The sequence below is a fragment of the Quercus lobata genome, chromosome 2 (assembly GCF_001633185.2).
Source record: "Quercus lobata isolate SW786 chromosome 2, ValleyOak3.0 Primary Assembly, whole genome shotgun sequence".
NCBI classification, from domain to species: domain Eukaryota; kingdom Viridiplantae; phylum Streptophyta; class Magnoliopsida; order Fagales; family Fagaceae; genus Quercus; species Quercus lobata.
Window position 1 is genome coordinate 90206665 of NC_044905.1, and position 72089 is coordinate 90278753.

Consider the following 72089-nt stretch of genomic DNA (forward strand, 5'->3'; position numbering starts at 1 on the left):
GCGGTCGTAGGCTTTCTCTAGATCAATCTTCACCACCATGTAACCATCTCTTCCTCTCCTATTTCTCAAGGAATAGATCAGCTCCTGGGCAATAATAATATTATCTGATCTCCTTCTACCTTCAAGGAACGCAGCTTGCATGGGAGAAATGAGCTTAGGTAGAAGAGGTCTAAGCCTATGCACAAGGATCTTAGTAACAATTTTGTAGACGGTGCTACATAAGCTAATGGGTCGGTATTGGTTGACAGTTTCAGGACCCAATTGCTTGGGAATCAACACAATCAGAGTTTGGTTAAGGACATCAGGCACTTTTTGATTAGCAAAAATTTTCTTCACCTCATTCTTCACCAAATCTCCAACAACAAGCCAGAACCTTTGGTAGAACCCAACATGTATCCCATCACACCTCGGGGCTTTGTAAGGCTTCATAGAACTAAGAGCATCCCAAATCTCCTTATTAGTTGGCATCCGACCCATAACGCTTGCCTCCTCTTCTTCTAACTTCATACACCAGTTTGAATCCCAATTCTGCACCCAAGGACAGACTATTTGATCTGTTTGATACAGCTTAACAAAGCTGTTAGTAAAGATTCCTTGAACTTGGTCCAAATTGTGTACCCACTCCCCCTTTTCATTCATAATGCTGTTAATTCTATTCTTGCTCCTTCTAGCTAAAGTAGTTAGATGAAAGTAAGCAGTGTTTCTCTCTCCATAAATGGTCCAATTGACCCTAGACTTCATAGCCCATAACTCTTCTTCAAGCTGAAGGATTTCATTGTACTCTCTAGACAGCTGCTCTTGGAGATTGATCAAGAAATTACTAGGACTATTAGCAATGACTCTTTGAGCCCCAAGTAACCTGGCCATGAGAAGTTTCTTTCTTGCAAAGATATTCCCAAAGATTTCTTTATTCCAACTTTGAGCTTTGTTAGTAAACCTAGTAACTGCACCCATAAGATCATTCTCCATACCATTCTAGGATTCTCTAACAATGGCAGGAAAATCATTGTGACTCATCCACATAGGTTGGAACCTAAAAGGCCGACTTGAAGCATTAGATACATTTGAAGACAAGCTAAGTAACAGAGGACAATGGTCAGAGTTAACTTTGGCCAGATGGGTTACAGTAGCTTTAGGGAATGCTGCTTTCCATTCAGGGTTGGCCCAAACCCTATCCAGTCTACATTGTATAAGACCCCCCACTTCTCTTTTATTAGTCCAAGTAAATTTGGGCCCCGAAAAGCCCAAATCCATCATATGACACTCAGACATACAATCCATAATAACCCGCACCCTCCTTTGACAAATTGGATTACCCCCAACCTTTTCCTCCTCAGCAATAACCTTATTGAAGTCCCCCATAAGAGCCCAAGGAAGGTCATGTAAAGTAGCTATCAATTTAAGATTTTCCCAAAGTATGCATCTTTCAACAAACCTAGGACTAGCATAAATGGCACTAATAATCCAGTTAAGGGATTGAGACCTTACCCGGATAATTGCATGTATCTCCTGTTCAATTGATGCTAGGACCTCCACATGCACCATATCAGTCCTCCATAGGAGCCAAATGCCACCCGCGAAGCCAATAGTATCAGCTACCACCGACCCATCAAAAGGCAGAGATTCAATCATTTCCTCCGCCCTAGCACCACTCAGTCTAGTTTCCGTGATAACCATCAACATTGGAGCATGCCACTCCACTAAATCCAACATTGTTTTCCTGAACTGGGGTTTCATAGCACCCTTACAATTCCATATCAAAGTATTCATCATCTTAAAAGGAAAAAGAGACGAATCAACAAACACTGAGGAAGATGGATCCTCAGTGGTTCTCAACTTCCATGCCCCTATCGCCTCTGCTTTGCTCACTAGCTTCTCTCGGAACAGAGTTACTGAGTGGTGAACTATACCCCTCTCCCCCACTGACATTTTGGTGAGAAAGGTACCTTGAATCCTTGCTTCTGCATATTGGATCATCTTCACCATGTTTAGATTCCCCAACATAACGCATTCTACGGCTTTGTCCTTGAGCATCTTCCTCTCTAAAATCTCCATTATCATCACCTCCCTTTCTAACTTGGTCAGCAATTTTTCTGAGAGTTGCTCCCTTGAACTTGTCTTTAACAAGGTTGAGCTTGGAAGTGGAAAGGGCAACATTGCTGGTCTGTCCGTCACAAACCTCCACCACGGATTCAGTGTCGACTCCCATGCCGTGTTCAATAACGGCAGAAATCCCAGCTCTCTGCTCTCCACCGTCAACGGAAAAATATTCTTCCATGCCAACATCAGCTCCAAGTCGAACCATTCCCAAATTTCCGTTAGGTCTTGCTTGATCCACTTGATTGTTTCGTCCCCTATTGGGACTATTTTGCCTTTGTAGAACAGCGCCCATTTTTCTACTCTCTCCATGTTTGCTAACACTCTGAATTTTTTCTCCCCTAACTTTACTTCGTGTAGCTGGCTGTGATAAAGACCGTGGAACTTGAGACAAACCATCAGGTAACAAAGCCGGCCCAGTTTGCTTAATTGGGCTTGAGTTAGCCCCAAAAGTAAACACTCCATTCTCACTAGCCAGGTCCATATCCTTCTTTCAAAAGTCAACATGCCCTAGTGCCTTTTGTCTATTACTGGCACGGTTTTCCCTCTTAAAAATACTCTTCCCATCAGCTGGTTTAATCGGATTTGACTGGTGTGAAATTGGTGCCTTTCTTTTCCCAGTCGCCCTACCACTATCAGATGAACTAACCCTATTCTTGTCATAGGCCGAGTTGGAAGACTCACCCATCTGGCTCCCATTAGAGCCATTTGGCTTCTCTCGACCCCTGTTAAATGGCTTGCGCCGAGTCACCAGTATCCACTCCCCATAGTCCTCTTGTTGGCTTATCGAACTCTTCTCCAAATCAGAGTTAACAGCACCATTTCTCTGCTCTTCTTGACCTCCATTCTCTTGACTTTCCTGCGTGCTTTTAGCATACTCACGCACCAAGAAAGGGCAGACTTCCCTATCATGGCCGATTCTCCCACATTCAAAGCAGAGGGTTCCAATACCCTCATATTGAATGACTTGCTTAAGCTTCCCAAGATAAATAGTTTTAACGAGAGGCTTATCCACGTTCACTTGCACACACGAACGGGCAAACCGCCCTCTAACTCCATTTGCTTTATTAGCATCAATTCGTAGAACAGGGCCAATAGCTCTGCCTATCTTTAACAAAGCATTGTGTTCATAGAATTCAATAGGCAGCTTAGGCAACCTAATCCAAACTGCAACTGAAGAGAGAGTTGCTGAGGATGCTTGGAATTCAGGCTCCCATTGCCTAATGGCAAGGAAATTCTGACCTATAAACCAAGGCCCTCCGTTTAGAATGTAGTCCACATCCTCACTGAGCTCAAACTTGATAAGAAAGAAATCAAATCCCAAATCTATACAGTCCATGCCTCCCTTCAGGTTCCACATACTACGAATCTTAGATACCAGATATGTGTAACCCACCTTTCTACCAAATGGTTTAATGATTAGGCCTTGATACCAAGGAGCACGCATCCGTGTTTTCTCCACTCTGGAAAAACATACTCTGAGGCTACCATCTTGTGCAACTTCATCTTCATTATCAGATTCAATGTCCTCTTGCATCTCACTATTAAACCCAAAAGCTCTCTTAAAAGCCCCAGGAATGCATCCCACCAATTTATCTCTATAGCTACCAATCCTAACATGAGTCTTATCTCCTTGTTCTCCTTCCAACTGATGGCTATCCTTAAACTTCTTAGTGCTATGGGCCAGGTTATCAGCTTCCTCATCAAAGCATTTCAAACTTTCTCTCTCCATCAACTTTTTAACTCAGAGATTCGTTGCTCTCTAACTTCAAAGCTTTCGTTTTTATCCCCTCAGAAAAACTATTTAATATGTAAATTATTTTTTTGTTACTAAGCACAAATATGGAGATGCGATCCTAGAGTTAAACATAAACAGAATAAGAGGAAGGCAAAGGAATTTAAACCATTAGTGGATTGATAACATGTAAACTCTTTTAATTGTCTTCTATTCCTGTTTGATCCAACTAACATATTGGGCTCCCAATTTGGGCTTGGAGATGAGATTACAGGAGGTACAAGTGGAACTTCATCATGGCGATTTTGTGAATTCAAGGCCTGTTTGGTACATATGTTTTAAATATATGTTTTCAATTTTTAAACAATATTATACGTATTTTTATACACTTTTTTACGCACACGTATTTTTAAAAAAACTGAAAATTATTATTTAAATACTCGTACCAAACGGGTCCCAAATTATTCAATACTGTGATCACTACACATTACCGAGGGTTCTCTTTTTCAAAGTTTGTGAATTCAGATCATGTAAATTTGTTAATTTGGAATTAGCTTATTTTATGCTTGTAGTGTTTTTGAGGTGGAGATCTGGTTGGATGTCTCCACCAGTTCTCACCTAGTTATACTCCCAAGTAAATACGGTTTCGAAGCAGTAAAATCTATATTGCTTATACTGATTTATATTTGGGTCTATTTGTTGACATAGCTTTTTAACCATTGATAAATTAACAGCCTTTGAGTCTGTCACACTGACAATTGTAGAACATTTTGTGAATCTTAATTGAAAAAAAAAAGGTTTTAGACAGTTAAAACTGGCACTAATTCGCATTTTTTTTTAATAATTTGTAGTGTTAATTACCTTTAGACTAATTTGCATGCCTACCCTGTATGACGTCAAAATCAATCAAATCAAATTTAAACCTAACGGTCCTAACTCCCACCTCTTTGAGTTTTTTTTTTTTTTTTGCTAAATAAAAAAAAATTTGAAGCCTCTGATATTTAGCATAGACTCATCAACCACATATTTCATTATGTAATATCATATCACATGTATTATTAGGAATTTCATTATATAATATCATATCACATGTATTATTAGGAATTTGACGAAACTATTGTTATGAATACAGCATGTTTGTTGTAGTACTACGACTCAAATCACTCAAACTCTTGATCTTATCAAATATCATGTGAAACAATATGAACCACCAAACCATTATCCATTTTAGCAAATCAAGAAATTAGTTGATGTTGCCGACATCGAGCCTAAAAGTGGGGTTCAAGTTAGGTGGTGGTAGTGATGGAAGTTGGAACCTTACCTGGTAACCGATAATGTGTATCTTTCTTCAAAACTCAAATTCAAAATCAATTATTCAAATTCTATCCAATACAATGACCTGACCTGACTTGTTAAAATTCCCTTGGGACTTGGCCACCTAAAATTTCAATCTTTTTACAAGTCGACATCTAAAATTTCGCCACATGCCCAAATTTTGTTTTGTTATGTTTTATTTTATTTTTTTAAATTAAATGAAAGCTCCTTTTATTGATTTAAAATTTTATATATATATTTTGTCGGCAAAACCTTTTTTTGTACTGTAGTTTCGGAGGCCTGGACACAATTAAAAAGCAGTAAAAAAGTGGACCCAAAAAGAAAAAATTAATTTACTCGAAAAGAAGAGGAAGAAGCAAAAAAAAAAAAAAAAAAAGAGAGAGAGAGAGAGAGAAGGTTCACAGCGTTTTTTCCGCCCAACAAATCTAGAGAGATAAACAACAACGTTGAGAAATCCAAAATCGGCATTAATCTCTGTATCTCATCTCATCCTCAGGCTCATCGACCTACTCTACTACTACTACTACTTCATTTCAAACCCAAAATTCAAAAAAACAAAAAAGATGGGTTTCTTTATGGGACTGATACTAGGAATAGCAGTGGGGTTGGCGATAATCGTGGGACTAGTGAAGTCCGAGAATGTCCGGTCTAAGCGGCGGTCGGAGCTTGCTACTATCATAGCTGCTTTTTCTAAGATGACAGTCGAAGATTCTAGAAAGATTTTCACTCCTGAGTACTACCCTTCCTGGCTTGTCTTCTCTCAGCGCCAGAAGTTGAGTCTTCTTTTTTCACACTCTCTCTAATAATGGTCATATAGATTATATAATAAAAGAGACTGATATAGTTGTTCTTGTTTGTTGTTACAGTTGAATTGGCTTAATGTTCATCTTACAAAGATCTGGCCCTATGTTAATGAGGTATTTTTTGCTTGATTTTCTTCATTTTGAGTTGGTGAAATGGTGATGAGAGTGAGCTTATTGGTGTTGTAGGCAGCGTCTGAGCTTATTAAGGCATCGGTGGAGCCGGTGCTGGAACAATACAGACCCGTTATATTGTCTTCCCTCAAATTTTCCAAGTTCACTCTTGGTACTGTTGCACCTCAATTTACAGGTGATTTTGTTATCTGGGTTCGTTTCATTTGGTCAGTGTGAGTTACTAATAGCGTTCTCCTTTCAACTAATTGCATGGCGGTTTATCTGGCTATTTTTGTGTGTGTTTTTGATCATGCGATCATTAAGTCATCATCTAAATTGGTTGTGTGATTATTAAGGGCAAAATTTGGCTACAATTCTTATCAATATCTTCTTATTGGATGTGAATTTTTACAAATTTACCATTGGATTACATTTTCTTTTTACATCATCATGCTTGCAAAATTTCCAGAAAATCAAAGATTAATAGCTATGTCATCAATCAAATGCTTAAATTTCAAGTTTTTGTAGTCTTAAATTATGCATAAAAAATAATCGAATGGTAAATAACATCTCATTGGCACAAAATTTGACATATATGTTAAGAACATAAAGAATATGCAAATCCAACGATTAGATTTTCAAAATATATAGTCATGTTAATTTTTTTAGTGGGAGTTCTGGCCATTGGTTACAAATTTGGTTGCAGCGTAAGGCTACAACTAAACGAACTAATAATAGGAAGATGACATGTGCTCCTTTTATGTGCACACTTATGTGATTGCATACAAAATATACAATCATCTTAAGTGAGTCGTGCTCAATGCACATGATAGGAACACATGTCGTCTTCCTATTGTTGGTTGTCCACATAGGCTACAACCAAATTTATAGCCAAACTTGGTCCTAAGTTTAATATGTGCAAATTTGCCACATCTTTACTTGCTGTTTTGCTTTCTTCAACTTTTTCTTTTTGGGGGGTGGGGTCAATTAAAATGATTGACAGCCCATTTGAGGTTAAAAAAAAAAAAAAAAAAAATTCATGGCTATTGTCTTTAATTTTGCTTTGGTAATACTATGATTGAAAGTTAAATATTTATCTTGACGTTCTTACTGATTGATGTTATTCTTTAGGAGTTTCTATTATTGAAAATGGAGAAAATGGTATCACCATGGAGTTGGAAATGAACTGGGACGGGAATCCTAGTATAGTACTTGATATTAAGACTAGAGTTGGTTTAGCACTTCCAGTGCAGGTAATGTAAACGTTACTGCCTACTTGCTTTTCTCACTTGTAACTGACTGATTGATTTTGAGTGGTCCAATGAATGTCTCATATTTTCTGTGATTGTATTCCTGAATCCTGATGTTATTGATTGTTAAGCTTAGAGATCATTCTGGGATTTGATCTCCATGATGTCTGCCTTTCCTATCCAACTGTAGGACTGTTATACCTATATTTTAGCCCATTGCCTGAGAATTTTTTTAAACTCATTCTTACCTGGCCAATCACATCTTTATCATGTGAATGGTGACCATGCAAAGCTTTTCAAGGTTCTTGTCCCACGATTTAATTATTTGCCTAAATATGTTTTTGGGTTCTTTTTATATATTCTTATTGTTTGGAAGATAACTCAATTGAACTGATATAACTTAAACCATAATATTCAGATGCAGAATGATTTAAATATCTACTTTATCCTGTAAATTTATTTTTTCTGTCAAATGTTTTGCTAATTTCTTGTTGCATTGAAATCTGCATCTTTTCATTTGGTTACTCATGTAAGCAACAAGTAATCTCTTTACATGTCTGTGTTTTATTTTTAATTTTTTTTTGAAAGGGGGGGGTGGGGGGAGCTGTTGGGGACGAGATTGAGCATGTATTTTACAACCTTTGTTTTTAATGTAGATTGAGATATCTCCAATTTGGACATGGTGAGAAAGTGCAAAATATTGTGGCTCTATTTCATGCAGCTTCCACCACATTTGTTCTTGCATAGTTCATTAGAAACTTTATCTTTTCTGGGAAGCATGACTTTCTCTGAAAAATTCCCATTCGACCCAATGGGTAACCTTAAAAATGAATTTTTTTTCCCTCTTTCATGTGTGAATCTGCAAAGAGATTAAGTGGGATTCTTGTCACTAAAGGCTCTTTGTAATGTTTTGAAATTGGTTTACTTATTGGAGTACACCAATAATGATTATATTTAGCTTCCTCTTTGAATGCTTTAATTTGATTTTTAATTTTTTTTCCTCTGCTTAGGTCAAAGATATTGGATTTACTGGGGTTTTCAGGCTGATTTTTAAGCCGCTGGTTGATGAGTTTCCATGCTTTGGAGCTGTTTGTTGTTCTCTAAGACAAAAGGTACTGTATCTTCTTTTAAAGCCATCCTTGATATTGGAAATAGGGAAGTTATATGCACACATCTATCACATCAAAAGAGAGTTTGATGGAAATACAGATGTACACTAGTGTAAGCACATGCAGGCCTCTAGTCTAGATACACACACATACACATGTAGATCTTTAATGATGGAAGTGGGCAGGTATCCTGTCTGTGGGTTATATATTCAGCTCAACAGTTTGTCATTTGGATTTTTTTCTCTTTTTTTGGGGGGAGAGGGATTTGGGGGATAGTCTTTGGCAGTGTTTTAATTAACTATTACAGGCTCAAGGAAATATCCATCTTTCTCTTCTCCCCCAACTTCACAGAAGTGTATGCACGTACTCCCACAAGCAACACATGATATGTGAACATTTAATTTTTCTTGTGCAGAAAAATATGGATTTTACACTTAAACTTATTGGGGGCGACATATCAACAATTCCTGGGCTCTATGGTGCAATAGAGGTTTGAGCAAATTCCATCACATGTCACTGCTCTATCAATTTTTCTTGATTGTATTTTTGTTATTGGACACTAAGATCTTATCTGAGTGGTATGAGTTTTGAACCTTACTTTTAGGCCTGTCATATTTAAGTCTGGCTGGTCCAGTTAGACACCAAAATTTGTAAGCATTTTTTTTTTTTAAAGAAAAAAAAAATGCTGTTACGGTGACTTAAAAATTGAAGTGCCTTGATCTCAAAATTAGGTTTTTGAAATTTTGATAATGTTAATTTGTACATGACATGCCGAGTCGCACTATGAAACTTTGAGAGAAGGTGAATGGATATAGGTTTAGATACGAAACAACAACATTGGATAATCAATTTGGTTTTATGCCAAAAAGGTCTACCATGGAAGCAATTTTCTTACTTAGATATCTAATGGGGAAATATAGAGAAGCCTGTAAAGATTTGTGCATGATTTTTGTTGATTTAGAATAACATATGATAGAATACATAGATAGGTTATGTGATGGGTTTTAGAAAAGAAAGGAGTTTAGTAAGGATATGTGTGATAGAGTTGTAACTAATATAAGAACAAGTGGAGGCATCATAAGTGAGTTTTCTATTACAATAGGTTTGCATTAAGGATCAATTTTTATGTCTATATCTCTCTGCACTGGTTATGGATGAACTCACTAGATTAATTCAAGATTAAGTCACTTCGTGTATGCTTTTGCTACGTGGATAGTTTTAGTGGATGAAACTAGACTTGAAGTTAAAGCCAAGCTAGAAATCTAAAGGGATGCTATAGATTAAGTAGGTCTGAAACAGAATATATGGAGTTTTAGTTTAGTATAAAGAGAAATAAAGATGAAGGGTTTTAAAACTTGATTTTCAAAAGATACCAACGAGTTTGTGCTTTTGATATCTTGGATCAATAATTCATAAGGATGGAGAGACTGAAGAGGATGTGAATTATAGGATAAGGGTGGGGTGGGTGAATTGGAAAGGCGCATTAGGAGTATTTTGTGGTAACTTTGTGATTGTAGAATACATATTAAGTTAAAGGAAAAGTTTTACAAGAATTTTTGTAAGACCAACTGACCAACAATGTTATATGGTATTGAATTTTGGGTTATTAAGAAGCACATTGTTTATAAAATAAGAATAGTTGAAATGAGAATGTTAAGATGAATAAATGGAAATATAGGATATGAAGTGAAAATTTTTTTTTTAAAAAAAAATGAGGGTGGCTCATTTTGATTAAAAGATGTAGGAGTTGCTTAAGATGGTTTGGCCATGTGCAAAGAAGGGTAATTAGCGCACCAATGAGAAGAGTGATTTGATTCAAGTTGAGAGAATGCAAATAGGCAGAGGAAGACCTAAAATAACATTAGTAGAAGTGATAAAAATGACATTTTAGTTAATGAGATAACAAAAAGTATGGTTTTGGATATGACAAGATGGTGGATAAGAGTACAAGTTGTAGACGTTGATTGATTTGTTGAGGATCCATAGCTAGCCCTAAAGTTTTGGGACAGTTTTGTTCTTCTTGTTGTTACACATAAAACACACACCTTATGAGTTTTGAACCCACAACCTCACTCTCCACCAATTCTTGTGATCTGACATGTGGATATTAGGCTTTGTTCAATACATCCTTGCAAGTAGAGTCATGCAATAAGAAAACGTGTATGGTCTCAAATTGGTGATTCATAAAAATGATAGCATATTTCATACTCTACTTGACTATATGTACTCAAGCTTAATGTGGTTTGGGATTTATTCAGTTGTTTACAGAAAAATCAGAAAGATATTTAGGTGGGCTCTCCTAGTGTTAGGTTTTAAAAGTCTGGGCTGAGCTTCGTATGTCTGATGACTGGTGAGCAAAAGATCAGCTCTTGTTTATTGGGTTTATATTGAAGTGTCAAATTTACGAATATTTGAACTTTGTTTGTTCCATTGGAGGAATTAGTTGATGAAATGAATATCATATTTTATTTGTTTAGTATATGTATGCATTTAAATGTTTTCTGGTGCCAATTAATGTTTGCCTGTGTCAATGGCATTGCTTGGCCTCCTTTATAATGAGAACCAAGGTTCAAATCCCCCCTCCCCCACTTGTTGTAACAGTTGAATTATAAAAGAAAAAGAAAATCATGGTTGGCATGGTACATTCCTTTTGCAAAATTAATACAACACGCTCAGTTTTAGTCTTTCTGCACTATGAGTAGGTGTATCCTATTTTAAATGTTGTCACGATTTGCATTATTATAAATCCCCTGTATAACTCTGAGGTATTAATGTCTATACAGGGTACAATAAAAGATGCTATAGAAGATTCTATTATGTGGCCTGCACGGAAAGTTATACCTATTTTGCCTGGGGATTATAGGTAAAACTGCATATAGAGAACGATATGAACTAAACTTTAGAAAATTGCTATTATTTTTGTAACTCAATCCAAAAAAAAATGCTATCATTCTTGTTGTTACCATTGGCATCATTGTGCATACCAAATGCATGAAAAGGCATGCTGATTGCTGGTGCCTCCCAATGGCTTAATCTTTTACACACACGTGCACACACACACACACATGGGATGCTGGTGGTGGTCTTTGCTCATTGATGATCATTATCATAGTTAATCAGCGGCATTTCATATGTGCCATGAGTGACTAAATGAAGGTAGTGATGTAGTGTTCTTTGCTAATTGATTTGTATTGTGATTTCATTTGGTTTAATTATTGGTGTTTATTGTCGTTTAGTGACCTGGAATTAAAGCCTATCGGGATGTTAGAGGTAAAGCTTGTGCAAGCAAAGGAGCTAACAAATAAAGATATCATTGGAAAGTCAGATCCCTTCGCTGTGTTATATGTACGGCCTTTACCTGACAGAATGAAAACCAGCAAAACAATTGTAAGTTCTGCTTTTGCTTTATTTCTGGTTTTTTTTTTTTTTTTTTTTTTTTTTTTTTTTTTTTCTCACTTGGGTTTGAAAGAAATCCTATATTGTTTCTTCAGAACAATGATCTAAATCCAATCTGGAATGAACACTTCGAATTTGTTGTTGAAGATGCATCCACTCAACATTTGGTGGTAAAAGTTTACGATGACGAGGGGTTACAGGGATCTGAACTCATTGGGTGTGCTCAAGTGCTGCTGCGTGATCTTCAGCCTGGTAAAGTTAAGGATGTGTGGTTGAAGCTTGTTAAAGATTTGGAAGTCCAGAGAGATAATAAAAACAGGGGTCAGGTGAAAGCACAAAGTCCTTCCTTTGGATTATTTATTATTGTGATTGATTGTGGGTAAATTCTACCCTTTTTTTTTTTTCAGTTGGAAAATCTTAACTTTACTTATTTTTGAGAGATTGCAACCTGTACCAAACTGAAACGTGCTATAATACCTAACCTGTACAATCTTAACTTTACTTATTCTAGTTCTAGCTGTACCTGCTTGAAGAACCCATGACTTGTCAATGTTGAAACACAGCTGAAAGGACACCTGCTTGGTTGCCTTGAAAGTGGATCCATTCATAAGAGAGTGACTAACACTCCTTTATTGGGCTTGGGATCGACTGTGAACAAAATATATGACACTAAGCATAGATACAGGCGGAGTTGTGGAATTGCCTTGAGGGTGTGAATTCTAAAATGAACTTGTTGGGATCTCTTCTATCACTCAAGTCCTTTTTATATTATGCTCTTATACAATTGGAAAGTCATGTCTTTTGATTGAATCTTATGTTGATTTCTTTGCCTCTATTAAGAACTGGGGTACTCTATGAATTGACAATGACTGACTTAATATCTAGAAAATATTTGGAGCTGCGTTATAGTTTCAAGAGCTTTTTTAATGGTGCTTGTGGAATTGGATCCACAACTTGGATGACAGTGGTACCCCAATGCTACCAGGGCTACTGGTTTATATGAGTTGGCACTGATGAGATTTATAAGACCCAATATTGTCTTATCTATATTAATAGCTACATTGTCAAAACAGCCATTTTCTCCCCAACCCTTTCTCTACCTCTTTTATCTGGTAGTGAACAATCTGCTGATAATAATTTAAAGATTTCTTTTTAGCCTTCAAAATGTTTTGGTGAATCATTTATTTAAAGCTTAAGATATAAGGTTTCTTATCAATTAGTGTTGCAAAGAAGTATTTATTTAAACTTAAATCTATATTCAATTGAGAGGTATAATTTCTGGAAAAAATTTATTTTGAAAGAAAAGAAGGCAATTATAGATTGACCACCAAGCCACACCGGTGAAGTTTTAAAGAACAGGCTTCTTATCTCAAGTGGATATTTGTACACTCTCTCTGTCTCTCTCCCTTAAAGAGAGCCCCTGTTAGAAATCATAGAAACTGACCTTCACAACCCCATACATTTGACTATTATGTGGACAACTTTTGGTCTGTAGTTGAGTGAGTTGGGCACTTTTGCTGGAGAATTATTAATTAAGAATATACAGACCTCATAATGCTTAAATAATTTTTTGAGAATGATTTTTATGGGATATGAGTTTAGAACAGTAGATCTCAAACTAGATTGAAACTAACACTATTTTGTAAGTTTACCCATTGTTAACTTGGCATTCTTCTTCTTTTTTTTTTGTTTTTTTTTCCCTTCTGCAATATGGATATTAAGCATATTAACTTTATTTCTTCTTTGTACTTTAGGTGCAAGTGGAGCTTTTGTACTGTCCTTCTGGCATGGAGAATGGATTTACCAACCCTTTTACCCAGGATTTTTCAATGACCTCCTTGGAGAAGGTTTTCAAAAGTGGTGTGAATGGAACAGAATCTCATGAAAATGAGAAAGCTGCCATACAGAAGAAAAGGGAGGTTATTATTAGAGGAGTACTTTCTGTTACTGTGATATCTGCTGAAGACTTGCCTGCTGTGGATCTCATGGGGAAGGCTGATCCCTATGTTGTACTCACCATGAAGAAATCAGATATTAGAAACAAAACTAGGGTAACATCTTGGTTGCTTAAGTTTTTCTCACAGATTGGAAATCCTTAGGAAGCCCTGTTTGTAGATCAAACTGCATAGCATTGCATGCCTTCTTCTTTCTCCCTTCATTTGTTGTCTATTGTGTGTGGGGGTTGGGGAGACACCTTGCCCCTTGCATGTCCAGTAGTTACTCTTAGATTCTTGTGGGTGGAGTGCAGTCATCTCTAAATAGACAGTTTATTAATTCACTTGATCCTTAAATGATTTTATTTTTATTTTGTCACGCAGGTTGTGAATGAGTGCTTAAATCCTGTTTGGAATCAAACTTTCGACTTTGTTGTTGAGGATGGATTACATGATATGTTAATCCTTGAAGTCTGGGACCACGACACATTTGGAAAGGTATAAAATGTTTTGCAATTTATTTCTTCAATAATTTTTGTATGTTTCATATGGATGTTCTTCTGATTACTATAAGTGCAAAGCATGCTTATTGACTCTGGCTCTTGTATGGGGCCTGTGGATTGGAAATTCTAACTAAACATGTGGGCAGCTTTTGAAGGGGCTATCTTTCTGATGTTGAACATTCCATCAGAGTGAGATTTGGATTTGAACAGTGTATTGAAGTGACTGTCTATACTTGTTTATTTAGGATCATGTGATTTGATCTTTCTTAAACGTTGGCAGCATCTAAACTGGATCAGAAGACCTAATTATGCTGATTGATGAGTTTTGTGTCAAGTACTGTAGTTTAATGGTACCTATTTGAATATTAGGAAGAATAGAAATCATTTGACAAGTGTACATATGCATTCGTATGTTTCAGTATCCTAGCCAAAAAAAGGAAAAAAGTTTATATGTATGCATGTCTTTGTGTATTTATATGATTAGAATTGCTTGGATATATTTCTGGGCTATATAAACCATTAAAACTGTTGTTTAAAATTAGAACTTCCCATTGATTTCTGGTTTTGAAATTGTGAAAACATGAATGCGTTCAAACATAGCTAGTGTTAAAATTTGCAGCTTGCAATGTTTTAATCTGGATGCGTTTATAATTTAAGTGTATTAACACTTATTATTAAATCATGCAGGATTATATGGGGAGATGCATCTTGACTCTAACAAGGGTTATTTTGGAAGGGGAATACAAAGAATGCTTCCAGCTAGATGAAGCAAAATCAGGAAAATTGAATTTGCACCTCAAGTGGATGCCACAGCCAATTTACCGCGATACTTGAGTGTTTTTTGTTCTGCTGCTGACAGTAACTCTTTAAGTCAAGAACATTGCGAGCTGCGAAATTTATACAAGAACATTGCTGACACTGACACAAATTAATTAATTAATAAACCTTGCACCATGTATTTTCAAGTAAAAAGTAGAGCATTGTACATAATTGTTTCATAACTTAAGGCTAAATGTAAGCAGTGAAGTTTTGAAGAAAATACACCTTGTGTGGGTTGAAAGAAAATAGCTAAAATTGTTGCATGAGATTGTTACATAGCGGTATTTTGATTTGCGACGTTTTGTTTCACTCACATCTGATATTTGCTGATTGGTTCATTGACGTTGGTATTTGGTACCTGAAATTTTCATCCTGTTTAAGGCTGAACCTCAGTTGGATGTTGTGGATAGGTTTGAAAGCTACAAAAAATGGTGTACATCTTTTTTTTCTTTGAAATCCCCTTACAATATCGCGTTACAGGCCTTGAGGTGACTGGCTTAGCCATCTGATTTTATGAATAATTTCCCAGTAGTATCATTATGTTTCTAGTTCAATAGGAATGACCTATTTAGCTGAAATACTATTTTGGATGCATTGTTTGATTACTTGATCTACTGTTGTAAATTGTAATCCATTTTGTGTTGATGTTTGAATTTTGTGTATATATATATTCCAGAGATTTTTCCTTAAAATCTTCTAAAGCTATGAGGTATTTCTTAATAGTTTATAAGGTATTCGAGCACCTGTATTATTTCAGTTAATTTTTACCTTTATATAAAGAATTTCCACGCCAAAGGATCTCAGTCACAAGGCCATTCACACAGTCATCTTCCACCACTCCATTAGTTGAAGGAAAGACACCTACTGAACTCAAAGAGATGGCAAGGCAACTATTTGCCCAGGCTTCCCAAATGGGACAGCTAGAACGTGCTTCACCTACATCATTTGAAGCATCTACTTCCAGTCGAAGGACGAATCCCAATGCCAGTTCTCTTTTCCAAGATTCCCAAGATTCCTTTGCAAATCTTGTAGAGCATTAGAGGGAACAACCCCAATCAAAACTCACCAATCCCCATGTAAAAATTAGGAATATCTGGGAGTATCATTAACAGTAACCTTGAACAATGTTTGCTGACACAACACGACAATAATAGTACATTCCAGCAATAATACATTCTACAAAATAGTATATCCCACTATGCACATTCCATCATCCAATGTGGTGTATCATACAACTATGCAATATTCCACCGATTCACACATTCCACCAAGCAAAAGAAGACAAGACATCACTCCATCCTATGAGGCGAAAAGAAATCTCATAACATTTCATTATCAAGGACACCCCAGTATTAGACAAAAGGACATCCATTATTCAAAAAGAAGACTCCCCACTCTCCATATCCAAGAACATCTCCAGCATTATAAATAGAAGGTGAAGCCGTTAAGAGAATCAAATCCAATTGCAGAGCAAATTTTTAGACATGAAAAACCCAAAGCTTTCTTCCATAAACTTGTATCTTTTCCAACTTATATTTCTGAAATCCATCTCATCCAAGAATATGTATTTTAGTTATAAGTTTTCATGTCAAGTGATTTCATTACAAGTATTTCAAGTGTAACTAGTCTAACTTCATTTGTAATTACTTTCAGTTTCTTCAATAAAATCTTTCAGTTCAGTAAAGATATTTGCATTTTACTTTTAAGTTTACATATTTTCTTAGTTCACTTTAATTTTTCATATTCCTCTTTAATATTATATCTTTGTAGCCCTGGTCCTGCTTTCCACAAATTATACATTACTTTGGGGTGCAAGAATGCTAGAAATTAGGCCCCAACGAGCCCCTTTTTCACCACTTCATTTATTCTTGCCACCTAGAAAAGAAAGGGTTACATATTTCCAGATGAGAACCGTATGATGCAAACCCTATCATATAACAGTTCTAAATAGGCTTGCTGGTTCAATTTAAATAATGCATGTATAAATTGTACGTTTTCACCTAGATACATGTAAATTTGTCTATATATATATATATAACCTGCACAATTTCGTTCTATCAAGCTGTTGAAACATTGATCATAAGGAATAATGGTATCTTATTCAACAATTAGAATTGGAAGTTCCACAATGAAGATGCACAATATTCCCTTTCAGGAGGGATGCAATCACTAGCTAAGAAATGCCAGATTATCTTTCTACAGAAAGCAAATAATCCATCCTCAGTCAAATAAATCTCTCAGCGAATTCATTTCCCTCTGAAACTATATAAAGGCATCTCATTTGAGGTGGTTGGACTCTTATCAATAATTGGTAATCGGGTCAACAACACTCCTTAGGTAATGCTTCTTCAGTTTTCTCCTTCTCATATTGCTTCCCCTGTATTACCAGAAATCAAGCATGTTTTAAATAAACAAAACAAAAACAACGGAAAAAAAAAAGAAAAAATTTGAGTTTAACAGAAGGCGAAAGTGGTAGAACATTAGTGCAGGCTATTATTGCCGAGACCAACAAAAAGTGAGATACCCCCACACTTGTTTAGTATATGCATCACTATGCTGTGCCTAATAGGAACTAAAATGCTAGCTACATCTCTTCATGTAAAAATATGATACAAAACAAACAAAGCTGAGAGCAATTAATACTCTTCATCTTGACTACTTTTACCATTAAATAGTTATGATGTCGTCATAGCCCATAACTCTGGTTCACCAAATCATGTATGACAACTTTTTGGGTTGTGCTTTTTTCAGGAGTGAGATCTATAAGTTACGATCAAAATCTCAGTATGTTGGGCAGCCACATATATTTAGTGTTGATGGAACATATATTCTCAAGATGGAATTCATAATCTCTTAACGGAGATATAAAATATTCCATTGAGATAAGCTTAATGGGTTTGGTTATTCAGAGTGTTGCGCCCAACCACTTTGGTAAGGAGTTACTAAAGTATATATTTATGGAATTGGATTTCATAAATATATGATGAATAACATAAAAGATTAAACTGGGTACTCAATGATTAAGATGTAGTAATTTTCAAAGTGGTAACCTATATTCATGACCTTGTATTACTACGAATATTTTAATGAAGGGGTTGCATGTATAATAAAGTTTTGAGATATAATTTATTAATAAAGTCTAGAGTGCAATTATATTCTTATAGTGGTATTGAATATAATTAATGGTAATTTTGGACTTGTCAAGAGTTGACAGAAAAGCCCAAAGCCCATTGGAGCTAGAATCTTATTTGTTCCTTTTGGTCCCATTTCAAGCCACAGATTAAAGCCCAATTGGGTAGGCCTAAAAGGCTAACCCAATTAGATAATCAGTTTTTATTTAATAAGAGTTATTAAATAAAGTAACTACTAAGGGTAGTTAGAATGTACGTATGAAAAAAAAAAAAAAATCAGTTTTTCTCCACAAGGAGAAGAAGAAGGATTTTTCTTTGAGAATCTATGTACAAAAGACTGATTGAGATACCACACATCTTGGGCACCATGTGGAATTGAGATGAAGATTAAAGGTATTCTCAAGTCTTGGTTTTGAATTTTACTGCATCAAGGTACACTTCCTATTCTTTGTTCTAGAATTCAAGATTACATGTTATCTTTTATGAATGAAGTAGATTCATGATTGTTGCTTCCGCTGTGTATTTTGTATGAGATACAAAACCAGATTTTCCGACACCTTTGTGGTTCAACAAGGCAGACAGGTCATGTATTGGGAAGCTGGCATTTCTTGCTTCATAGTTGATTAAAACTATTCAATATGGGTGCATAGGAAGTTCTTGTTGACTCCTATACTTTCCGGGTGTGTGAACTCAACATGCATCTTCGGCTCACTTCCTAATAGCTAAAGCTTTTGGAAGTGATGTTTTTTAACATGGTATCAGAATTGGTTGTCTGTGAGGTCCTTGGTTTAAGTCTTGGTGGTCCCAAAGTTGGAGTGATGGTTTTCACCAGCAGATGAAAGCAAGGAATGCTTTACTCACCAGTATTGATTGTGTAATATGAATGAGTCAGTTGCCACTTTTTTCCCATCATCATTACGGTTCCAATGGTAGAATGCATGTGTCCTATTTTTAATCTCCAATGTAGAATGTCCGTAACTGGCTTCCCGGAATGCAGAATAATTTGGTTGTGGATCTATAAACCTGCATGACCAACAATTGTTATGCACAACAGGAAAAGATTTGAAATTTCTCATACAAGTGGAACTTGACTCTTTTATTTGTCGTGAATATTTTAAGAAATTAATTAAGGAAAATAAGTTTACTAAATCATGCAGCTCAACTCACCTTCCAGCAAGACCTTCCTGATTTCCTCCATCTCCAACTGTAATGTAAACAGGCGCTGATTTGTCTGGTACAGGGTACCGCTCACCACTTGTTACATTGTAGTGTATATTTGAGATTCGATACTGAAAATAAAAAAGAAATATCCTGCGTCAATAACCTTCCAATACTGCAATTCGTTTGAAACAGAAATTAAAATTAACTACTGCATATTTAAGTCAAAATTCAACATAAAATTTTGGGCAATGCATAACAATCTCAACCTGCAGTCTAAAGCCTTAATATGTAAATGAATGCACCAATATTACAAGTTCTTATATACTAGCACCAAAAGTCTTAGATGTTTAAAGTATCATAGACTCGATGAAATCTAGATACAGCAATGATAATAATATGCATTTAAAGAGATGGACAGACCCCAAAAAACAACTGAAATCTGAAAACCATAAAATTAAATAAACCACATCACTTCATATAGTGCAACACAACATGAAAATATAGAGGTGAGAACCATACAGATCTTTCATAAGCATGGACATGGCCAGCGAAGACTACATCAACTTTGTAATGGACAAACCAACTCTCAAATTCTGCTCGCATACTTTCACCCTCCATGTAGTGCGCTTCATTGCTATTGTAGATGGGAACGTGCATAAGAACAATGAGCCAAGGGGTCTCCTCCCTGTCAACCTTTTTAAATTCTTCATAGAGCCACACCCATTGAGGTGTGTACTTCACTGTGTGAAAAATATCCATCAATCTTGATATAAAGTATACAGTATACAAGAAAGGTAGTCTCTGCCTTCTAAAGACAAAAAAGAGATAACATATACTCTTTAAATGATAACCAAAAGTTTGAAGTAATCACAGACAACTGTATGGGTCCCAGAAGGCATTCTTTGTTCAGCTATTTTGGACGTCATGCTGCAGAACCCATCTGAGAATCCATCTCTCTTTTGTGAAGATATTTTTCATCATGGGTCCAGATCATTTTAATGCAACAACTAGAGTCAATAGAACTTATAATTGCTTCAGTTATTTAACATTCCATTTCAGTAATAATCGATATTCTGTGTGAAATCTAGCATTCCAGCATAATACATTTAGTACAAGCCAATGCCTGATAACCAGTATGTGAAGCTTTCACTATAAATGGAGACAAAATATTTACAATTAGGGCAATATAATACATTGATACTGCGTTGCAAGACAACCAGATTACTCATAATTTTGTTTTCAAGTGGGATTAAAAATCTAAACCAATAGCAGGTCTATCTCTCTTTTTCTGCATTACAGAGTGGTCCTTTAATGCTCTGTCATGTCAAAAACCAGATGATTCAAGCAGGAAAGAGAGTGTAAAACTTAATGCTAAGAAGACTTTGAGCTGGTTATCTTTTTCTCCTGCATTAATGGTGTTAGCATGTGCATATAGGGGTGGCAATTCGTGTTTGCAGGGTCGGGTTCATGTCGTGTCGAGCCGTGAGTATTCGGCTTTGTGGGTTGACTTGAACCCGATCCGTTCCATGGTAATTTTTAAGGGAGGATGGGACAGGCTATACTACACAGAACACACTTTTAAGGAAATGCTTATTCTGGCCATAAAATAAGAATAGGTATGGTACTCAAGTGGAAGTGGAGCAAAATTCTTCCCTCTTGAAAGAAGCACAAGTGAAACGATACCTAGATCTAGCTGGGAAACTACAATGTTGCTTAAAGATTTCCCTAGTAATTCTAGGGTCACTGACCTGAAAATACAGCATGGCATTTATGATTGAACTCTAGGCAACAAGTTTGTTATAACTTCATAAAGTTATAATCCACTATATCATGACTCTCACTTATCTTACCAGTGCCTAAATTTTTCTTTTTCCATTTTCTTTTAAAGCAAGGTCTTTAATCACACTGGTTGGGTTTATATGATATCAGTATTATTGGAACTATAGCATTAAGAATGTAGAATACTAAATTGAGACAAAAGCAGAGGAACAAGTAAATTCATGTTCTACACTCAAATGACTTCATATTAAAGAAAAAAAAATCTCATGAAGTCGGTAATAGTCTAGAGAAGATTTTCCTTGATTGGATTTATTATTACAGAAGTAATTGACTAATATCAATTTATAAAATTAACAATAGACAAGGAAATGAAAGATTACCAAACGGTGAATAGCTGGATAGCACGATTATATGAGCAGATGCACGTCTGATGGCATACCAAAGAGGATTGCTGCTTTTAGAGGCCAAATAAGGTGTAGTATATCGATGGAGATAGGATTTGAAAGGAAGAACTTCTCCCTAAGCATAAGTATTTAATAAAGAAAAGAAAAGGTCAAATATCATACAAAAAGATTTTGTAGGTTATGCTGCTAAGAATATAAAAATTTTCCGCATAAATGACCATGTATAACTCAATTATATAGTAGAAAGAAAATGAATTTAAAAAGAAAAAAGAATCATAGGTTAAAATGTTGGAGCAATTTCAAAACCATACATATGATCAGAACTATATATATAGGTATGTTACATGCACCTGGTCAATCTTGAACTCACAACAACAACCTCTACCTTTCTCTTACAAGGAGGGGAGGTACCATTTGAACCAGATATGCCAAGCAATTGTCAAGCTATGGACATCACTACAAGTCTCTATATGTGCCTGGTAATCTAGATATACATATATATTGAAATTATTATTACAGAGCTCACTGGGGCAAATGTGCTCATAAAGAACGAGCAGTGACCTGCCATGAACTGAGATCTAGCCATGCCAAGAGGCTGCTGTTAAAACGAGAGTAAATTCCATTTGCTTTAAAGACCATTGGCTATAAGGGCTCATCAAATGGAAATGAATTCTATATAACTGATCAATGGAAGTCTATTTGTTGAGTCTGATAATTGGCTAAAACATTCCCATAGGTAGGAACACCACATCAGGATGATACCCGTCTGCCTTGCAATTTAGCCAGACTATGCTTTTGCCTGACTTTAATTCAATGAGTCAGCAAATAAAAGTTGTTCAAGATGAAAAACTAAAAGATTATAATAAAACAGCAATCTAAATATACGGAAACAAAGAGTATAAGAAACATATACTTCCTGAAGACAATTCTAGGCTTTGAAAAAGAGGAGACAGGGCACTATCCAATGCAACACAATGGTTTGTTAATGTTCCTGAGGTTATTCACTAATTCATTCTGTAGATGATTTTATGCAATGGACTAACAGTATGCATTATTGAAAGAGGTTCAGGGTATCAAAGTAACTCAAAAATGACTGTATGTGTTTCACTTTACCATATAAGGCATGTACTCTATTTCGTGATTTCCAGCAGACCAAATCCATGGCTGATATGCTGTGCTTCTTTCAACAAATTGACCCCATGTGTCCCACCGTAAACCGACATCATTGTACTCATATCTATCAGCATAAGAAAGATCTCCAACAAATAAGACAGTCTGCCCTCCACTCTGCATGTAATGCTCAAGAGTAGAAAGAGAATTGTATGTCTGTCCCAAATCGCCTGCAACATAAAAAATAAAAGTGTGTTAATAAAATAATAGAATTGAGAATGCTGGATAAACATGCCAGTGAGAACTCTCAGAAACAACTGTATCCAGCAAAAGCAGAATGAAATAAAATGAATTTATAGAAGCTAGAGGTGGCAACAATTGAGGATAAATTTAAGTATAACGTCATCTTAGATGGTTGATCATGTGCAACAAAGACCAAGGAATTCATCATTATGAAGGATTTTCAGGAAACCAAAATTCTGCTAGGATACCCTGTATAGAAAGAAAACAACTCACCAATGATCCCAAATTTGTAAGAAGCATCTGGATGAATCTTTGGAGGTGTTTGAAACCAAAATTCACGAGAAGAATCACCCTGCCCTATCTTGTAATTGTACTTGGTGTCATACTGAAAACAAGAAACCATTAAACCGGTAAAGGAAATAGGTAAAACAAAAGGTGAGAAAAGTCTAAATACGCAGCTAGAAAGCACACAAGTGGTGGAATTCTTTGGTATACCCAGCACAGTGTGTTTCAGGCATTACACGCCAATTATTAATTCCTTTAAGTTAGGCATGATTGGATCCAGAACTATACAATTTTCATTACTATCAAGAAGTCCAGTATATTACATAACACAAATGTACATTTGTGTAATATGTGATCATGCAGTAATGCAACCATATAGTAATTTTTTATCTGGGACCTGCAGAAACTGATGTAATTCATCCTAGAGAAAAATTACGTCATTGGCGATAATACTATTTCCACAATAATAGTATTTACCTGGAGTCCATCAATGAGGCAATGATGGATGTAGCCTGACTTATATTTGTAAAAGGTGTAGCTTGTTGTCGACCCCTCGGCAGTTAAATCATATCCTTTTTGTGATGTACCATATTGTACTTTACTGGGCCCTGGTTCATCAGTTGTTACCCATGAGATGATTACAGCCTTTCCATCATAGTCACCTTGGGTGATACGCACCTAAAATTGAATAATAGAAGTAGACACGGACATTATGAACCATTTAAAAAAAATAAAATAGGATAAAGTGGATTATGAAGTTTTTTGAACAAAAGGGAACACAATATAATCATAGAAAAATTGTAAGCCATCTCATTACAAGTACTTCAACCATCTTAAAATAAAAGGCATTCTTTGCCATTGAGTCTACTTCAAATGGCATTTCCTCCTATAATAATGTGATGGCTGGTGGGGTCATTAGTTTAAGACCTCCTGGGTTCGGCTATTAATCCTCAACACACTAATTGAAGTTGACCACATATATTCTTCTTTGCTATTCAATCCCATCCAAAATCATACTCTTTGTTACCTCATTAATTAACATGTTTTTGTTTGCTACTTCGATAAGTGTTATTTTAGGTTTTCCTCAGCCTCTCTTTGTTCCACAACTTTTGAATCAAACTACTGTTTTTCACTGGTGCATCCACATGATCAAACCATCTCAAGCAACTCTTCCTCATTTTTTCATTGATAGAAGTCAGTCCTATCTTTAAACAAATTTCTTCATTTTAGTTTGGTAATAAATGGTTGTACAAAGTGCACAAAAGTCTGAACTTTTGCGGGGTTTGGAAGAGGTGATTGGTAGGTAGCCTTAGCCATCTTTTTAAGAGGCTGATTCCCAACCTCAAACCCGTGACATATCCTTTTTGGTGGAAGGCAATTCCCCTTGCACCAAGGCCCAATCTCTAAGAGAACTGAAATATCTCATAGGATTAATACATCAATTAGTAGAATACAAGCCTTTATGTTCAAAATGCTACAAATTTTGTTAGTTCATAAATTGTTTCCCACTTGATTTTTTTTTTTATAGTAAAAAGTTACAACAATGGGAAGGGGGGGGGGGGGGGGGGGAGATTTGAACCCACTTGATTAATGGCGCCTCCAATTTGCTCTGGGAAAGGAACCCTGATAGTGCCATATACTCAATTGCAACAGAAGTCCTTGCCCAGTGGGAGAGCATTCTATATCCATGGGTGTAGTGTAACTCATGAATTAGAGAATGAGATGAAAAACATGGAGAATCAAATAAACTGTTCTCTCTTTTTATTATTTTTCGTTTTCTAGCAGAAGCATATGGTTCTTCCATATGTCATTAAATGGCCACTGTGGATTCACAAAAAGAAATGCAAAATGCAAGTTTCGATCTTTTCATTTCCAGGAATTAACAGAGCTTTCTATTGCAATTATTAAAAAGTATGAATGCTTACCTGTTGTGGTGCATTATAACCCTTTGGAACCACAAATGCTTCATTGTCTAGAGGAATGTCAACAGATGGCCATTCTGAACGAATGAAAGTGCTAGTGATCCCTGCATTCCCAGTATTCACAAAGCTCAAAAAGACAAAGGAAGTTAAAGCGAGTTGGAGTAACAAGGACTGGGGCCTAGCAAACTCTTGCATGATTGTTGATCAATCACCCCAACAAAAGTATAATCAACTGCATCATGAGCAAATTTACCCATTTAAGCGATAAGTAAATGACCAACAAATTAATATCATTTCATATTTTTGATACATATGTTTAGGTTCAAACTCCAAATCTTGCCCAACAAATAGTGCCTCTTTGTGATACACTTTTTAAGTGCTAAATAGTAAATATAAAAAGCATTAAAAAAAAGATCAACATCCAAGTACAAATAATAATTAATCTAAAAAGATAGAAGATTCCTCATTGGCATTAAGGGGAGATTAACAAGCAAGTTCAGATTATTAATTTGCACCAGCTCTCATTAAGATTTGTACTTTCCCTTTCCGAGACTTCAACCCAGATGTCCCACCATAACTGCACTTCCTATGACCCAGATTGGTTTTACAATAATAGCTAAATCTATTTCCATCTCAAACCCTGTCAAACTCAAAGCTCAGTCCCAGAACTGCATAGTCCAATCAAAACGAAACCACATAAACATGACCAACACCCATTTATTCATATAACACCAAACAAAAAAAATCCAGATAATTTAAGTAAAACCAATCATTATTTTAATGAAACAGCACGTGAAAAAACATTCATATTGTTCCCAAGCACAATTCTTAAGCTTCAAATTCAATCAAAATAAAATCTTTGATCGTGTGATACCAACAAATAACTAACACTCCTCTTAAAAACTATTTCAGACTTCTACAAATGTTAAACCAAATCATGGGACTGAATTCATAGTTTCACCAATACAAGCTATCTAATTAACATCAAAACAACATGTCCAAATGAAAAAAAGAAAAAAGAAAAAAAAAGATTAAAAGTATTTAAGAATTCAATTGCAACAGAAGTAGAAGCAGAAAACTTGAGCACAAACCATCACAGGAAAAATGAAATCAGAATTATGAAGAAAGACAGAGAGAAAGAGAGAACCTTTATAGGTTTTGTAGTGGAGATAAAGAGCTACGAAGATGGTAGAGCTTAAAAATAAGAATAATGGAGGGGGGAGGCGCACGTTAGCAGCAGTGATAGAAGGGTAGTGTCGCATGGTGTAAAATAGACAAATGCATACTGTTTTGTCGCGTGGCTCATCAGTTGGCTTTATAAAAGAATAACCCAAAGTTTTAAATGGAAATAAATTAGTCAGATTTTGCATACCAAATTTGTTTTGCTGACCAAGTTGATATAGATTACCCTTTTCCTCTCTTGTGTGTTTGTTTCTTAAAAAAAAAAAAAAAAAAAAAAAAAAAAAAAAAAAGAAAAAAAAAAAAAGAAAAAGAAAAGAAGAGAGGATAATTATCTTTTATTGTTTAAGAGAATATGTTGTGTATAGTATAACTTGGTACACCATCCTTTAAAAGTTACTATAACTTTTGAGTGGAGTTGTAATATACTTTTGTGTTAGAACTCATTTTCTTTTTCCTTGTGTGTGTGTTTGTTTCTTAAAAAAAAAAAAAGGTAATTATCTCACATTACTTAAGAGAGTATGTTGTGTGTAGTATAACTTACCCTACACTTTTTTAAAAGTTACCATGATTTTTGAGTGAAATTGTGGTGTATTTTTGTACTAGAACCCCTTTCCCTCTCATCTTCCTTATGTGTGTGTGTTTGTTTCTCAAAAAAAGAAAAAACAAAGTTGATAGAGCTTAACCTCAAGATATAAAAAATAAACATTTATCTCTACTAATAATCGAATTGTTAAAAATAATTAATTTATACAAAAAAAAAAATTGACACTTATTATAAAGTGAAACACAAAAAACAGAATTTAAATTTTTAATAATATTGATTCATTAAAAAAAAAAAAGTATTTGTAGGACTACAAATTATTCTACAACTTTTTTTATCACAATTCTGATATAACAGATTTTGAGTGGTTAATCATCACTTACACATGGATCCACTATTTTTTCTTCACCCATCACACTTAATTCCTTCACAATTTGGAAAAATATTATATAAAAAATTTTGTGATCCTAGAATTTTTCAAAGAGAATTTAACAAACTCAAATTTTTTTTTTTTTTTTTTAATCTTTTACTTTAACACCACTTTTCAACAAAAATAAATAAGCAAATTCTTATAAATCTCTTCATCCAGTTTTTATTTCTCATTAGTTTATTGATATTTCTTATGCGTTGGCGGTATGTTATTGGTGTATTTTTATGTCGGTGGGGCCCACATAATGAACATGTCAGATCAGACAAAACTATCACGTAAGAATCATCCCCCGGATAATAAATTAATAATATTTATTCAATAAAGTGTTACGTATACACGTGAAGTCCATCTCAATGAACCATGCTGTCTATTGCCAAACAATTGCTCTTCACAAGGGCCAAGCATATTTGTCACTCTATTGACAAGCTTTCACCGATGGACGACCAGAATTAGGTGAATGTTACTAATTGATATTTTTTGCTCACTATTTTTTTTAGATGGTTCTACTATTTTATTACTTCAATTTATTGTGAAATTAGGCGTGTGACTATAGTAATATTATTAGGAGAAGGACTCGTGAGCAACATTTCTATAATTGGTGGAGGGGTTTCTCGAGATCAATTAGTTTAAGGGTTATTGTTAATTATTTAGACCCGTGAAAACTAAATTGTTTAACCTAATTTAAAGTCAAGTTGTTACTTAGTTGAATTAACTAGATTTAGGTTAAACAATTAACAATTATATCACTAAAAGTGGAAAAGTAAAGAACACAAGTAATATGAAGACTCAAGAAAACCAATGAAACTGTCTAATTTCAAGGTAAAAAATTTGAGGAGGGTTTGATATAAAAAATCCACAAGGAACAAATTCGTTAAATAGAATGGAAGTGTTTGCAATAGATTTAACCCTAAATCTAATGCTACATTTTGTAGTACTTACTCACATGACCACAGGCAACTCCGAATCTACGAACTCTTCTATTCTGAATTTGTTGCACACAAATGCTCCTATTTGTTACTTTGAGATCTCATTCAAAGGTTTAGATCATCAGTAGTAGTTCATTTTGTTGCAGCAACTTATCTCCACCAGTACTTGTGTTTGGATCTTCTTTCCGGTAGATGCTTGTTGAGTTAGAATCATAGGAGTAACTCACAAGACTTGAAAAATGTGTATTAGGATTTTTCTTTTATACCTAACAGTGTTGGACTCAAACCCTAAACATTGAATTATGCAAAAATCGCAGTTCGATAGGTCGAAGGTCTTCTCTCGATCGGTCGAGCTAGATAGATTCACAATTCTTCTTTCTGCAGCTTCAATGTTCTTGAATCTTGACTTATATCAACTTGAGAAATGTCTAACACTATCCTAAGACATAAATATCTTATACTAGACATGTTATTGTATTCGGTTTGCCAACATATATTAAATTAGAACCTAAATATTTATTCCTAAATATTTAAAACCTAACAGTTATGTTAGCATGTGTTAAGACAATCGTTAATAAACAATTTTAAGAAACTTTTGACATTATTTTTATGAAAATTGTAAAAAAAAAATTGTCAAAAAGTTAATTACTTTTTTTTCCCATAAAAAGTATCTAAAAATATTTACTAAAATGATGCTCTAGCTTAGAATATCTGTTATTTTATTTTTTATTTTTTGGTTTAATCAAGTGTTATTGCTTAATTATAGGCTTTGAATGAACTTACCCTTACTATGGAGTGTGGTGCTGCAAATTTGCATATTGAGATGGATCCTAAGATTGTAGTAACTTTGCAGCATAGAGACATTAGTACAACTTTGTTGATGGAACCTTATCTTTCTTATTACGAGAACATTGTTTGTAAGGTGGATAATGTGTATTGTGTGGCAAATCAATGTGCAAATACCTTACTAACACGGGTGCCAAATAATGTTAGGGCACCGAAACTTTCTGTTTTGATTTTAGATTATAGGATGCAGCTCGGTCAAGAATGGATTGTCTTTCCATGTCATGTCTTTCGTGAAGCAAATGGCATGGCAGATGAACTAGCAAAGAAGGGACGGGAGCACCGACGCAATGTCAGAGAATATAATGAATGTCCAAATTTTGTATATATAAAATATGTCTGTGATATTTTGTAATTAGGCACTCCTTGCGAGTGCCCAATGAACAATACTTGTAATAGTGCTATTACAAGTACGTAGGATAGTATACCAACCAAATCTATCATTATCTATTCACCTTCTCATTCATAAGTCTACACCTGTTGCACCTTAATAGAATCACCACTTCATTTATTAAGAAATTTCCATCATCAATTGCAACCATCCAATCCCATTAATTTTTCTAGTCTCATTCCATTTTTGATTGATGTCACCTTAATATGCATTCCAAATCCCTTTATCAGGGCATCCCATGCATCCCACTGATATTCATTTTTATCATCTGGAATATTTGCTTGGCTCAAAATAAGTTTATTTTCTTGCAAAATGACATGCGTATAGCCATACAAATTGTAAACTCTTCTATTCAGCGTGCTTTTGAATTCTATTGTTATGCATGTTGTAATAATTTATGTCCAGTTAAAACCCTAAGATCATGGATCTCATGGATTCCATCCTTGTTGGGTTGTACTAATATAAAACCCTAATGTTAATACTGGCATCAAGGATAAGAGGTATCTCTAGAGAGTAGAGACCATTTAAGCAACTGGTTAGTTTACTATTCTATGAAAATTGTTTACACATCCAGTTGCATGGCAGAGTTATGGATTGTCAGAGGGCCTACAACTTGCTTGCTATTTGGGATATTCATCTATCATTATAGAAGTTGATTCTACTATTGTTTACATATTTCTAATCACACATTGTAGACATTAATTCTATTTTTAAAATGCAGCCAAAACGGTACCTATAACCGCATTTTTAAAACGTAGCCCAAACATGGTCTATAGCCGCGTTTCTTAAAATAACACGCAGCTATAGGCCTGTAGTCGTGGTTAAAAAAACATGCAGCTATAGGTCTATAGCTGTGGTTAAAAAAACGCGACTATAGACTCGCAAGAGCTGTTGTCGCGCTATATAAGCCGTGTTTGTAAACGTGGCTATAAGAAATGCAACTATAGCTTATAGCTGCATTTTTAGGGTCTATAGCCACATTTTAGAAACACAGTTATAGCCCTCATTTCTTGTAGTGCATACCAGTTATGTCCTTAACCCTAATTAAATAATGGTAACCTATTTTTTGGAATGGAAAAATCATTCTTGGTGAAACTAGAATAACCATGACTCAAGAGAACTAAATTAAAAAATTAGAAAAAAGAAAAGAAAAAAAGAAGGTGGTAAGTATGTATGCATGACCGATGGTGAATACGCAACTAGTGGCAAGGTAGTCAATAACGTACCGGTATGTATACTGATATCGAAACATCAACGTTTCGTACCGGTTTAAATACCGGCCGTACCGGCCATACTGGGCAATTTCAGGCAATACCGACCGGTACCGGACGTACCGACTGGTATAGAAAAAAGTTTTTATTTATTTATTTATTTTTAAGTTTTGTAATTTTTGAATTTTTGTTAGGGTAGAATTGTAACTTATTTGCATTAACTTATTAGTATTATTTGTTTTCTTAGTATGCAATGGTAACTTTTAAATTTTTTTTTTTATTTTAATTGATACTAAGTCTAAAACCATGAATAATTAGTTCTGAATTGAGGAAATGTTTTATGGTAAACTTTTATATTTATTAAAATACACACACACACACACACACACGTACATACATACATATATATATATATATATTAATATATATATTTATAAATATAAAAAATAGCGATAAACTTGAAACGGTACATCGGTATTGACCGGTATCCGAAATATATCGTACCGCTGACCAAACCGGTACAGCCTCCGGTATGGTATTGACTCCCTTGACTAGTGGTGAAAACCCTAAAAGCCATTTTTCAAAATCAAAATATCAATGCTTCAAACATGGTTTGGACATAGCTTGTACATGGTTTTTAGGGGTGTGTTGGGGAAAAGGCACCCTTTTGAGAGTGAAAATACTCTTTTTTTACTTCTCTCTTATATATTTTTAAATCCCTTTCTTTAATATAGAGCTTTTGAAAGAATTTAATATACTATCAGAGAAGAAAATTAATACTGAGTTCAAAGTGTCTTCACTCTATTTCTCATTTAAAATACTAAAAATCTCACGTCTGTTTTTACAATACCCCTCTTAACCTCTTATGCTTTCTTGGCTTTATCTCCCTTAAGCCAGCCACTTATTCTCCCATACTTTCCTTTTAATAAATCCATGCATAAGGATCACTAGTTTGAAGCTATTCCCCCCCAAGCTTGGTTTACATAGCAAAATTCAAGTCCTTGAACCGCCGGAAACCCAACACCCATTCAGCTTAGGTTGATATAGGGGAATTCCCAAGCTTTCCAAGCCTTGAATCTATTTACCTTCCTTCTTCATTGGGCACCACCAAAATTGCCTTATTAACACATAATTGTTGTGGGATCATAAAAAGTGGACGCAGTATATGTAGGCATCACCATTGCAACTAGTTTTATAATTGCAGATTTGCTAGTCCAAGAGAAGCTTTTTTGCTCTCCATCCAGTTAATTTAGCTTCTAGTTTTTCCATGAGAAAGTCATCCATTTTCTTCTAGAGATAGGAAAATAGGGTACCCTATGTGGGGATGAGTTGGGATGAGCCAATTTTGAGACAAAGAATCCATACTTATTCTCGTTAACCAATTGACCAGACCAGGAATAGTATTTTCTCAAACATCCCATCATTGCTTCAATTTCCTAGTTCATGCCTCTACAGAATATGTTGTATATATAAGTATATACATGGATAGGTTGTAATAATGATATAAGGTTGGAGAGTATTCATTTGTAAAATGAATAAAGTGAAAATTCGAATTCTGGAATTTTCTTTGTGAAAATTCAAGTTCCAGGAATTTCGATCAATCAAGACTTCTATTCGATTGATCGAAATGTTGAAGGAAATAATCCTGGAGTTTCCGCAAGATTTGATCGCTATTCGATTCCTGATCGATCGATCGAAAAAGAGCATTCGATTGATCAAAAGTAAATCTCGATCGATTGAAAATCACAGAACGAAATTTTTTGCAAAATCTTCAAGTGATTGTTTTGAAAAGTTTGAGAATGTTTCAAGCCTTGTGAATGGTTTTAATGAATTTTAACTCTCCATACGCATCTTTTGAAGGGTTATGACCCTATGGGTATAAATAGAGGTTTGTGTTCACTTAAAATCCTGTGAGTATTTTCCAAAATTGCTATTTGTAGAACCCAATAAACTTGGTTGTATCATGGGGATAAGTTTGTAGAAACCCTTTAGCAACTTGCATATGGGGACAGATATTGTCTAAGGATAACATTCAATTGTGCCTCCAAGTCAATCACTAATTTCTATATACTTGATATGTTCATTTGTTCTCTCATTGTTACTCCTTAATTTGGTAAAATCCCCAACAAAATAGAATGAGATCATCAACAATTTTTATAACAAAAAATCTTATTACGCACTCTATATTGTACATTCCATATACACTCTTGTTTGAAATTGTGTTTTTAAAATACTATATTAGTCCATATAGGAGTGTGTGTATGATGAGTGTATAAAACCAAGTATATGACTATTATTACTTTTTTTTTATAATTTGTAAAAAAAAAAAAAAAGGTTAATTGGAGTCACGTCATTTTCATATAAATCACTCTTAATGACGCTTTTATTAGCAGCATTTGTATCAATGTAGTTATTTTAATATTTCAACAAATATATAGCTAAAGACCCAAAAAATTCACGCATCAATCTCATCAAACTAGTCCAAAAATCTTAACAATGAATAGTACCACACCACAAGTAGCATGGTACTACTTCTCATCAGTGATAAAAAAATATCATATTTTAATTCTTTTTCACTCAACTCTCTCTCTCACTTCTAGTCTTCTGTCCTCTCCCACTCATAGCATCCCATGGGTCAGAGCGGATCAAAGCAAATCTGCTAGGTTACAACTATCATTGGTGGTCTGAGATCAGAGAGTGATGGTGTTGGGGCTTTTGACGTCGAATGGAAACTCAACCGATGTGAGTTTTCTTAATTATATGAGTTTTATGGTTGTGATGGGGGTTTCTGACGTGGATTTTGTTGGGTTTCTAATGGTGGTGGTGTTGTGTGGTTGGGTTTAGGTTTGTTTGGTTTTCCTATTGAGTTTGTGTGTGTGTGTGTGGGGGGGGGGGGTTGATGTGGGTTTTGTTGGCTTTGGGTTTGTAGGGTTTTTTTTGGTGGTGATGTGGTGGTGCCATGGTGGTTGTTCTATGGTGCTTGGGTTTGGGTTTGTTCAATTCTCTTATGGAATTTTTTGATGTGGGTTTTGTGATTGTGATGGGGTTTTTTATGTGGGTTTTGTTGGGTTTCTAATGACGGTGTTGTGTTGATGATGGTATACTGCCATACTGGTATATGCTGAGAGGAGAGAGAAGAGAGAGAATAAATATTTAAATGAAGTAAAAAATAGAGTATTGAGTCTAATGTAGTCTATAAAAAAAAATATAAATAGCTAAACTAGAAAATGTAGAGTTTTTTGGATTAGTTTAACTAAAAATCTGAGAAGGCTAATGTAAATGCTCTTATGTGTTAGTCATAACAATAAACAAAGCTATATTAACCATTACGAAAAAAATTTGTATCACTTAATTTATTGATTTAAATCCTCTCTCTCTCTCTCTTAATATGTTTTAGACTTGTACGTAATCTTTTCAAAAAATCAATCAACCAATATTAATATCAATATCAATCTATACACACACACACACACATATATATAAGCAAAGAGATTGTATATGAGAACATTAGTTTTTGTTATGTGATACATTTCTTGAGATTTTATTTATTTAGACTTACACCTCAACTAAGTTTGCATTTATGTCAAACTATTAGTTTATTAAATTAGCCAATGGAGTAAATGCATATATTAATTATCTATATTTGTGTATTGATTATTTATATTAGAGGAATTGGGGGCAAGGGCCGAGATTCAAGTCTCCAGGAGAGAGCTTCACACACGTATACACTTAGATTAGGCTAGAGTAGAAATTCTATATTGTATCAAAAAAAGAAGAAGAGGAATTTATATGATTATTTTTATAAGTTTTATGTAAGAAATTATTTTCAAAAACAACAACAACAACAATAATAATGATTTAGAATTTAACATTAGTCCTCATGTTTAGTTGTTTTGACAACAATTGACACAAAAGCCACCAAAAATTAAATATTTGTGAATTCACTAAAATTAGTTTTGACCATTTAGATTTCTTAAAATTTTTTAGTGGCATGTATAATATATATTTATATATATATATATATTTATATATTCTATGTATTTAAAAAGATTACTAATAATAGGATAGATACATTTATTTTGTTATATTAATTATTTAAGTATAATGAAATTTTGATGTCATTTTTTAAAGATTTATATGAGAAAAAAATTTATTTGAAATATAATATTATTGCTCAAATTTAGTTACTATTGCAACATTTGAAACAAAGTCCAAAAATAATAATAATAATAATAATAATAATAATTGTAGGGACTGGGTTTGAGCACTATTCCTAAGGGATAAGTGAATCCAAGCCCAGCAAGCCCAAAACAATAAATTTGTAGAGAATGGATAGAAGAACTGGGCTTTAATGAGTATAACAATAGTTGGAGATGATTTATAGAATGAATAAGTAAAACAATATGGACTTGAGCAAGCAATTCAATCCTTGGCACTAGTCCGAGGAGCTTCGACTTATTGCTTCTTGAGTGATAATGACAATGGTTACAAAGTTAGTTCAGATTGCTACAGTGTTTTCTCTGGTAAAGTCTTCGATCCCTTTTCTCAGAGCTCCTTCTTCCTTATATACTACTTTCCTTCTTCATATTCACTGTACACGTGCAGGTCAAATCTACTGTTGTTGTTCTTTGTCACATCAACCTCCTCCCAAAGCTCTTAGGTAGTAACTGTGAGTCTGAAAAGCCACTGCTCAGGTATCATTTCCACATTAATGCGGCCAGAGTGTTAGTTGCGGAGCATATAATGTGGAGGCAGTAGCTTTTCCTGGAATTGCTCTACCGCCATGCTCTAGTGTGCTTACTTGTTGTACTTATCTTTTTCTTTGGAGTGCTTTGGAAGATTATCTTTGTCGGTAAATCACTTTTCTTCTACCTCGACTTTGGCTAGCCGAGGATAGAGTTATCCTCGGCACGGTTTCCTAGGTTGCCATGATCACCACTGTCTTCTTCATATGCGATTATGGGCCTCAGCATGGGCCTCAAGCCCAATACAAAAGGTGGATGTATATCACTGGACTCTCTGACCCCACAATAATAATAACACTCAATCAGGAATTTTATTTTATTTTATTTTTAAAAAAATTGAAGGATATTTGCATTTTTATTTTATCAAAATGGTATTTGCGTTCTTTAGTAGGCATAGGCACAATAGCATACTATTTATATCAATCACTATATCATGCAATTTTCAAATTTGTAAACAACTATTATATGACCAAATCACTATACTACTTTTATTGTTATGCTATTTTATCTATAAAATAGAATATCAAGAATTACATTTTTTATGAAGAAAATTATTAAAATATTGGAGGAAACTACAAAATACACAACAATCTTTAGTGACAAAAGGTTATTTCACTTGGCTTCTTCTTTTGACAGAGATTTAAAGTGCTCTTATCTTAGCATTCCATTTAGCTTTACTTGAGAATTTTATTTTAAATAATGCCTTTATATTATTTTGAGTGCTTTAAATTAATATGAATCATTTGGATGGGTAGGTAAACTCTTCAACTTTCTAAATAAGAACTAACTAATTAAAGCAAAACAACACAAGTCATCTTCAATGTATTGGATTATCTTGCTATTTGTCTCCACACGTTTGTCTTATTTATACATTTATCTTCAATCAACCATTGTTGTCATTAAAAGCCAAAACTCCAACATAATATTTTTTTTTCCTAAGTCATTGCTTTTCTCAAAATTCGCTCCCATGATATTTCTTCCTTTTCTTAGCTTACTGTAAAAGAGGATATATAAAATTTAATTGTAGTATGGGGTTGTTATGTCACTCTTGATATGGGCATAGAACTTCTTAGTGGTTAATGAATTTTTTTGTTTAAGTTGGATCAAAGTAAATTGTTAATTTAGTAATCTGTGTCTTTTTCTTTTTGGTTTGTTGTCTAAGTAGACTAAGTTACTGTTGAGAATAAAGAAGAAGGTCTTGCACATCAGAGCAAGCTTCAAGCTAAAACACTTGCACAGCAGAGCAGACCTAAGCAAACACTTGCACAGCAGAGCAGACCTAAGCTTGATTGAAGCTGTTTCATTTCATGAATAGTTCATACATCCCTGGTGATGATATCAGATGGCTAGAGTAATGGATTTGATTGAAGCTGTGTCATTTCATGAACAGTTCATACATCCTTGGTGATGATATCAGATGGCTAGGATCACCAAGCTACACGTGTAGCTAGAAGTTAGTTACAATTGTTTTTCCCTCCAAATTCCCATTAAATCAGGGAGGTTGTTATTTTGTTTTTCCTTCTTAGAGCTATATAGGTGTAATGTTATGTATCAAAACTTAGTTGCTTGTATTTCTCTCTTCCATTCAATAAAATCTGAGTTCTAAATTAGAGAGAGTGTTCTAGAAATTTACATGGTATCAGAGTTCTGAAACTTCGAAGCTTCATCAATGGTGACCACTAAAGCAACAAATCCCTCTAATTCTTCGAATGATCAATCTGTAGAACCTATTTCTGATTCTAGCAAGAGTCCAATTCCTTCCAATCCTTATTTTCTCAGCTCTAGTGAGAATCCAGGAAGCATTTTGGTCACTCAACCACTGCTAGGGTTGAAGAATTACCATTCTTGGGCTAGAGTTATGGTGTTAGCTCTCACTGCCAAGAAGAAAATTGGATTTGTGAATGGAAAAATACCTATGCCAAATCTTGATTCACCACTGTACAAGGACTGGTAGAGCTGCAACACTATGGTTCTCTCATGGATGATCAATTCCATGCACATAGATGTTTCTAGCAGCATCATGTGTTGAAATCAAATACAAGCTCGAAGGTCCATCAATGGAGGAGATGGAATCACAGAGAGGAAAAGAAAGAGAGAACATTAAGCTTGTGTGAATGATTTCGTGTATATTAAATATCTGCCTCTGTTCTTTATATAAGAGAAACAGAGGAGGTGAAACTACAAAACAGAATAACCAACTCTCTAGCCAATACAAACATGACAGGTGGCACTATTGTGTAACTATCTATCAACTAATCTATGTACAATCGACATGTCGTCCTGTACACTAATATAAACAGAAGCTAAAACTGCAGGTAGCTTAAGCAGAACTAAAACTAAACTATACACTTGCTGTCTTCAATTCCTTCAATTGTATTCTTCAATTGCATTCTAACATCATGTATTGTGAAACTACGAGGGAAATGTGGATTGAATTGAAGAGTCTGTTTCCTCAAGGTAATGGTCCCAAGATTTACAATTTGCAGAGGGAGATTTCTCATATCTCTCAAAATTAGATGTCAGTGACTGATTACTTCACTAAGTTTAAGCGTTTGTGGGATCAATTACTCAACTTTGAGCCTTTGCCAGAATGTTCTTGTGGAGCTATGAAGATTTTGAGTGCAAGTCATGATAAAGCCTATGTCATGAGGTTTCTGATGAGATTGAATGAGAATTTTGACACTCTTTGAAGTCAAATTCTCATGACAAAGCCCTTTCCTTCAATTAGCAAGGTTTATTCTCTTGTTCAAATTCTCATGACAAAGCCCTTTCCTTCAATTAGCAAGGTTTATTCTATTGTTCTTCAAGAAGAGTCACACAAGAGCATTGGTCATAAAGGTTCTTTCTCTTCACAATCAGACACTATGGAAATGTATGCCAATTCTAAGGGAAATTCTAGTAATTCCAATTGGAATAAGGGCAACAACAAGAAGGAGAGGCCTTTTTGCACTCATTGTAAAATGCTTTGGCATACAGTGGAAAAATACTTTAAATTGCATCGCTATCCTCCTGGATACTAGCCTAAGGGCAAGTCCAGCCAATGCCAATGCAAATCAAGTATCTTCTGATCTAAGCATAGTCACAGAAGGTGCTTCCATTTCATCCCATCAATGTCCTATTAACACAAAAAACTTCAATATGGTATAATCTCAATAATTCATAATATGAACTTAAATAAATAATTAATGTCTATATTCTTATTTATTGAAAAAATATTTTTAATTATATTTAATATAATTAAAATTAATTCCTCAAAAACTAAACCACAGTAGCACACACTAAGTAATGTACATGGATAATTTTCTACAAAATATTTTTAAATAAATCTATTGTATATTTGTGCATTACAGTACATCAACTAGTTTAAATAAAGACACATTCATAATAAAGATTTGGAGCATGCCAAAGCTGCTAGCTTGGGCTTGGCTACTGCAACAAAGCTGGTTTATGCAATTTGAGAGCCGTGGGACCTCCATATATCTTACGGAACAAGACTTAAAAGAGAACTTTTTGTGTAAATCTGAGTCACCAAATTGTAGTATAATTAAATTGAACGGTCCAAATTTTATTATAATTACTCGAATTGTGTACCAATTGGGATCATAAGTATATTAGAGGTCAACATGAATGAAAGGGAATCCAAAAAACAAGAGGGATATGAGTTACAAGATACTACTGATGGGCACCAAAAACTTTTAGATGAGTTACCCACAGGAGTTGTACAAATTCCAATGAAAGAGACAATTAGAACTAGTGTACTTTCGAAGGATTGGAAATACTTGTGGACCTATAATCCAAACTTGGACAAGGGTGTTCAAATAGAGCATTTTATGAATTTCGTGGATTGGGTTTTAATTAATAGTGTGGCATGTAGCACAATCAAATTTAGCCTATCTTGTTCTTTCGAGTTTGATGCGGATAGCTTTAATTATTTCATGGAATTCTGTGGCAATTAGGTGAAATGTAGAAGATCTGTGTATACTTCTTGATGGATATGTGCCGTCTAGGTTATTCAACTGCAGGACATTGAGAAGGTTATATCTTGTTTTCCCTTATCTTGGATTATCAATTTCCAAAGTCTCAAAACATTGACTTTTAGAGGCCAGGTTTGATGATGATGAGTCAATGAACAAGCTTTCTGCTGGATTGACAGACCTTTGAGGAGTTGAATTTACTCCAATGCAACTTAATGCATCTACAGAAGGTGGAAATTTCTCCTCCCAAGCTCCTTTCACTAGTCTCCAAAAAATTTCTTATTCCAGTGATTTGTTCGATAAATATACATTAGAAAACTTAAATTCACTTATGGAAGTACAGATTGATGTTAGTCACTCTTAAAAGAACTTCTTTGGACATTTTTCACGGTAAAGAATCTCATATTGTCAAGAATTACTGTTCAAGTATTCTTACTTATCTTGATATAATTTCACGTTTGAATTAGAATTTTAATGTATGAAGATAATAGAGGTATTCCTAAAAGATTTATTTGAGACTTTCTATAATGATTTTGATACTCTTCGTAGATCTTGAATTGAATGTGGATTTAATGGATTTTGCTCGTGGAGCACCACTGTTGAGCATACTCCGAAATCACCTTTTGTGTCTTGTGTTCCTCCAACTATGATCGTGGTGGATTATACAAATAATCAAAACAAAGTTCTTCAGATCTTTGATGCCACCACCAACCTGTGAAATATATAGACATCTTGTATCAATGCCATACTTTGAAATTTTTGGTTATTTTTGTCTTGAATAAAAAGTGTGAATTAAAAGAAATGACATGGAAATTGTTGAGTAGAAACATCTTTCGAGAGACAACACTAACAATTTTTTTTCATGAGAAACTGGGTCAAGAAAATAACTCAATAAGTTATAGATTGCTTGATTGCCCAAATTTCGAGAGAAGCTATTATGTGTAAATGTGATATGTGTAATCTCTTTCACAGTTTTATAAACTAGCTTATAATTCTATGGATATAATTAAAAAATATTTATTAAGATGTATAGTATAATTCTTATTGTGGGGCCCGAAATCTGAGGTCCCAGCCCACTTTGTATTAAAGGCCCAAAACCCAGGCCAAGGAGCCCTACTGCCAAGGACGCGCAATGAAAGCTCCTTGAAGGCCCAAGGATGTGGCCGATGATGACTTTACGTCCAACATCTCACAAAAACGCGTGAAGAAAAGGACAGATTCAGTGCAAGAGCAGCATAAGGGAGAAGGCTGCCAGCACCTTAATGTGGAGCCCATCGCCTGACAAACCCATACTCATACCATGCTATCCAGCTTTTCCCAACCACTCTGACGTGAGAATTGATAAGACGAGTAACCACCCCAAATAAGGAGAAACTGACACGTAGATGAAGAAGGGGAAGTGAATACTAGTATAAAAGGGAAAAGAGAGCTAAAAAGAAGGGCCCCCGGAGAAAGGAGGAGAAAAAAGAGGAAGAATGGTGAGAATATAATGCTCCTCGGACCAATTCCGAGGAGTAAAACCTTTCGAACTACATCGAGGTAAGGCTCAGCTGTACAGTCCAAACCTATCTCTGTATGAGTTCTTATGAAACCAGGACCGGACCGATGCCCGGCGCCCAAGGGCAGGCCTTTCCAAACCCACTCTCTACAAATCATATTGTTCAGGCCCTTTACATGCGAGCCCAAAGTCATCCTTGGGTCGTTAAAAATTGTGTCCCTACAATTGACGCCATTTGTGGGAAGGCTTGTGCGTTGGCACAGGTGGCGGTGGAGTCAACTCTCTAGCAAGCAGAGGTTCGCGGGGTTTCCTCCATCTCCGGCTACATGCAGTTGTTACTCCGATATAAACTTCTGCTAGGGGTTATGCCTTGCAGTGCCAATGGCGCGGACAGCTCCAGGGGCTTCTGGCCTCAAGCCGGCTCTCCCCGCCCTGGTCTAGGGGCTTACGTTCAAAAATAAATAAATACAAAAGAAAAATTACAAGTTTTGGACAGAACCAAGGTCTTGCATGGTCCTCGGACTCAAGCCTATGGGGAAACCAAGTACTCAAAAGAAAAATTACAAGTTTTGGACAGAACCAAGGCCTTGCATGGTCCTCGGACTCAAGCCTATGTGGAAACCAAGTACTTAAAAGGAAAACTACGTTACATGAACCTTAGAATCCATCCGAGGAGAACTCCCCATTAACAGTTGGGTTAATCCCTAAACTGCACGGATCCCCCAGTCTACTCTCGGATCCTCAGTACCAAAGGGATTGATGCAATATAGGGCAATATGTTACCAAAAACACAATCGAAGTCCCTCACTACTCGGCTACCCTCTCGGATGAATTATTTAGAGTTCATCGTCCTCGGACATTTGTTTTGCATGTATCGCACAGCGCTCGGCCGTTATCTCAGTTAGTTTCATGAGTTTAATTTATTGAGAATTACCATTACTATACTTGATAATGTCAATAGGTTTAAACTAGTAGGAATTTGTTTTAAGGCATTTTTCTGCTCTAAGTATCATTAAAGCCATGCGTATATTTAATATTCACGCATAAAGTAGTTGTTGCAGAAAAGAAAAGTATTTAGAAAGAAACAAACTCATCTTTTATTAAGACAAAGAAATAGTACAGTGTACAATGAAAGCTGGAACAAGCTTATACTAAAGCTAACTATGTAAGTGAAAAGAAAAGATACAAGAGAATGAAGATAAAGCCGAAGAAGAAGTACAGAAGAGAGGCTGGCTGCTGTTCCAAGATGTTGATTAAGGGAACCATTCCTCAATACTTTTACATGCCCATAACTCAGGCAGCCAAAGAACCCAACGTGGGGCCTGCACCGTTGAAGAAAAGGTGCAGAGAGCGCCTGGCTTCGGGCTAGCGCCGCTGAAGAAAAGGTGCAGGGAACCCAACTTGAGGCCCGCACCGTTGAAGAAAAGGTGCCGGGAACTGGAAGTTGAGGAGCCCCCACGAAAATTTGCCTGCGACAAGGTAGACGGCGCTGATGGCGGAAATTCTTTCTTCTGACATACCAAAAATCTGGCATGACCAGAACCTACTTCGGATTTTGGCTAAAAGAGGGAGAAATACCATCTTCCCCTTGTCAAAACAGGGGATTGGTTTGAATCTGTGCCATCCTTGTCCGTACCACATCACCTTGAGTATCATGAGGATTCGGTGCCTCTGAAGCGTGCGAAGACTTTTCATCCCCATCCACGCCTCAAACATCTTGCTTTGAGGCAGAATGGCACTAGAAATGGAGATCGTGGATATGGTAGAAGGAGTGTGATTCTGAAGGGAACAGGAGAGTTCATATGTAAAGGAAGTGACCCCCTACCCTATTTATACACAGAGCAAACCGGTGGCATTTAATTCATGCAAATTTCCAAGGAATGCTACGGGCAAGGCAAGCTTGGCTCAATTTCCAACCTCATCCGCAGCCGTAGGATCTGAAGATCCTCGTGAAGGCGCGCCTCGAGTACCGAAATGTCAAAGGACTCCACGTGAGTGAAAAATAAAGGAGTGTCCCTTATTTGGACACGCCTCCCGTGTAAATGGAAAAGCACAAATAATAATAGAGTACAAGATTCGAGCGAGCCATAATGTGGGCCTGACGTCACCAAAACCCTCCTCCCCAACTAAAAAGTCGGGCAGCAGGATTTTGAGGGGTTATTGTGGGGTCCGAAATTTGAGGTCCCAGCCCACTTTGTATTAAAGGCCCAAAGCCCAGGCCGAGGAGCCCTACTGCCAAGGACGCGCAATGAAAGCTCATTGAAGGCCCAAGGATGTGGCTGAGGACGACTTTACGTCCAACATCTCACAAAAACGCCTGAAGAAAAGGACAGATTCAGTGCAAGAGCAGCACAAGGGAGAAAGCTGCCAGCACCTTAATGTGCAGCCCATCGCCTGACAAACCCATACTCATACCATGCTATCCAGTTTTTCCCAACCACTCTGATGTGAGGATTAATAAGACGAGTAACCAACCCAAATAAGGAGAAACTGACACGTAGATGAAGAAGAGGAAGTGAATACTAGTATAAAAGGGAAAAAAGAGCTAAAAAGAAGGGCCCTCGGAGAAAGGAGGAGAAAAAAGAGGAATAATGGTGAGAATATAATGCTCCTCGGACCAATTCCGAGGAGTAAAACCTTTCAAACTATATCGAGGTAAGGCTCAGCTGTACAGTCCAAACCTATCTCTGTATGAGTTCTTATGAAACCAAGACCGGACCGATGCCCGGCGCCCAAGGGCAGGCCTTTCCAAACCCACTCTCTACAAATCATATTGTTCGGGCCCTTTACATGCGAGCCTAAAGTCATCCTTGAGTCGTTAAAAATTGTGTCCCTACACTTATATATAATTTAAATATTATTGATAGTCATTCTTATATATATTTTTTAACACTTTAAAAAATCTTGTAAGAATATTATTAAGTAAAAAAATGTAAAATTTCCATTTTTTTTAATTTTTTTTTTTATATTTATTAATTCTAGACTCTTTGATTTTTGTAGGCAATAACTCACTTGAATGGATATTTATGATGTGATCCCACATTAAATTCCAAAATTAAAAAATAAATTCTCTTTAAAAATAAATAATTTAGGACACATGACGCGAAATTGGATTTCAATTATAGAATCTAATTGGATTTTCTCTAATCTTTACCTATTAATATATATAGATAAGGGTCATGTTAATGGATGCTCTTAGGACAATTGTTAATAAACAAAATTAAGAAAGTTTTGACATCACTTTTATGGAAAATCAAAAAGCTATCAACAAAATTAATGGTTTTATCATTTTCCCATAAAATATTTCTAAAAATAGTTCCTAAACCAATACCCTTGGAGCATTCTTTAACATATTCCTATAAATAAAATTGTAGTAAAAGAATTTACAAAATTAATAAATAATAAAGGATAAAGTTTAGTTACAAAATTAGTTGTAATTTTAGACTACAACTTTACCCATTATCTTTTTATTGGAGGTGAATTTTGACAAATCCACCATTGGATGACATCTTCTTCTTATATTCTTCATACTTGCAAAATTTTTAGAAAATTAAATATTAATAGCTATGTCATCAATAAATTGTTCAAATTGCAGGTTTTGGTAGTTTATAATTAAAATCTAAACTTATAGATGATATAATAAATAATATCCGATTGACACAAAATTTTGACATGAATATTAAAAGCATATAGAACATGCAATTCAACGGTTAGATTTTTAAAATATGTAATAATATTTATTTTATTGAGTACGATTATAACTTTAGACTATAACTAATTTTGTAACTAAACTTTTATCTAATAATAAAACACATTGAGTATGCGGGGGCTAAGTTTTAGCCTGTGCCACAAAAATTATTATCCTGTGCTTATGATGGGTTCGTCCAACCCCACATGAGCAGAAGTATGTCATAAAATTAGAACCTTTTAACTAGTGAGTCCCATTTGTATACTCAAAACGTTTTGGTAATTATATACTAATATTCCATAGCCTGGATGCTTAGATCCGAATATGCTTACTTCCAATAATAATATTAGATCATACAATTTGCTGATTCTCATTGGTTACGTGGTCAACTTTTTAATGAGTTTGCTGAATGATAATATTTTAGTCACCTACAAAGGTTGGTGACTTGGAAGTTCAGCAGCCAATGAAGAATAAATTGACCTAAACACTTTTTTTTTTTTTTTTGGCGGAATTTGTTAGCAGATAAGTTTGTCGCATGTTTATTACGGCGACAAGTAAGTTTTGTTTTTTCGAGATAAATTTTGAGTTGCTGTCATGCGTTAACTTCTTTTTTTTTTTTTTTTTGAAGTATGTTAAGTTAGGATATTTGTGCATTAGATACGATCTTTTATATTTGTTAGTTCTGCATAATATGAATCTAGTCCTAACATTATATGCAAAAAATTAAAATAAATTGCACCGTGTTCTAAAAAACATGGAAAATTATATATATAAACCATTCTTTAAAAATTAGTGATTACATTAAGGGTGTTCATAGATCGAGATCGGGTGGGTTTTTGTTCCACTCTTTAAAAATTAGTGATTACATTAACTTCTTGTAGACCATTGACACTCGACTGTTCAAGTAACTAGTACCCTTTGATGAGTGGTTTGGTTTCTTGGGTGTGACATGGTAGCAATAAGGAGTAGACTGTGGCATCACAATGATTGGGGGTGAATAGAGATTTAGAAATCTTCATTCCCCTTCATCATAAATAGGTGGCCATTCGAGTTATTTATTAGATGGGTCACTGTGTCGACTTGATAAAATTAAGCTTCGAAGCTTTCAACTCACTACCGATCACAGGTGTCAAAATCAGTTGAAACTAGACAAATCAACCTGGGTCGAGCTGATAGGTCTATTCAAGTATTTCTAGTTTGCATGATCAAATTAGAGATACATCTTGTACAAATAATGGGGAATTATCTGATCTTGCTGTGCAATTTAATTGACAGCAAACCACCATCACTAATTTGACCTGGCATTAACTTAGGATCATGTTCAAAAATCACACATAAATCATCCAATAAACCACCAATTTTCATTTTCTTCTTCAACATTCAAATAATTTTCTCAAGCACTCGCATGTATCCAACACACTTCCAGAAAAATAGCAACAATTGATTGAAAAAAAAAGTGACAAAAGGAGTCTATCATGTGAGGTTACTTGACTTACTTCTAGAGAGGTATACGCATTCCACCATGTCAAGTCCATGTGCTTACTATTCTGCATTCTGCAATGACACCATCAAATATGCAGACAACTCCTCATCAAATTCCAACAGACAGAACCTACACCCAGTCCCACAATTGTCGGTATGCAGACTCTAGTGCATTCCTTTTAACCACATGCCATAATATGACGTAAATAATGGACACAAACATTTTTTTTATACATATAATTTTTTCCCAATTTTTTAAAATGGAAAATTGTTATTGAATTTTACATGGTTCCTACTCTATTGCTTATGATTATTGAATTTTACATGAATTTTAAAAATTCGAGTAAAACAGGTATATACTTTTGTCTTAGGTAAATCATTATTTATTCCATTCACCAGTGTCTTTTTTGAGAGAGTGGTTGCTTGGTATTACATATATTTGCATTAGACACAACGACTGGCCGTCGAGTTCATTTCCTAGTAGAACTCTCTACACAAAATCAAACACTCTCTCGCTCTCTCTCTCTCTCTCTCTCGCTCTCTGAAACTCTATCAACCATGGAAGACCTATCATCAAAAGACGACAGCCCACGAGTTCTCGAAGTCTTAGAAGCTCTAAAACAAGCCTCGCATGAGTTACAAGCCCACCCGAGTCCCAACTCGGACGAGGTCAACTCGTCTTCAGCCATTAACGCTCTCCTGGAGCTTGAAACCGAGTCCGACACAATTCTCTCCAAAGACCCAAATCTCTCTACCCTCTCTCAACACCTTTCCAACCTCAAAGCCCTCGTCGAGACCCTCAAGAATTCACGCCGCCACCACAGCATCCGATCGTTCTTAACTCGCCGAGTCTCAACTCACTCCATCGCCCGAGTCGCCGGTTCCATTGAGTCTGAAATCCAAGCCTGGATCGACCGTGAGAGCATCGAGACCTTGACACGTGGTCTACGCGAGCAACCAAAATTCAACAACGAGGACGAGTTGATCAAGCTCTTGACTCAGCTCGAGAATCGAGTCTCCGAAGGTTTCAACCGCGAGTTACAAGATTTAGTCCTAAAGTCCAAGCTTTTCTCGTACCTCGAAACAATTCTATGTGACCCAAATTGCTCAAAGCGAATACGAGAACATTGCGCTTTTGCTATAGGCGCATTGATAAGGTTTAACAAAGATGTGTTCGTGGGACAAGTACTTATGGGTCCAACAATTGGTTCCTTAGTCACAATGGGTTCCTCGGCTTCAATAAAAGTACTCTGTTCTTTGATAAGGTCTATAAAATCTCCACTTGTGGACGAAATTGAGTCACTTGGGAACATACCCAAAATCATAAAGTTTTTAGATTCTCAAGACTTGGAAATAAAAGTTCTAGCCATGGATTGTGTGTTAGAAATTGGATATTTTGGGCGCAAAGAAGCGATTGAAGCAATGCTTAAAGAGGGTTTGATAAAGAAGCTAGTGGAGCTACAAAGGTCAGAATTGGGTGGGGATTTGATTGATATGGGGAGGAACGGTGGGAAAAATGATAATGTGAAATTTGAGAATAATGAAGGGGTTGGTGATGGTGTTGGTGTTGGGGTTGGTGGGGTTGAAGGGAAAAGGGAGCGCAGGGAAAAGAGGTTCTTGGAAATGCATCCATTTGCAAGCTGTGTGGCAAGATTTGCGGTGCAGTTGGAAGTAGGAGAGGGGCTGAGGCAAAGAGAAAGGAGAGCTTTTAAGCAGGAGATATTGGTGAGAGTGAGAGAAGCTTGTGTGTCTGATGCTGAAGCTGCTACCATTGTCGCTGAGGTTTTGTGGGGGTCTTCACCTTGAAACTTTTGATTCAATTTGTTTATGGTAGTTTTTTTTTACTTGTAATTATGTAAGTATTTTTTTTAAGGTTGTAAAGAAATTGATGATTAAGTTGAATTGTTGATATAAGTAGTTGATTTAATTATGTCTATCACCTATGTTGAAATATCATGAGTGTGTGTGTTTGGAGGGGTTTAATGGATTAGATGGTAGTGAGTGTTCATGTGTTTGTGGTTCGTTTGTTGGGAGGTTATAGGCAGAGTTTGGTCGGTGCAGAGATAAATATTATACATAAATATTAAAATACTACTATATAATTCATTAAAAAGATTTTTTTTTTCCTTTTCTCGGGAAGGTTTTCTAGCAAATGGGAAGGGAGAAAAGTTGAAAAAATAAAAATGGCGACTGAAGATTTTTATTTAGGGGGAATCTTTTCTTGGCATATGCTGTTGGGCTAAAGCATATGATAATGATATGTTAATAATTATGGTATGACATTTTTTTTTGGATTACCAATATTATGATTAATAGGAATGATAATGGGTCGAGTTCGGGCCGGATTTTTTAATACCCAAACCCGACCTACAAGTCCTTCCCTGTTACTTGGATCCGGCCCGTTTAATAAATGGGTCTTTTTTTTAGCCCCAAACCCGGCTTGTCGGGTCTTCGTGGGCCCCGTCCAGCCACTTTTGGGCCTAATCCATGGCCCAATCTAATCCAATCTTATTAAAAAAAAAAAAAAAACCCAAACACAAACACAAATCAATCAACATTGTTATCAGTCTTGCTGAAATGAGATTCTTAGACAGAAAATAAATAATAAATAAACACAAAAAATAGAAGAAACAAAACTTCATTTATCATCTATGGATAGATTTTTACATTAACACAACATTCACTCCAATTTTTAAATGTTGAATCCTCAAACAAATACCCAAAAACAAAAACTACTAAGAGAGGAAATGAACCCAAAAAAAAAAAAAAAGAACCAAAAAAAAAAAAAAATGAAGAACTCAGACCACTAAAGCTCCATCGGCGGTGGTTTCAGCCATCAAAATCACCCCTGGGCTTCGCCTGACCTCAACACGACCAAGAGCCTCTCTGATCATCACATCTCTCCGCGATCTAACAATCCCGTGCTCCTCTGTGACAAAAACAGCAACCACCACGAGATCCGTGCTCCTCCACGAGGGTGAGGGTGGGTCGGTGAGTGAATGAAAGTGAGGGTGAGGATAAGATGTGAGTGTCTAAGTGAGAGTGAGAGTCAGTGAGATGAGGTGAGGGAGGTGGCTGAGTTTATGGTAGGGTTGTGATATATATATATATATATGTAGGTTTTTTTGTAATTTTATATTTATGCTAACCGGGTCGGGTCGAGTTGGGTCAAAGTTCAAGTTAAGTTTTTGCCAAAACTTGGACTTAACCCAGACCCACTTCGGGGTTTTTTTTTTTTAAAAAAAAAAAAAACCAAACCTGACCCTATTCTTTATCGGGTCGGGCCAGGTACCCGCGGGTCTGGCATAAATTGCCATCCCTTTTATGGTATGACCAAAGTCACCAAACGCGTGCGCGCGAGAGACAGAGGCCCAAGCAATCATAAGACTTAAACAACGGAGGAGTTCTTACTTTGGAATATAAAAGAGGATTAGGCCACTAATAAAGAGGAAGTTGTTGACTAAACAAATTTGACATTTGTTGATTTGGTATGTTGTTAGTAGAAGGTAAAAAAGTAATGTAAGTGAATTTTTAGATAAGAACCATCTATAAGCTTGCCATATCAATCGATGTCAAAAAATGTTATCAAACTTTTTGTATATGTAGCATTGCTCACTAAAAAAATGTGAATATTTTAAAAATGACAACTTATTTATATAAATAATTTGCAAAACAACATTTTGTTTGAGAAAAAAGAGTTTAACATTTTAGGAAAATTAATTAACATTCTAGAGGTGAATCTAACTTATTATAAATCTAATTGTATGAGTCTTGTTCTTCAAATACTAAATAATTATTCAAAACTTTGACACTTCATTGCAACTTGCAACTTGTAGTTTCAAACCAAATAAAGAAACAGATTAAATAGCAGAGAGAATAAAGAGATGTTAAGAGTGAATTTTTTTTAAAGGCAAAGGAAGAAAATAACAAAAATTAATTTTAAAAAAAAAGTTAATAGATACCTTAAGGGCATAGTTATTAAATCCGGACCAGACATTGACCTGGTTTATAAACCAGGTCACTGGTTCAACCAATAGATCAACGGTCAAACCACAAGATCAAATAAAAATATTTTTAAAATGAAATATATATAAACAAAAGAAGATTTTTTTTTTTTTTTTTTTTTTTTAAGACTTAAACTTAAAGCAATAAACAAATAAAGCCCAAAAAATTTAAACAAAAGAAGAGAAAAAAAGGTTTAAGCAATAAGTTATATTGCATATACTGATATACTCATATCTACGTGCTAACTAGCTTCGTGAAATTGAAAAGTGCATTTATTTATTTAGGTTTTTGCTTATTTAAACTACCATGTTATCACATATTAAATAATAAAGAAGTCAATGAGATTGACATTTTTAATATAATTTTACACAATTTACAAACCCAACTGGGTTAATAAAACCCAGCCAGGTCACATAGTTTGCTTATAACCTGCCGGTTTTACCAGTTTTGACCGGATTTTATGCACATCCGATTCAATTGATGACCCGAACCAATCTATGTGTTGGGTCACCGAATTACTCTTCCAATTAGAAAATATTTTTAGAAACACTATATGAGAAAAGAAAAAAAGTAACTTATTTTTTTGGAGTCCAAATTTGGGAAGGATTGGGTGTAAAAACCATATTTTACAATATCTAATAAAATATTGTCACATCAACATTTTATTTAAAATTCAATACATTCTACCATACCTAATAACATCTCAATAAACTCTCAATTTGGTTGGATTTATATATGGATATTAGAATCGATTAGGTATGGTTGTATTTATTCTTAAATATGTGATAAGATGATATGGCATATTGAAATTAAAGGGGTAAACATGAGTTTTACACCACATCTTTATAGAATTTAATCACATTTTTTTTATTACCCTTTTTTTATATTTCTCATAAAAGTGGTATTAAAATTTTCTTAAAATGATTAATTAACAAATGTTCTAAAAACACCGGACCCTTAATTCAAATACTAGAAAAGTGTGGGGCAATCATTATTCTACCAAATTTCAAACTTCTCGAACCGTAAAACATCTCTAGTTTTGGAGTAATATGGAAGCCATCGCACTTATCGAAGTAGAGAATTGGAAGATCGGTGGAAAGAATGGTCACTAGAACTAGAAGGAGGGGGCAGCAAATTTGCAATAGAAGGCACAACTCGCAATATATTGATTGAGCAAGAGAATTAACGAATTTCAACATATGAGACACTTTCCAAAGAGAAAAGAGTGTGAAACAAAACTAATCAAAACTTAAAAAATTGGAGCAATATACTAGTGTGGAATTTTTAAAGAATAGCTAATCGAATCCCGGGGGTGGAGAAGTCCAGACATCCAAGCTCTTATAATTACACTTAAAACTTCCCAAGCAATTTTATGTACCAAGTAGACTTAATGGATATCCCTAGCAATTGTAACGGGTCAATGGTTTATTTGATTTTCGATTTTCCAATGTACTACTGCTCCTTAGTCAGTCACTATCATCCATTTTTGGCATTAGGGCCACAGGCATCCACATTTGGCAAACGTTCCTGGTAATTACAATCTATGAAAATGAAATTCAAGTAATTACAATTTTAAGTTTTCCCCACTTTAAAATTTGGTTAATTTTCACATATCAGATCTTTACCTATATAGCACAACTGCACAAGCGTGGTCCATAAAGTATTGTACATTTTTTTTCCAATCCATACCAAAAGACAAACTCGGAAAAGAAGCAAAAGACAGAATTATGTTGATGTGGAAACATAGAACCTTGCCAACTAACCAATTCTTAAGCTAATATTTGATGGTTTGTGCTGGTCTCCCTCATGATGTTTACAACTTTACATTGGTTTGGTGACCTACGCAATTATGATTAGGTTGGAATTTATTTGGGCATACTAGGAGGGTGGCTTACACAAGTTAAAGTGTGTGAACGTCTTTGACAAGTTAAAGTGCGAGAGAGACTGAGACATTATCATGGTGGAGCTTGATTGGAATAGTTTTCATGACCAGTCAACTAGGGCCTAGGGGTCTAGATTAGAGATGCATCTCCATCTAAAAAATTACTAAAATGATTGCTTATTCAATGTTATTCACTTGCTGGTTTAATTTATGGTCCATAAAGGTCACGACCGATAAAAGCTACACAAACAAGAGATTCCCCTTTCTCCTGTCCATAAGGCCACAATTCCTCTCAATTGATAAAGACACAGAAAAGGTCTTTGTTCCAAGTTTCTAGTTCCAACTTAGTGAGAGTGATGTGAAGTGAACAAGCAAGTGAAGTAGAGTCACTGCATATAAACTTGCTCAGGTTTTTATCAAAAAAAAAAGACCTTACTCAAGTTTGATGGTGAAGGATTCTCTCTTTATTGTTAAAAACAAAAACAAATACCAGAAAAATAAATCCAGCTCTAATCATACCTCAGTAGAATGTGGTCAATTTTATATGGAGCTTTATTGTTCCTTCTCTTTTGATTAGTGCACAAAGTTTAGAAAGTACCAATGCCAAATGCTACGCTTGAAAAGCTGGAACATGGCATATGGCAAAGATGTCCTGAAAACCGGTGACTATAAGTTAGTTATTTGAAGTCATGCTCAGATTCCAACTATTGCATGTTAGGTTATAGAACTTCTGAAATCCATTTCACTGAACTAATACAAAAGTCAATAAGAATTAAGAGCAAGCATAGCTTCCATCCCTAGCCCTGGCTAACTAATACTAACATCGTAGATTCATAGTCAAAGGCTTCCACCCCTATCCCTGGCTAATTAATACTGACATCATAGTCGAAGATGGATAGAGAAAAAGTCTTGAATTATTGAAAATGATCATTAGGTTTGGTAAACATAACAAACAAAGCATCATGAAGCTCAACAACATTTATTTCTAATTTTTCGATTTAGAAAAAAAAAAAAAACATATATATATTGGTTACTTTTTTCTTCTTTTTTTGGGGGTGGGGGGATAATTTAATAGTTGGGGGGGGGGGGGGGGGGGGGGGTAGGTTTTGAATCCCGAACATCCATTAGAAATGTCAGGATGAGCCAGTTGGTCTAATTTAAGAATTACCAGAAAGAAAAAAGTTAAGGGGAGAAAAACCCTCATCTTCTATGATTTTCTGTACAGTTATTACCTCTCGATTTAAAACATGTGTGGCCAAGGCTATCAGCTTGACTGGATACTCGCAGTGATATGAAATTGAGAACCCTGGTTTGATGGCATAATAGTTACAGCTTGCTAGATTTCCTTGCCATACTTCCATTGTATGCATCTTACACACAAGGAATAATATCAAATAGCCACTTAAAAATGCCCATGTCTTTCTTTCCTCCTCACGAGCAAAAGGTCCATGCCTTAGTTCCGCATATAGATTGATTTGCCGCTACAGAATCCTCTCAAGACCAAAACTATCTAGCAGCAAAACAGCATCAGCTACTTATCCACTCTCTAATGTTTCCCTACTTCTACTCTCAATTGCCTTTCTGCGTAGTAGAGCCTTGAAAATTGTGAAGGCTGCAACCAGAGCAATCTGCAAATGCTCAGAGCTACTTGTTTTTATGCAAACCTGTCCCATTTTGCGACTATTTAAATTGGCATTAACTGATACTCTCAAGCCTCTGCTCATCCGGAATTCAGACTGTATGCTTCCACCTAAAACCATTTCTTTGTTGAAGGAGAGGATTGTCATTGTCAGACTGACATTATCATTTCTCACTGGGTAGTCACTCCCTCTTAAAGTAGCTTCAATATTCCCACCATATGCCACTTGTCCAGAACCCCCCATTCGCCCAGCATTCACCATAAACTTCAACCTATTCCCCACTATTATGGTATCTTCAAGCTTGGCACCAACATAGCAATTGTTCCCAAAAGATGTCAAAGAAAGTCCACAATCAGCAACGCTCTGCTTCAGGTTCCTCAACTTTGTGTTGCTATGAACTGTATATATCATATCCTTACCAGAAGATTGAACATCAAGACCAACAGAATAAGTAGGCCCTTTGGGATCTGTGTAAGCTGCACCACACTCCGACTGGATACTGAAATCCTGCTTGTCCTTGCTCATCTGTCCTGTGACTGAGGCAAAGACATTCCTATTTAGTTCCAAAGCTGATTCAAGGCTTATTCCATCGAAGCCCACATCGTGATCCCACCCTTGGGGATCAAGAACAGGTCTCACAAGCCACTGATCACCTGTGACAAGGCAACGGTATCTATGTACAAGGCAATCCGAGTCAAAACTTGGGGGAACTGCCATATCTGGTAACAAAACAGCCTCTGGAGACACCTGCTGGCTATCGGAATTATCATCATTCACCAAATTTTCCTCTTTGGAAAACCTATTCTCCCTTCGCCTCTGATAATCTTCCTTCAACTGTTTCTTCAGATAAAGGATTTCCCGATAATCCAGCTCATCGAGATAATCTTTTTTCTGTGAGTTCGTCAATCTCTCAAACTGAGATTTTTTCAGGATTCGGATTGAAGGTAATTGATCATATTCATCTTCTTCCTGTGTGTCTAAAAGTGAATTCTCATCAATTTCATCATCCATTCCATTTGGACTTGATATAGAGCGATGTCGTAGAAGAGATGAGAGAAGATGGGGCAGAGAGGGCAGCCGGGCAGTACTTAATGGTCCCAGTTCAATGCTGTCTTGAAACTTCAAGAGGGAATTGACATCGCTCAGAACTTTAGTACAAATGCATAATAACAAGAATTGAGATTTCCAAACCTGACCATTTGGAAGTACTTTTTCCCCCATAATGTTTTTCTTACATTGAGGATGGTTCTCTACCAAAAGGACAGGGTTTTCAAGTCTTGAGTCAGACACTGCCTGGTGTATATAGTGCTGCACCAAATCTGTACATTGGGTCACATATGACTCATAGTTGACAGGATAACCATTGGGACCTTCGGGCAGATCTGAGGAAGAGTGGGTCATTACAAGGATGGTGTTGAACCAAATTGCAGTACCAAAAACTTCAGTTATAAGCCTCAAAATAGGGAAATCGGTAAAGCCCATGTTGATGACATCAAGGCGTTCAAAGTACAAAACAATATCTGGCGGTGATTTTTTTATGAATCTCTTCACAGATAACAAAATCTTCTTATTTCTTCTCACATTACTGGAAGAAGAAGGCAACAGACCAGGGGTATCGATCACAGTAATTTTAATACCATTAACAGTTCCTGCAAACTCTTGGATGCGATCAGTGGCTGGTTGAAATGCATCAGTCACAGTTTTCATTTCTTCAAATAAAGAATTTATGGTAGCACTCTTGCCAACCCCTGTTTTGCCTAGGACAAGTATTCTAAATGAGAAATCCAATTCACGCAGGCCAGCTGCCTCTTGTTCTGCTGCAACTGCTTTGGCTCTATTGCTTCCAAGGTTAACTCTTATCACATCTGATTCCCCAGCTTGTATCAAGGATGCTAGGTGTATCCGATATAAAACTTTTGCAACCAGAAGATTATCCTGTGACAGCCCAAGCCTTCGGAGAAGGCGCAAAAACTTTACTTGGAGATCCTCAATCTTCGCCAATGGATCCATCTTTTTTTTATTAGAGCCATGAGGGTAGGAGTCTTGAACAGAATCCTGCTGCAGGGAAGGATTATGCTGATGTTCATGATTACCATAAGAAGCACGTGATCCATCAGGAAGTACTGGTGGTGCAACCAAACTGGCTGTGTGAGTTGAACCTAACAAGTGACAAGACAATAAGCGATCTCTCTGATAAAATGCAACAAGATAAGACAAGTTCAAATCTAAGATTGGGAATTGGTTTCCAGCATTGGAAGCAAGTATTCATCAATCTTGCAACTAAATAGTCAACATTTCATTGCCTGGAGATCTGAGACCTGGATATACAATAATGATTTTAGTTTTGCAGAGAATAATGATAGACCCAATTCAGTCAAACAATTTACTACAACTCACCTAAAACTCCATCTATATCAAAATTAACCTTACTTAGCAATTAATCATTGCAACAAGTTGACATAGTGATTCTTATAGTGATCTCGACTATATATACTGACAGGAGTCCATTTGATCAATACAAAGGGACCAAATTGAACCAAAAATGGCCAGAGATTGTTTAACACAGTATTTATGACATTTACTTCACCACTTAGTGCTAAACTGATATGGTCAAAGAAAAAATTTAAACAATATGGAGCTGGATTATTAAGTAACTATCCTTTCCCATTACAGTTCTTCACCTTTCCTTCAACAGGTTTCAGACAACCAAAGGCTAAGCCTCCTGTCATGTTGATAAGTCCCTTTAAAAAATATAATGTCAATGAATAAACTTTTGCAACCTTCATTCCCCCATTATTTAAAATGATCAGTTCTCTCATGATAAACTCCAAAAATGTATCTTTACAGCTATTGCCCAAGAAAATCTAACAGTCTCCTTAGCAAATTTTACCACTATCATCTCTAAAAGTTGATCTTTACTTTCTCCATCCTTGCCATCACAAATGAAGTGTATCTACAATTCCAAGTTCAAATCACAGAAGCTTCTGCAAACATGAAAAAGTGAGAAATGGGGAGGCTTTCTATGTAAGGGATTGGTCTTTCTTCTTTTCAAAATTTTTCTTCTCTCCTATAATAACTAAGAAGTAGACTGGAAAACATGAATTGTGTGTGTATCTATAATTATTCTAACTAAAAAATCAATGCTTGAACATACACAAAAAGGGATATAATAGGGCAAGGTAATACCTTGGTCATCAAGTTCTTCATCAAGACGTCCCTCGTTAAAAAAACTGTCACTGCCCGATAATGGTCTAGATGAGACCAATGACATGGATACTAAATGAGAAAAAACCCAATCCCTAATACTCTTCATCCTGCACTAATTCACAACCAATTATCATCATCATCTGAATTGCTGTTAACAAGAGACCAAAAGAAGCTCAAGCATATCTAAAACGCACTCCAAAACATATAACCACCACGGAGCAAGTTTTAATAACAAGAAGAAGTTTTATAAATTCAATGGCAACATTTTATGACAGAAACATTATAAACCATAAATCAAACCGCACCCACAGTTCATCCAATCAAACAATTAACAAATGCATTAAGACTCACTTTCAGTATGAACGAAAAATCATCCAATAACCAATATCTACTCAAAACTTTTTTTTTTTTTTTTGGTTTTCCTCCCCAACCGAAAAATAGAAAAACTTAGACCCCGAATTCCCTTTTACATTACTTTCCTTGGAAAAGCATTTCCACACCTGTTGTGATCCATTCATCAAGAGCTGTCTGCATGCAAAGTTACATAATTAATACAAAACCCCATTCTCCAAATTACAGTTCTATACTAAATTTCCCATTAGTAAATTAGTTCAATCTACAATTTTCTGAAACTGAAACTTAAACATCAAATTTATAAAGCTAGCTAGCTCCTAGTAATGCTGCTAAGACAAAAACTAAATTGGTACTATAAAATCAGTTCCACAATTCAAAATCAAATCCAAACAAACTATTAGAAAAGAAAATGGAGTACCTGAAATGTAAAGAAATTTTCGAAGTCAAAAAGGCTGAATGGGATAGTAGGAGCTCCGTCGAGAAAAAAAAAAAAAAAAAACTATACTAGAGCTGTGAAACCCTAATTGGAGACCCACGAAGGCATTTGGGTACCCGATTCAGGACCCGAAACGAGGGAAGCCCACGTGTGCGGTGGTGAAAACGAGGTTGAGGTCGAGGTTGCAGAACAAGAAGGAAGAGATAAGACAGAGAGATAAGGACTTTTGTTTGTGTGTTTAATCGGTCTCTGTGTTTGTGTTTTGTGCTTTGTGTGGTGGTTTTGTTTGGTGAACTCTGGTTGCGTCCTAGATGCTAGGGATAAGACAAAAAGAAGCCCGGATTTTTGTCAAATGACACGGAGGGAGAGAGGAATTGAGTATGTTTAGAACCACTATGGAGTTAGGTTATGATCTTGCCATGTGGCAAATAAGAGTCATCATATCATACACCTGATTTATGGATTGAGATTAGGTGCACCTGATACAATTATAATCAATGACTGAGATTGAATGTTAAAAAAATAACTTTCAATTTCAACCATTAAATTAAATATATTAAAATGAAGTAAAAAAATTTAAAATGTACAAATATAAACCAAGGCTAGAAGAAGGAAAAATATACAATCCAATACAATAAAAATGCAATTCAAACAATCCAATAGCTGAAAAAAAAAAAAAAAAAAAAAAAAAAAAAAAAAAAAAAAAAAAAAAAAAAACCACACCCATCATAGTATAATACAAATATAGGAGGAACAACGACAAGATTGAGTTGTGGATGGAGAGGCAAAACCTTTCATAGTCTGTTTGGAATCCGCTTATTTTGCTAAAAGTACTGTAGATAAAGGTAAAAGTTAGCTGAAATAGTACAGTGGGACCTATGATTCTATGAATAGTATCAAAAAGTGTAGTGGAACCCATGAATAGTAGCAAAAATAAGCTGAATAGTAAAATAAGATCGCTTTTTAATTTAAAACCAAACACACATTTAGTGTTGAAAATGAATGACGAACAAGTGATTTGATAGAGCAATTGCGAACGAGACAATTATTTTTTTGGGCTAAAAGGGATAAATGGATTGACAACTTGACGAGAGAGAGAGAGAGAGAGAGAGAGAGAGATTACTTGAAAAAGAAAAGGCAATCAACAAATTAATCTAAAGGGGAAGGATGAAACAAATCAAGTATATATGTATGTGAATCAAAAGTTAGATTAGGTTAGGTTTTCTGTTATTTTCCCCTAAAACCTAGTATCTTCCTATTTGGTGATATAATATGTACAAAATAAATAAATTATAAATTGGATATGTATATAATAAAAATAAAAGATTATTTTTATATATAAATAGCATAAATATACATTAAATAAAAACATATATATACACGGTTAGGGTAGGGCGATGCAAACTAAACCCATCCCCAACCCATCAATATTTTTGTCATCTCAATATTTACTAGAATACTCGATTTATCTTAAACTTAAAATCTGATTTTGATCACCCTCCCTAGTTGAAACCACTAACCCATCAGAACTAACCATTTCGATAGAGATAATTGAGTTTTCAGATCTATGGTTGTGCACACCAAAGACAAGGCTATTAGGTTGGGCCTCTCTCAGGCTCACAATCTATTTATATCGTGGGCTTGAGTTTCCTACTTTGGGTTGTTCTCAACACAGAGATTCAACAAATTTTTCTCCCTCTCTCTCCCAATCTTCAATTTTCTCTCCAACCTTTCAACAACCCCTTCTTCTCCTTTGTCTTCTCATATTTATAGCCCAATGAGTAGTGGGGAGTCATGATTACTCTTGTGGTTAGTGGTACAGAAGGTCCAATGTCGTTACTGCTAAGTGGATGTTTAATTGGAAGTGGGGTGTGGTGAGAGAGGCATTGAAATTAGCTCCCCACTTCAGAGGGGATGTTCGGCAAAGGATTTTTCCTAGGGCAATACCGGTGAAACCAAGGCACAGTGTCCCCGATCAATGATGCTCCGGTCCAAGATGTACCTTGCCGGGCAATTCCTAGGTTACCGGCTATTATGAATATGCATTATAGCGATTTGCTCGACGGGTTTTAGGTCGGGCGTAATGTCATGAGGCCCGGGCACATGGCCTTAGCAGGCCGAGGGTTTGGTTTTGGGCAAGTGGCTTGGGCTTGTGGGTCGTAATGTAAAGTTGGTGTCCAAAGTCCAAGACCCAAATGGGTCAGGGGGTCTTGTGTCGTACATTAGCCCCCCATTGATTCGTGCCCGGTCCTCGAGGACGAATCAAGGAGTTCAAGAGGCAATAACTATCCGGGAAGCCCAACGGGTAGATATTGGACAGTTGAGAAACCCATTAATGTGCTCTCAGAAAGCGTGTTACGTCTGACTGTTGGTTCAGCCGTCATCATTGTCTAACGGTTCGTGAATCGAGGCAGCGCACGTGTGGTAGTTAAGATAAGGATTCGTAGGGTTCCCGCTCCCTAATTATTATATGTCATTTATTTCACCCTTCGACCTTTATAAATAGCCATTTCTGAGTCTCTCCTTCACTTTTGCATTCTTCATTCTCCAAACTTTCACTCTGCCAAGCATACACCCTTTGCGTTCGTCTTCTAGCCCAGAACACTCTTCCTCCTTAGAGCCCTCAGTAAGTTCCTTTTTCCTTTCCTTCTACTTGTTCTATTTCTTTCTATTCTATTGTAATCATAGTTCTAGGAATTTACCTTAGAGAATGGGCTATTCTCATCTCCTTTCCTCAGAAGCCTCTTTGGCTACCTTTAGGATTGCCTACAACGTCCTTGAAGATGTTGATATCGCCTACTGTCACGAAGGTGATATTGACATCTAAAGGCGTCGCGGGGCAAATACAGTTTTCTTTCTTTTAATAGCAATTCTTGAGGGTGGGATTAGGTTCCCCGTTGACCCCCTCATCATAGGTACACTTAGATTTTACAATCTGTGTCTCGACCAACTCCCCCCTAACTTTTACCGAGTGATGAGTTGTGTCAGTAGGTTGAACTAGTTGTTCAACTTCCAATTGAACTATCATGACATTCATTGCATGTATAGTTTATGCGACAATATTGATTCGAACTACTACTTAAAAACTAGAGACATAAGGGTACAGCTTATTTCATGCTTGCCTGACTCAAATAGGAACTCAGCTGGAGAGTTTGTACGGATGAGCGGCAACTGGCTTGCTAGGGAGCTCCCTTACGCTTTCTCACCTCGCGATGTTGGTCGATTCCATATATACTTTCTTAATTTGATTTTATTAATTTATTAATTTTGATTCGATCAAGTAATTACTAATCAATTGTTGTGCTGCTTTCGTGCAGAGAGCAAAAGGTTTAAGAAGGATCTTAGAGTAGTGCATGTTCAGGACCTAAATTTTGTGCTTAGGTCAGAAATTTTCGTACATTGGGACGGACAGCTTCGAGCACCTCATTTAATCCTTGGCGTTAATCCCGTGTATTCTACTTGGCAAGCATTCAGCCAAGCTTTGTTAGTTGACAGTCCCCTTATTTCATACATCAACGTACGACACGCAAATTTTCTTCCTCCGAGGCTCACAGTAGGCGAAGCTCATGACCTTAGTTCGCGGTACACTTGTTCGGACAAACTTGCACCCATACGGGACGAGTAGGCTGAGCGTGTGTCTCAACATCTCCGAGATCAAGCACACGTACCTGTGCAGCCTGAAGCCCCCGTCTAACCCAAGGCCCTTATTGAACCCGAGGATCTCGTTGAACACGAAATGATCATTCAGGAAGCTGAGGAAACAGCTGTCGAATCTATTGACTCTGATACCGAATCCGATCGAAGTGAAAGCATGGTGACACGAAGGACGATGACGGTTAGTTGTTTTGTTCTCGACGCCCGACCAGCTACGCTGCAACAACCACCTCAGGGTCGTGGCCAAACTCCCCCTCCTCCTCCTCCTCCTTCTCCTTCTGACCGCTCCCGAAAAAGAGAACGCACATCTGAACAAACTCCGGCCAGCTTGGGTGACGCACCAACTAGAACTCCCCTCTAGTCATCAAGGAATATTGTCATCCAGGAGCCAATAGCCCAGACGGGGACGAACGTGGCGTCCACCTCCCAACCTGTGCAGGGATGGCAGCCTACGTTTCAACTAGACGATAAACCACTTCCTGCCACCGCAAGCGTACGGGTGTAGGAAAAGGGCGAAGGGGATCGTATTGCCCAAAGTTTGGTGCGCGGTCTCTTTTTAACCAAGGACGTGCACGCTTTTGAGGATGGAACAGACGAGTTACTGGGCAGGCGGTTACAGTGGCACACAATTGCAGTAATCTCATGTCTCCTAGTTTTCTATCGGCTTTTACACAGTTTTTATTATACTTATTATAGTTTCCTTTTGCTGTACTTATTATTTGTTTTATCAGGTCGTTCAACTGACTCACCTCCTCGATGGGCGGCTAAAGGAGCTAGCCAAGGATGCCAAGTAGGAGAAGACCCTCAAGGATATAGCCAAGGTGAGTGCTAAAGAGAAAACCAAGGCTGCCGTGATCGCGGAGAAGAAAGCTACTGCATCCGAGAAGGTCCGAGTGTCAGCAGAGAAGAAATCCTTGAAGCTGGAGGCCAAACTAGGTGAAACCGAGCTAAAATTGGCAGAGGCTGCAAGTTTGAACACGGCTCAGACAGAGGAGTTGGCTGACTTGAAGGCAGCTCTGGAGGCTTGTGAAAATAAATGGTATAACGAGGGGTTCGCTGATGTGGAAAACTCAGCAAAGCCCATCATACATAAAGCCCGGAAGCTGGCATTTGAGAAGGGTTGGTTGGCTGTCCTACAAGCCATTGGGGTCCTAGAGGACTCTCTTTTAAGAAACCCGAACCAAATCCCTTTTCCCAGTCCCTTCTACTGCTACCCAAAATCTCTCGGTGCCATTGACGAGGAAAAGACGACGAGCATGAGGGACTCCCATGTGGAGCTGATTGACTTGGAGGCCACCAGCAACCCGCATTTTGGCGATCAGCTTGGCAGGGACGTCCAGCCACCTCTTGTAGCCTAGCAGCCTCTCGAGGACGTCGCCCAGTTCCAGTTCGCAGATCCTTCAGGTTGATTCCCAGACTCAGTCTCTACTTCTTATTCCTTTTTAGTTTAACTTCTTTATTCAGCTCACCTACGTCACCGGGTTATGGTGATGGAACAATCATTTTTCAAGGTTTAATTTTCCCAAAGTCACCGAGCTGTGGTGACAAAACACTATTTTAACCTTTACTTGTTTGCTTAATCATATTTACCAATGTTTTCTGCTATTTTTCCTATTATGTTCTTTGATTATCTTTCTGTTTTATAAATATGCACGTGTTCCAAATGACCGGGTGGTTTAACCCCGTGATTGATGCTACTTTCTCAAGTCGTAAGATTAGGCAATTGCCAGCCATTCGTGACGGCCCGAACCAGCATGGGCGGGGACACTTGCACCTAGAAAGACTTGGCTCCTAGGTGGTAATAATCAAATTCGATACTCATTGATGGTTTTTGAAAAAAGGTTCCCGCCTGCTCGGTGATGGAAAACGAACCGAAAACAAGTTGGTGTCCTTAGAATTGTTTAGTTTAAGGTTTTCACTTGCTTGGTGATGAAAATCAATCCGAGAATAGGTTTCTGTATTTAGAATTGTTTAGTTTAAGGTTTTCACTTATTCGGTGATGAAAATTGAACCAGGAACAGGTTTCTGTCCTTAGTTTTCAGAAAGATTTCTACTTGCTCTGTGATAATGATCGAATCGAGAACAGGTTTTTGCCCTTAGGATTGTTTAGTTTAAGGTTTCCACTTGCTCGGTGATGAAAATTGAACTAGGAACAAGTTTCTGTCCTTAGTTTTCAATAAGGTTTCTACCTGCTCGATGATGATGATCGAACCGAGAAGCAGGTTTCTGTTCTTAGCTTAAAACAAACTGCCTTAGTTCTTTTAACCTTCCTATTTTTGCTAGCTGAGGCTGATGGATTAACGGTAATGGAATTTAATGCACCTGTGTGGATAAACATCAACTTCATATTAGTTAAAGCATATGTACAAAATTACACTGAATCTACACTCCTGTGTACAACCAATTAGTGATAAAACTTCTTCAAGTTATGGACATTCCATGGCCGGGGAAGTGGCCTCTCGTCTAGGTCTTCCAAGTAGTACGCTCTTGTGCCCGTGATAACAGTAACCCTATAAGGCTCTTCCCAAGTAGGGGCCAGTTTCCCAACATTCGTATCTCGCATGTTCCTTAATGCTTTCCGTAGCACTAAGTCCCCAACACCGAATTCCCTTGTTTTCACATCCCGGTTGTAACGTCAAGCAAGCTCCTGTTGATACTTGGCAAGTCGTATGGTCATTGCCTCTCGGTACTCCTCCAGCAGATCCAAACGCTCCACCATCATTCCTTCGTTCTAGGTGGGATTAAATCCTTCGACCCGTGCACTACATAGGTTTACTTCGGTCGGTATCACGGCTTCTGCCCCGTACGTTAACAAAAACGGAGTTTCTCCCGTAGATCTCATAGGCATTGTTCGGTATGCCCATAATACATTGGGTAGCTCCTCGGCCCATTTACCCTTCGCACCGTCCAGTCTTTTTTTCAATCCATTCACAATTGTCTTGTTAACAGATTCAGCCTGTCCATTGCTTTGAGGATACGTTGGGATAGAGTATCTGTTCCTGATGCCGAGATCACTGCAAAACTCGCGGAAGGCCCTTCTGTCAAACTGCAACCTGTTGTCGGATATAAAAGAGTCCGGCACCCCAAATTTAGTGACTATATTCTTCCATACGAACTTCTTAATATCCACATCCCGAATATTAGCTAACTCTTCTGCCTCCGCCCACTTGGTAAAGTAATCAACAGCCACTAAAACAAACCTTCGATTGCCCGACGCCCGGGAAAATGGGCCGATAATATCCAGTCTCCATTGTGCAAAGAGCCAAGGGCTACTAATCGAATTCAGATGTCCCGCTGGCTGGTGGATCAAAGGGGCATGCTTTTGGCACTGCTCACACTTACGCACATATTCGGTAGTGTCCCTCTGCATCTGTGGCCACCAAAATCCTTAAGTCACTGCCCGGTGAGCTAATAAGCATCCCCCCACATGACTGCCGCACATGCCATTATGTAGCTCGGCCAAGAGTTCATTTACTTTCCTAGGGTGTAAGCACAAAAGATATGGCCCTCCAAAAGACCTTCAATATAGCTTCTTATCTGCCGACAACCAGTATCAAGAGACTATTCGGTGAACCTTGTTAGCCTCTTTTTCATCATCTAAGACCCGATCCTCGGCTAAGAAGTCAATAATTGGGTCCATCCAACATGGCCCGGTTGTTGAAATCACTGTAACACTAACCCTGACGAGACTAACATCAGTCACGGTATTAATGCTTGGTTCTGTTATGACCTCCACTTTGATTAACCGAGGGACATTCTCAATCATTGCTAAGGCTAGCGTAGCCAGAGAATCAGCATGTCTGTTTTGCCCGCAGGGCACTTCGGTCACCTTTGCAATACAGAACTTACCCATAACTTGTTTTACCACTTGTAAGTACTCTTTCATTCGAAAATCCCGGGCTTTAAAGCTGCCCTGTACCTAGCTAACCACCAACCATGAATCTGAATAAATCTCTACGTCCCGAGCACCCATATCTAAAACGGTCCTCAACCCGGCAAGCAAGGCCTCGTACTCTGCCTCATTATTAGAGGCTCTAAACCCCAATCTAAAAGAATGCTCTAGCCATATTCCTTCTGGAGTAATTATGACAATCCTGGCACCGACCCCCATAGCGCTTGATGCACTGTCTACAAACACCCTCCATGGACGACTTTCCACATGACAAACCATTTCCCCTTTAATCCTAGGAGAAAATTCCGCCACAAAATCAACCAACACCTGCCCGTTCACCAAACTCCTTGGCTTATTCCTTATGTCAAAGGCTCCAAGTTAGGTCCCCTAGTTGGCTATCCGTCTCGTGAAGTCAAATCTTTTCAACAATGACTGCAAAAGGTATTCGATTAATACGTATACAGTATGAGCCTGAAAGTAATGGGGTAGCTTCCTTGTGGCATGAACTAGTGCCGACACCAACTTTTCCAAAGGCAGATACCTCTTCTTGGCATTGACCAAGGTTTTGCTGATATAATATACAGGTTATTGCACTCCTCAGTTCCTCAGAAGCACGACACTTACAGCGTGATCAAATACCAAGAGGTACATGAATAAATCCTCCTCGGGCTCTGAGGCTGTCAACATAGGTGTCTGCATTAAATATTCCTTCAAGTTTTGGAAAGCTTTTTCACACTCTTCGTTCAACTGAAATCCCCTCCACTTCCTCAAAAAGTGGTCAAATGGACGGCAACGATCAGCAAATTTAGAAATGAACCGGTTAAGGGCAGCCAGCATTCCAGTCAATACCTGCACCTCTTTTGGATTGCTTGGCGGCCTGAGACGCTTCACGGCTTCAATCTGATCTGGATTGACTTCGATTCCTCGACAAGTGATTAAATATCCCAAGAACTTGCCAAATCCTACCCTAAAAGCGCACTTCTTCCCATTAAGGCGCAACTTATGTTGCCGAAGTACTTCAAACACCCCCTGAAAATCCTCAATGTGCTGTACTTCTTGCTTGCTTTTCACTACCATGTCATTAATGTACACTTCAACTGTACACTCAATCCTATCCCGAAACATCCTCGTCATCATCCGTTGATACATTGCCCCGACATTCTTTAATCCGAAAGGCATCACGGTGTAGTGGTAATTAGCGTTAGGAAAGATGAATGTCATCTTTTCCTAGTCCTCGACAGCTAGGGCAGTCTGATGATAGCCCTGAAAAGCGTCCAAGAAACTCATCCTTTGGTGCCTGTAGGTAGCATCCACCAACTGATCGATTTTTGCGAGAACGGGTCCTTTTTGACATGCTCGATTTAAATCCATGAAATCTACACAAACCCTCCATTTGCCGTTCTTTTTCTTGACTACCACGGTATTCGCCAGCCACTCCAGGAAGAAGACTTCCTTTATCGCCTCGGCCTTTTTTAACCTCTTAACCTCCAATTTAACTGCTTCAACATGCTCCCTGGCTGACCTCCTCGACTTCTACTTCTTGGGAGGAAATGACAGGTCTACATTAAGCCAGTGAACTATGAATTTGGGATCCACTCTGGGCACCTCATACGGGCTCCAGGCAAAGACATCTATATTTTGAATGAGAAACAACAACACTCCTACCCTATCCTTGCCCTTTATACTTGTTCCTATTTGGAAATATCTGTCAACATCCGATAATATTTTAACCCTCATTAGTTCCTCAGCACAACCAGCCCCCCTTTCTTCTCGAGGCCCCTGTAATTGCTATAAAGTTGCCTCCTTAGTGGTTTCCTTTTGACCGGTCCATTCGTTCTTCCAATCGACTGCTGAGACCAGGCACTGTCTAGCCACTTGCTGGCTTCCTCTTACTATGGCAATACCCTGCTCGGTATGGAACTTAATCTTCACATGCAAGGTGGACAAAACGGCCCCCATTGCATGAATCCATGGCCTTCCCAAAATCGCTATATAAGGAGAAAATAAGGCTACCACTATAAACGTTACAACTACCTCCTTACCTTCCATATTCACGGGAAATGAGATTTGCCCTTGGGGAATCACCACCCTGTCATCAAACCCGACCAGAGGCGTATCATACTTTGAGAGGTCCTCCTTTTTCAACCCAAGCTCCTTGAAAAGGTCAGGGTACATCACGTCAACCCCGCTCCCCTAATCTATTATCACCCTCTTTACTGGGAAACTCCTTATTTGAGCCGTAACTACCAATGCATCATCGTGCAGCTAAATCGTTCCCTCTAGGCCGTCATTGTAAAAAACAAGAGGTTCTTGAGAAAATTTTATTTTCTTTTCGAGGGGTTGCTCATCCGAGTAATTTTCTACAGGTACAACAGCCAATACCCCCTTTCTAGTCACCGCCGTACTCCTCGGTGCAGCATGGATGACTTCAATCACTCCCAGTGGTGGTGGGAGAGGATTTCCTCTTTGTTGGGCTCCTTGCATGGATGACTTCAAATACCCTGCTTTCACCAGCTGCCCTAAATGATCTTTTAACAACCGATGCTACTCGGTGGTGTGCCCCTTATCTCTATGATAGGTGCAGTACAAGTTCTGGTTCCTCCGAGATGGGTCTCCCCCCATCTTGTTCGGCCATCTGAAGTACGGTTCGTTCTTAATTCAGTCTACAATCTTGTACACCAGCTTCTTGAACACCACGTTCACCTCCCCCATTTGTACTTCCAACTCCTGCATTCTCAAATCCTTCCGGGGTCTTGGCGAAAAAATGCTCTGTCAAGGACGACTTAACAATGGGGCCTTGCCCTTACTTTGTAGCCGATCATCCTCAAGGCGTTTATACTCCTCAATGCACCTTATGAGTTGCCTCATATCCTCGGAAGGCCTTTTCGTCAACGACTCCCATAGTTCGGAATCCTCAGGCAGCCCCATTCTAAAAGTGCTTACTGCAATTTTCTCGTTACCCCCACTAATCTCATTGTAAAGCTCCTAGTACCGATTGGCATAACTGCGAAGGGTTTCGCCGACCCTCATCTTCATAGATAGTAGTGCATACTCGCGTGAGCATGAACGGTCGGCATACTCGCGTGAGCATGAACAGTCCCAGTGTCAACGCGATTCTTGGGAATGGGAACGGTCCCTACATCGATGTGATTCTCGGGAATGGGAATGGTCCTTGTGTCGATTTCCCCCACTATCAACTCTTCTTTCTTGGTCCATTCTCTAGTGCCCATCTCTCGCCTCTAGCTCTAAATCTCTCACCAGTTTGCATAGCTGCTCCAACTCCTCATCTCTCTCGTCAAATTGCCCGTGCCCGAAGCACCTAATATTGTTCGGTGAGTTTGGTACGACCCCTCCAAGGTCAGACCGATCTTCCTCTTGTTCGTGATCCCTATCTTCACGCCTCTTGTGTCTTTGTTCTCGCCAGGTGGATCCCTAAGAAGACCCTACGAAACCATTTTCAGCGTAGCTTCCCGAACGTCTTTCAGACATTTTCCTGAGTGCGAGTCTTAGTTGAACCACAACTTTGTAGGAGATCCCCACAGACGGCACCAATTGTGCGTGCCAAAAATGAGGCTATTGGGTTGGGCCTCTCTCGGGCTCACAATTTATTTGTATCGTAGGCTTGAGTTTCCTACTTTGGGTTGTTCTCAGCACAAAGACTCAACGAATTTTTCTCCCTCTCTCTCCTAATCTTCAATTTTCTCTCCAACCTTTCAACAACCCCCTATTCTCCCTTGTCTTCTCATATTTATAGCCCAATGAGTAGTGGGGAGTCATGATTACTCTTGTGGTTAGTGGTACAGGAGGTCCAATGTCGTTACTACTAAGTGGATGTTTAGTTGGGAGTGGGGTGTGGTGAGAGTGGCATTGGAACTAGCTCCCCACTTCAAAGGGGATGTTCGACAAAGGATTTTTCCCAGGGTAATACCGATGAAACCGAGGCACAGTGTCCCTTGTCAATGATGCTCCGGTCCGAGGTGTACCTTGTCGGGCAATTCCTAGGTTACCGGCTATTATGAACATGCATTATAGCGGTTTGTTCGACGAGTTTTGGGTTGGGCGTAATGTCATGAGGCCCAGGCCTGTGGCCTTATCTGGCCGAGGGTTTGGTTTTAAGCAAGTGGGTTTGGCCCGTGGGCTGTAATGTAAAGTTAGTGTCCAAGGTCCAAGGCCCAAATGGGTTCGGGGTCCCGTGCCGTACAATGGTCATCCCTATATTTGACTAGCTTGACTATATACTTGCTTTGCATGTGGTTAGAGTTCATTAGTTGCACATAATCTTATCTCATATGTGGCTAATTATTATTGTTTTCCATGTGTAATGCACTTTATTCTCTCTCTCTCTTGATTTTCAATCATCCAATTGATGATTAACCCTTCTAAAAATAGGCCACCTCAAGTAAGAAAGAAAGTTGGTGTTGTACAAAAATAAGCCGTCGCTGACAGCAATGAGACCTTATTCATCAACCTCTCCAATGTGAACCTCAAGTCTCATCCGTTACCTTTCATCCTCTCATTCACCAACATAGATCTTGACATCCATCACTTGCACAATTCCTAGCATTCTTGCAAAGATCTTAACTTTTAGAGATGAGATTATTGTTTAAATGAGTTTCTTGGCTTTTTTTATTTTTATTTTGTTAAGCTTACATCAAAGATAAAATTATATCTATAAGAAGTGTATTTGGTTCATATGATTTTCTTTTCATGATTGATTTATCACCCTTAACAAATTTTTATTGATTCCTAATAATGTGTAGCATGTTTTGTGTACTAAAGGTTAAATCTTCTCAACTTGATGACCCATTTGACGACTAATCATCCACCCAAAAGCAATTTACGGGCAGTCTCACCCAATCCTTTAGTCGAGAGTGAGTATAGGCACCCTTCACCTATTAGAGTTGATTCAATTGGAAGGTTGACCCTTAATTTGAGGCTAATCGTTGCATGATCGCCCCTTAGTGGTAAACGATTAAGAACATTTAGATATATTTAAGATGAAGATTTATTATAACTAGTCACTAACCCGTGCGATGCATGGGATAGTTAAAAAAAAATTATACACATTCACTTTTATTGGTACAATTATTTGAAAATAATTCTAACTAATACCCAAATGTAAGAGACACATTGACTTACTATTTAAAGTAGCCTTTTGAAGAATTTACACATATTATGCAACTGAGCCTTAATTTCTCATCAACAATAAAAACATGGAAATTCAAAACATGGAAAGAAAATAAAAATTACAACAATTAATTCCATTATCTTTCATACCATACATTGTAATTGTACGGAATTAAGTCACCTCAATTTAAGTAGTTGTAATAAAATTGGCTTCTACTATTCTCTATTCTATAGAGATATGAACATATTGGATTTCTCAAACAATTACCGGTATTGCAATAAAATGATTTATTATTGAAAATAAGAAATAAAGAAAATCTATCTATAGCTTAAGAAACACAATATACTAAAATTAAAGAGATAAAATTTTCGGAGGACAAAATATTATAGATAATTTTAGAAACAGATTATACACTTAAAAGGGTTAGTAATTTATAGTACTTACCCCCCACTATTAGTATATAAACACCAAGTGTGGTCGTCGTAACCCTTTGAAAGAACCTTCCCCTATTGGACCCTAAAAAAAAAAAAAAAAAAAAAAAAAAAAAAAAAAAAAAAAAAAAAAAAAACACCCAATTAACAAAATTGATCCAAAAGGGTCTAAAAAGCACACAAAATCAATTCAAAAACAAAAATATGAGACAAAGTAATTACTTTCCGCTGCCAATGAAATCGTATTTTGTATTGTTGTTCCAAACTGCAACACTTATCTCTCTAAGGCCTTCAGTTAATGAAAACACAAACTTCTCTTGGAATACCGGAGTATTATGACCATCTATACAAACACAAAAAAAAAACAAAATCAGCATAACTCACTATAACTCTATAGAAACCTCAAAAATATAAAGAGAAATTAAATGGGTTGAATTTGATATTTATGTTTGGAGAGAGAGAGTTTGCAGAAACTGTGGCTTTATATTTCTTAACTTGAAAGAGGGGTAAGGTTGCTAGGGTTTTGAGGTGTTATAATTTTTTTTTAAAATATTGTGCTGACATGGAAAAATGTGGTGCCAGCAGAGGCTTCAGTTATATATATATATATATATAGATGAATCTAAAAATAATACGGTACTATCATTTGTATTTGGTAAAATAAGATTTTAAATAAAATGACCATTATATATACCCAGGACGATTAAGAATTAATTTTTCACCATAAAATTTATCCTCTCTTTCAAATAAAATGAATTGATTCATGCTTTATTAAATATTACTTCAATATTATATTTTTGTGTGGTTTTTTATTTTTATTTTTTTTATAATTTCTTCAAATATGATTCTCTGAAGAGTTCGTGAATACGATATTAATAGTTTTCATAATTTATTCTTAGGGGTGGCAATATTTGACATGATTGGCAAATATGACATGGACACAACACGAAATAAATAAGTTAGTATTTGGTGTGATTGTATTTATGTAAAAAAAAAAAAAAATGTTTACCCTATCAAACATTCTTAATAGGTGTAAATGCACTTTTAGTCCCTACATTTTAACTTTTTTCCATTTTGGTCCCTACATTTTGATTTTACCACTTTTAGTCCCTAAACCAATTAACGCGTGTTATTTTCATCTTTTCCATCAGTCAACCAACGGAAATAGCTGAGATGACTGCCGGAGAAATTAAAATATTATAAAAAATACCACATCACCCATGACACATTGGCATATAAATTTAAAAAATTAATTTATTAATTTTAACTAGATAATACAAATAAAAACAGAATTAAAAACAAAAATTCACATGAATTAAGATTATTCTTCATGTTCTTCAGATTGTTCTTCATTTTACATCTTGTTCTTCATATTCTTTCCAAATCAAACCCAACAACCAAGAACTCAAACCCATCACAAGA

General features: G+C 36.7%; 5 protein-coding genes and 1 long non-coding RNA gene across 10 annotated transcripts; 3 read left to right on the forward strand and 3 right to left on the reverse strand.

The window, feature by feature from the left end:
* Window positions 1–975: 975 nt before the first annotated feature.
* LOC115973793 lies at window positions 976–1770 on the reverse strand. The gene has a single exon (XM_031094031.1). It carries the CDS (start codon window positions 1768–1770, stop codon window positions 976–978), a length of 795 nt encoding a protein of 264 aa, XP_030949891.1.
* A 3756-nt stretch (window positions 1771–5526) lies between these two features.
* On the forward strand, window positions 5527–15401 carry LOC115977121 (synaptotagmin-5-like). The gene is made up of 12 exons (XM_031098794.1): window positions 5527–5940; window positions 6034–6084; window positions 6157–6277; window positions 7213–7334; window positions 8342–8443; window positions 8856–8930; window positions 11224–11303; window positions 11677–11827; window positions 11932–12162; window positions 13591–13887; window positions 14155–14268; window positions 14961–15401. The coding sequence occupies exons 1-12, from the start codon at window positions 5731–5733 to the stop codon at window positions 15105–15107; spliced, it is 1701 nt and encodes a 566-aa protein (XP_030954654.1). The 5' UTR covers window positions 5527–5730; the 3' UTR covers window positions 15108–15401.
* On the forward strand, window positions 8947–10137 carry LOC115977122. The gene is made up of 2 exons (XR_004088495.1): window positions 8947–9309; window positions 9340–10137. It is a non-coding gene; the product is annotated as an uncharacterized LOC115977122 (long non-coding RNA).
* A 1696-nt stretch (window positions 15402–17097) lies between the features above and the next one.
* Window positions 17098–26412, reverse strand: LOC115977123 (bifunctional purple acid phosphatase 26). The gene is made up of 10 exons (XM_031098795.1): window positions 26275–26412; window positions 25131–25359; window positions 23683–23883; window positions 23194–23305; window positions 22681–22907; window positions 21544–21682; window positions 19904–20124; window positions 19391–19512; window positions 19085–19246; window positions 17098–17469 (listed from the first exon to the last, which is right to left on the reverse strand). Exons 2-10 carry the CDS (start codon window positions 25320–25322, stop codon window positions 17394–17396), a joined length of 1452 nt encoding a protein of 483 aa, XP_030954655.1. The 5' UTR covers window positions 25323–25359; window positions 26275–26412; the 3' UTR covers window positions 17098–17393.
* A 20036-nt stretch (window positions 26413–46448) lies between these two features.
* Window positions 46449–47952, forward strand: LOC115977126. Its single transcript, XM_031098802.1, has one exon. It carries the CDS (start codon window positions 46597–46599, stop codon window positions 47842–47844), a length of 1248 nt encoding a protein of 415 aa, XP_030954662.1. The 5' UTR covers window positions 46449–46596; the 3' UTR covers window positions 47845–47952.
* Window positions 47953–52505: 4553 nt separating this feature from the next.
* LOC115977125 (translocase of chloroplast 90, chloroplastic) lies at window positions 52506–57899 on the reverse strand. 5 transcript variants are annotated; one of them, XM_031098796.1, is made up of 5 exons: window positions 57545–57899; window positions 57252–57300; window positions 56752–56879; window positions 53158–55724; window positions 52506–52577 (listed from the first exon to the last, which is right to left on the reverse strand). In XM_031098796.1, the coding sequence occupies exons 2-4, from the start codon at window positions 57284–57286 to the stop codon at window positions 53461–53463; spliced, it is 2427 nt and encodes an 808-aa protein (XP_030954656.1). In that variant the 5' UTR covers window positions 57287–57300; window positions 57545–57899; the 3' UTR covers window positions 52506–52577; window positions 53158–53460. The 5 variants fall into 5 exon arrangements, with proteins under 5 accessions (XP_030954656.1, XP_030954658.1, XP_030954657.1 ...); XM_031098798.1 differs by having other exon boundaries at window positions 57124–57300; XM_031098797.1 differs by having other exon boundaries at window positions 57273–57300; window positions 57545–57898.
* Window positions 57900–72089: the final 14190 nt, after the last annotated feature.

What these genes read in the sequence shown, in the direction of transcription:
- LOC115977121 (XM_031098794.1), top strand. Translation starts at nt 5,731, where the DNA reads ATGGGTTTCTTTATGGGACTGATACTAGGAATAGCAGTGGGGTTGGCG. An exon ending in TCTGGCCCTATGTTAATGAG is followed by an intron (nt 6,085 to 6,156) that starts GTATTTTTTGCT and finishes TTGGTGTTGTAG; the next exon opens with GCAGCGTCTGAGCTTATTAA. An exon ending in GTTTAGCACTTCCAGTGCAG is followed by an intron (nt 7,335 to 8,341) that starts GTAATGTAAACG and finishes TCCTCTGCTTAG; the next exon opens with GTCAAAGATATTGGATTTAC.
- LOC115977123 (XM_031098795.1), bottom strand. Translation starts at nt 25,322, where the DNA reads ATGCAAGAGTTTGCTAGGCCCCAGTCCTTGTTACTCCAACTCGCTTTA. An exon ending in ATCCAGCTATTCACCGTTTG is followed by an intron (nt 20,125 to 21,543) that starts GTAATCTTTCAT and finishes TTTTTCACACAG; the next exon opens with TGAAGTACACACCTCAATGG. An exon ending in TCCATGCTTATGAAAGATCT is followed by an intron (nt 19,513 to 19,903) that starts GTATGGTTCTCA and finishes TTTTATTTTCAG; the next exon opens with TATCGAATCTCAAATATACA.
- LOC115977125 (XM_031098796.1), bottom strand. Translation starts at nt 57,286, where the DNA reads ATGGATCACAACAGGTGTGGAAATGCTTTTCCAAG. An exon ending in TGTGGAAATGCTTTTCCAAG is followed by an intron (nt 56,880 to 57,251) that starts GAAAGTAATGTA and finishes GAATTAGTGCAG; the next exon opens with GATGAAGAGTATTAGGGATT. An exon ending in TGAAGAACTTGATGACCAAG is followed by an intron (nt 55,725 to 56,751) that starts GTATTACCTTGC and finishes GTCACTTGTTAG; the next exon opens with GTTCAACTCACACAGCCAGT.
- LOC115973793 (XM_031094031.1), bottom strand. Translation starts at nt 1,770, where the DNA reads ATGAATACTTTGATATGGAATTGTAAGGGTGCTATGAAACCCCAGTTC.
- LOC115977126 (XM_031098802.1), top strand. Translation starts at nt 46,597, where the DNA reads ATGGAAGACCTATCATCAAAAGACGACAGCCCACGAGTTCTCGAAGTC.